The sequence below is a fragment of the Tenrec ecaudatus genome, chromosome 4 (assembly GCF_050624435.1).
Source record: "Tenrec ecaudatus isolate mTenEca1 chromosome 4, mTenEca1.hap1, whole genome shotgun sequence".
Classification (NCBI taxonomy): Eukaryota; Metazoa; Chordata; class Mammalia; order Afrosoricida; family Tenrecidae; genus Tenrec; species Tenrec ecaudatus.
In genome coordinates this window covers 16133911-16205999 of record NC_134533.1, presented here as the reverse complement: position 1 = coordinate 16205999, position 72089 = coordinate 16133911, and the positions used below count along the sequence as shown (strand labels likewise).

Sequence of the window (72089 nt, the reverse complement as noted above, 5' to 3'; positions counted from 1 at the left end):
AACCAGATAAACAAAAGTCTTCTACAAAGACAACTACAAAACACTATTACAAAACAAAAAAGAAAGAAAGAACAAACAAATTCACTGCCATGGATTCAATCTGGACTCACAGCGACTCTGTTGGACAGAGGAGAACTGCCCCTGGCAGTGCCCAAGACCAGAGCTCTTGACAGGAGTAAGAAGTCCAGTCTTTCTTGGTCAGAGATGCTGGTGCAGAGATGCTGGGCAGCTGATCTTATAGATCCCAGCCCAGTGCATAACCATTAGGTCACCAGGGCTCCAGTAATTAGAGAGAGACCTACACACATGGAGATTCATAAAATGGGAATAGAAATATTGTGAAAATGCCCATACTACCTTGAGTTATCTATAAATATAATGCAATTTCAATCCAAGTCCCAGAAACAGTCTTTCAACACTTGGAGAAACTAATCCTCAACATTATATGTAAAGAGGTCCATGTTAAACAAAACATCATGAAAAAAGAAAAGAAAAACAAGGTAGAGGCTCTTACTTCTTGACCACAAAACCTACTACTAGGCCACAGTAGTCAAAACAGCTAGGTACTGACCCAACAAAACGTACACAGAGCAATGAAACAGAACAGAGCACTCAGCATAGAGCACTCAGAAATGAAGCTCTCCACCTACAGACACTTATTTAGACAAAGCACTCAGACATATTAAATCAAGGTCAGATAAAATGTGTCCAACAAAGAGTGCTAGCAATATTAGATTGCCACTTGCAGAAGGTGAAAGCAGAATCCACACCTCACTCTATATACAAACATGAACTCAAGAAGGATTAAAGATCTAAAAATCAGCACCAAAACTATATAATTCATCGATGAAAAAAAATAAACATAATAAAAATACAGCAGAAGACAAAATAGAAGACTCAGCCCTCCTGAATATAAGATGTTTGTGTTTTTAAAAGACTTTATCAAAAGAGTTAAAAGATAACCCATAGACTGAGAAAAAAATGACGCAATGATTTATCAGATAACGGAATAATCTCAAAAAAATCTATCAAAAAACTGCAACATGTCAACAAGAAAGAGTTAAAACCCAATTTAAAACTGAGCTGAGAACATGCACAGACAGTTCGCCAAGGAAGACAAGTTCGCCAAGAAATATTCACAAACACTAGCTGTTTGGGATGCAAATCAAAATGAAGATGAGACACCCCCTCACACCAGCATCGATGTTGCTGCATTATTAGGTGCCTTTGAGTCAGGTCTAGTGCATGGTGAACCTTTGTGCCACAGAACAAAACACTGCCAAGTCCGGTGCCTTCCTCAAAATTGTTGTCATGCTTGAGCCATTGCTGTATCCAATGAGTCAATTCAACAGTAAGATTAAATTTTAAAGCCCAAATAATAACAAATCCAAAAAATAATGAATGAGGAGGGTGTGGACAAAGCTGAACACTCTCACCCTGCTGGTGGGACGATAAAAATATACAAGCACCGTGGAAAGCAATATGGCATGTTCTCAAGCAATTGGTAGTAGAAATATCATCCATCCCTGCAATCCCTTGACTAGAAAGAAAGGCTATTACATCAGGGGTTCTCAACCTTCCTGATACTGCGACCCTTCAATACAGCTCCTCATGTTGTAGTGACCCCCACAACCATAAAATTATTTTCGTTGCTACTTCATAATTGTAATTTTGCTACTGTTATGAATCGTAATGTAAATATCTGATATGCAGAATGTATTTCCATTGTTACAAATTGAACATAATTAAAGCACAGTGATTAATCACAAAACAATATGTAGTGATATATTGTGAAATCTTTATGTGTTTTTCGATGGTCTTAGGTGACCCCTGTGAAAGGGTGGTACAACCCCCAAAGGGGTGGTGACCCACAGGTTGATACCCACTGTGTTTCATTAACATATATGTGAACACTCATGTTCATTGCAGTACTATTGTCATGAGCAAGCAGATGAGAAGAACCTAAATGCCCGTGCATGAGGAATGCATAAATAACCATTACACACACACACACACACACACACACAATGGAATTCTGTGCGTCACAACAAGTAATGATGAAACTGTGAAACACGTCAGGAAACAGATGAATTTAAAGAAATTTTTACTGAATTAAGTTAGTCCTGCAGAAAGAGACACGTGTTGTATGAGACCACTGTTACAAAAGAAAAAAATATTAAGACAAATGTTTTCATACCAAAAGAAATCGATTTTGATGGTCTGTGGTGTGTGTGTCTTGGGGGCCGGGGGATTTCAGAAAGAGACAAGAATCAATAGGCTTGAAATTAGACAAATGTTACCTGAAAGGAAGGAGAAGATAATCTAAACGAGTGAGGAGAGGGAAGGGAAAGGCAACTATTTGGAAGTGTGAGAAGTTGTTCATATGGTTGAAGTAAAAAAAAAAAGATGGTCAAAAATATAACTCCCCAATCACTTCACAATATAAAGATTTTTAAAAACGAACTGATGCTTTTGAATTTTGGTGTGAATATAGACTATTGGCTGCCCGGAGAAGAAACACGTGTGTCCTGGAAGAAGTACAGCCAACGTGCTCCTTAGAACAGAGGATGCTGAAACATGGTCTCACGTCCTTCGAACAGGTGACAAGGATGAACTAGGTCCTGGAGGAAGATAGCTTGCTTGGTAGAGTAGAGCATCAATGAAAGAGTGGAAGACCCTCAAGATGGACTGATGCAGTGGCTGCAACAATGTGCTCACATGTAGCAAACCTTGTGAGGGCCAGGCAGCTTCATTCTATTTCATATATGTTTCTAAGAATTGAAACTCCTTGGAGCATACCTAGCAACAAGAACCGTAGTATTTATTATCCTTATAATAATTTCATTTTATATAATACAAATAGATTTGGAGATTGAAGTACAAATTATGACATTTCTTATAATGATACCTGTCATCACATTAGTGGGATAAAAATGTCCCAACTATGAAGCTAATTATGAATTACAATGGTCATAGCATCAGGCAAGATAAACTTTGAGTCATCCTTGAAACTATTTATCCTGATCACACAATCCAAGTCAATAAAACCTACAATAACTTTGTTTGTTATTTGGTTTGTTACATATTTTGTTCCTGATAGAAGATAAAATGGCAAGAGCCACGGAAAAGTCTTGTGAACCTTTCTGGAATTGCACTCACTTCTTTAATTTTTTGCATTCTTGAAACTCAGGGCCTTTATCACTCTTCAATTTTCTTTTAGCAACATTTTCCACCCTGGCTCTATGATATTCTCTAGGTGGCTGAAAGGCTAATTTTCCTTATAAAGGTCTGGCCCACCAAGTGAGGCAAGTTTACTTTACCTTTCTCAAAATTCCATATGTAGTGATGTATTTACTCTATACAAATTATGTATTTACATATCTGTGTATTCATAAAACTATCATAGATATATGAAATATATCTAGTTGACTGTCTCTGCCTTTAGAATTAAATGCCATGAGGTCAATGCCATGTTTGTTTATAAGAGTGTATATACCCATTTTGCACTAAACTCATTGAGATCAATAAATCATTGAAAAAAATTGACATTTCTTCTCTTAGGCTTTATTAAGGAAATAGGTGATTTGTGGCATCCAGTTGGTTTGTGTAGTGACAGAGCCTGCATCTGTGTCCTCTACTGGATCCCTAGAGGTAATGTTGTGGCTTGATATATACATTATTGCTGAGAATTAATTCTAGTGATGTCTATGCACCATTGTTTCCCTCAACAAGCAGAGCTGAGTCTCCATAGACCCTTTAATCATTTGTGTGAGAAAGAGTTCCTGTTAGCATCAGGGGAGGTTTGTCTCTGGAGAGGTCCATAACGGAATCACTATCTTCCGGTTCCCAGTAGTTAACAGCTATTCCCCTTCAAGCTGAGCAATCACTGAGAATCTTGAAGAGTAAGTAAGGAAAGTGTAAATGATCATGGTTTTGATTATGAGGAAGATTGTTACTTCTTATTTTCTCATCAAGTAGCAGTCCTTTGGACCTAACTTTTTGGGGGGCTGCTTTATATTAAATGCATAGTGTGGATTGTGATGTCAAGGTTCAGAGACACTGAGTGAGGGGAGAAAACAACAACAGATCAAGGACAAAAACTCATGCAAGCCAATTTCAAGGTCATCAGGGCTTTTTTCCCTAAAGTGTGCCCTTGAAGAATATTCAAACTTTTTGAAATGCACTAGAGAAGAATTTCCAAGTAGGGTAGTTTTTTTCCTTCCTTGGATTGAATTTCTGATTTGAGAATCACTCAAGAGGGAAGTTTTACTCAGGGAACAAGGTACCGCTGTAGATCAAATCTCCAGTAAGTGAAAATTTTGGAAGAGAGAGCTGACCAGCAAAATTTATCAAAGCAGTTTTCTGTCCTTGGTTAATTAAAATTGAGATAAATGTTTAGAAATTGTTTTTTCCCATGTATTTGCAAGTTACTATCAAAGGTTCCATATCAGGAACACAGTGGAGATCCTTTGGAAAGTGTGTTTTTATTGTATAGGTAGTGGTAAGTAACAGAGGGTATTGTGTCATTTCCTTGACAAATATCAGATTATATGACATTGAAAACATTATTCTAGTTATCACAATTTGAAAGATTTTACCTTAAGGTATGTTATAATATTTCTTATCTCAATAAGTTCTGTTTTCAATAAAAATCAAGTAATCCACCAGTATGAAAACATTTTAATATTATGACCACATTATATTTAGATGTATTGAAGCAAAAGAGTTGGGAATATTGTTAGACATCAATGACGAAACACCATAGACAAAATAGAGACAAGGGGAAAAATCACGAGAGTACATGCAGAGAGAGTGGAATGAGAAATGTGAACTGCAGAAAGGATTCTACCAAGAATGACTTACATGGTCTTGAACACCTATTTTGTAAATTATTAGATGGGCTGGTCATTTAGTATAATGAAAATTTAAATGGAATATAGATAGGGTATATAGATATACCTATGCACATTCATATAAATATACCTATATTCATCGATCATGGAGAATGATATAGATAACTATATAAATTACATATGTTACTTATATTTAATATAGAAATAATAAATGTATAGATTATGCATACATATATATTAATCCCTGAGATGTATAAATGTTTAATGGGTTCCAAGGAGAAAATAAGGTTGATGGCTTGTTTCCACCAAGAGGTACCTTGGAAAATAAGCTTAGTTATTTCTGTCTCAAAAATAAGTTGTTAAACTTCTTGAAGCATCATTTTATTCTTACATGATAGAGTTAATAATGAGTTGAATCAACTCAACAATAATTTGTTGGTTGCATTTATTATTATAACTTAGGTCATTATCTAAATATTGATCTGCATATAGATATTTTATATGTATTTTGTTGATATTCGATGTGGAGAGAGAAAAAACAAACAAAAAGCCCACTTTTTATAATAACAACTTGATAAATGTTGTTCTACTGATTATAATGGCAAAGCCTTGTCTACGGAAGAAGAAATTGTGGACGAATTCTAGGAAGCACTGTTTTGGTCTTGGCAACCACTTAGTAAAAGTTATTGATGAAGAAACATGAAGATATTCATGTCTCAGTATTCTAAACAATTTGTGCAGTGGGAATTAATTTCTGAAAATCGTCTAATCTAAATGTGGCATACCTAAGATTTTAGAATGTAAAATAAAACACGTTTGATTTAGGAAAATTCTGGCCTTCATAATATAAGTGGATATGTCATAATATACAATAATGCAGATTTAAATAAATAACCCCAAAAAAGTTAGCATCATAATTTATATATATTATATCAGTCTAATCACACCACCCCATATGTTATTATCACAAGGAAGCCCTCCTTGACATCACCGATGCAATTCTCATGGACTATATGCATTTTGACATGATGTCTAGAATGCATCCCAGGTTATTTTATCTTCCTACAGATGTGAAAAAGGAGGTCAATATAAGTCAGTGCATACCTAAGGTCTGTGTTGAAATCATTTGCATTGTTACTTGATGAAACTGAATTAGGTATTCATATAGGTACAGAGAAATAAAATTGGAAATGTTAAGGAAAGTGTAGAAAGAATAGAAGAGTGGAGAAATCTTAAAGGAAAGGAAATGTACTGCAAGACATTATAGAATGCTTGTTTACATAGTTATCTGGAAATCCTTTGTTACATCTTTCATTGCTACCGTCCCCTGACTAACTTAATCTATGTCTCCAAATCATATAAAAATTTACACAATTGTTTTCTTCATCAATTTAGTTAAATAACAGATACTGGAAAACAGTGGCCTGTGTTATTTTAAACAAAATCAATTATCATCAGTTCTGTAGTCTGGAATGTGTATCCAAAAGTCCCTGATTAAAGATCTGTTTAAAATAATACTTTTTGAAGTTTTCTTTCATTTTTTCATGACATTATAATATTTGACATTAGATGTTAAATATTATGTTCTCTATATCTATGATATAGCATGAAAACATTTTGTTTAGAAATACACTTATTTATACAACTCGCTAACTATCCTAGAATGCTGTTCTTGAAACAATTGAAATAAAAAAACTTTCCAGTTGAAATTCCTTTAATCAGGAATTTAATTTAATCAGGACTCTGATTTGCTTTTTTTTAACCAACTAATCTCATTATTTTCCACAAATAACTTTCCATTGCTTATCTCTAATCTCTGACATTAAACAGTTTGATTAGAAGACCTTGGAACTTCTTTTCACTGAAAATCCTATCATACCATCAATAAATAAACCTCAAATTTGATTTTCACAACTAGGCTTTAAGTCCTGAAAACAATCATTGCAGGTTTGAAATAAGACATATATTAAACATGCTCAGAGACCTCAATATGGTCTTTTATTAAAATTCTGATACTGGTTTCCTGTTGTTACAGAACAACCACAAAATCCTGCATGATCCCAACTGAGAACCATACAAAAGTGACAGAGTTCATCCTTGTGGGGTTCACCAATGACCCAGAAACACAGATCCTGCTCTTCCTAACGTTTTTCCTCATCTACCTCATCAGTCTGGTTGGGAACCTCGGAATGATCCTGTTGATCCTGCTGGACTCCCATCTCCACACTCCCATGTACTTCTTCCTCAGCAGCCTCTCTCTGGCAGACTTTGGTTACTCCTCAGCTGTCACTCCCAAGGTAATGACAGGGCTTCTCACGGAAGACAACGTCATCTCCTATAATCTTTGTGCCGCTCAATTCTTCTTTTTTGGAGCTTTTGCTGTTACTGAAAGCAACCTTTTGGTTGTGATGGCTTATGATCGGTATGCAGCAGTGTGCAAACCCCTTCATTACACCACCACCATGACAGCAAATGTGTGTGCTTGTGTGGTCATAGGCTCCTATGTTTTGGGTTTCCTGAATGCTGCCATCCACACTGGGAACATTTTCAGGCTCTCTTTCTGTCGGTCCAATGTGATTAATCACTTTTTCTGCGATGCTCCTCCTCTTCTGGCTGTCTCCTGCTCTGACCGATTCATCACGGAGGTAGTTATTATTTTAATGGTAGGTTTCAATTCATTCTTTTCTATCATGGTAATATTGACTTCGTATTTATTTATATTTATTACTATCCTGAGGATGCACTCCTCTGAAGGACGCCAGAAGGCTTTCTCCACCTGTGCTTCTCACCTCACTGCAGTGTCCATCTTCTATGGGACAGTCACCTTCATGTACCTGCAGCCAAGCTCTGGTCACTCCATGGACACAGACAAAATGGCCTCTGTGTTCTATGCCATCGTCATCCCCATGCTGAACCCCCTAGTGTACAGCTTGAGGAACAAAGAGGTCAAGAGTGCCTTTCTAAAACTTGTTGGGAAGGCAAAATCTTTTAAAGGAATCTTAAGTTAATGATATTGAATCCATCACCTTTTGTTTCATGCAGCTGAGATATGTGTATAATCATGGAATATATTTACCTTTTAAACTTACAAGTTTCCACCTTATTGAAACAACGTTCTCAGGTATTTAAGTCTGCAAAATAAAACTTCAATAATTTGAAACCATAGGAATACTCTAAAGAAAACTCACTTGTTAGCGTAGAATTTATTTAAAAAATAATCCTTATTGCATTTCGTGACTTTTTTTGTTAACATAATAATGTATACTCTGACATACATAAGCCCATAAACTTGCAGGTGCATACTTATGTTGTCAAAGGCCATACCCCCATTGCTTATGGGAAACCCATGACATCTCAAACCCATGGATTGAGAAATTCATTTTAAACTAATTATTATGAGTCCATTTTTATTCCAGATTTTCATGCATTATCCGAGTGTGACAATACATTCTTGGATACACACTTATGTGTTATAACATGTAAAGAGATTTTACAATAGACATTTAGAAATAGAAAAGAGAGATTAATTTTGATGTTCTATTTTCCTCCATCCCTGATTCCATCTCTTTACTTAGAAGCCATAATTATGGTTTTGAAACATACTCTATCTAATGTTCAGTGATAATTTTACATCTTGTGCCTGTTGACCTTAATAAATATATTTTAGTTGGATATTCATTTTTGCCTTTTGTTTTAATAAAAGAAAGAATAATAAAGTTTGTATGATTCTGGAAGCTGACTTTTTTCATATGAGTGCACATGTAGTTTCATCCATGCTAATGTCTCTAGTTATGGTTTATTTTTACTGTTATCTAATGCCTAACTATGTGAGTCAATTGTGGATTACTTATCCAAAATAATGTTTTTTCCTAATATTTTCTACACACACAATAATCTGAATCAGCTTCTTGGTCTCCTAGTATGTGGTTGTTTTTTTCTATTTTTAATTCTATACTTTGGACAATTTTCTGGGTTAGAAGGTAGGTAACATATTCAACTTTTAAGATAATATGTCCTTGTATCACAATTGCAGTTCTACAAGCTTGTGTGAATGTTCTTGCTGCTCTGTATCTAAAACATAACTTGATATTGGTATTATCCACAATAAATGTTGCTGATGTAGCAAGTTTCAAATGATTTCAATGTTCATTTCTCTATAATTGCAATAAAGAATATATTATATTTTATCATTATATCTCATTTATTTCTTGAAAACAACAATTCATATTATTTTCTTATTTTCTATTGTTTTTACCACTAGGTTTTGCTTATGAATTTGAATCCTATATATAATTCTCCAAATAATTCCATCAGTGATGAGATGTTACAAATGTTTCCTCTTCGTATTGGCTATCCTATTTTTAGAGTGATTGATAAATTATTAGTTTGAATATAGTTGAACTGATTATTTTTGTTATTCATTTGAACTATTTATCTCCATTTAAGAAAACATTTCCTAGAAAGAGACTTAATGATATTTTTCTAAATTTTCTTCTAAAATTCAAAGCTTTTAATATGACTTGACTTGTTTTTATTAATTTAATGGGGTAGAAATCTATTGTAATATTTTTAATGTTTAAATAATTTTCCAACACATTTTATGAAAAGCACCTCTTTTATTCACATATGAGCAATGGCTTGTCAAAGATAAATGTGATTAATTGCTGAATTAGGCTGCATCCTCTAGAGCGTATACGAATGTTGTTGTTAGTTGCCATTGAGTCAGTTCCAACCCACAGTGAAGTTACCCACAGCAGAATGAAACAGTGCCCAGTCCTGAGTCACCCTCACAATAGGTCCTATGGTTAAACTCATTGTTGCTGCCATAGTGTTGATCCATCTCTCTGAGGGTCTTGCTCTTTTTCGTGGCCCCTCTACTTTACCACGTATGATGTCCTCCAAAGACTGTCTATCCTGACCACATGTGCAAAACATGCAAGATGAAGTCTCACCATGTTACCTCTAAGGAGAACTCTGATTGTACCCTTCCCAAGATGAATTGCTTTGTCCTTTGGGAGGTCATGGTACATTCACTATCCTTCTCTAGCAGGACAATTCAAGTCTATCGACTCTTTTTCAGTTGTCCTTGTTCAGTATCCAACTTTCACATGCATATGAGGCATGTCTGACTTCAAACACACCATAGTCCTAAAAGTAATGCTTTTTTTTTTCCCTCAACACTCTAAAGATGTCTTGTGGGACTCAGAGGGAAATGGGGACTCAATAGGACTCACCTGTCCAGAGATCTTGCGGCCAGACCAGAAAATTTGGAGGTAAGGTGAAGGAAACGGGATGGTGGAGTCCTAAAATTAGAACTAGGGTACTAGGATCTCTCCTGAACCCCTTTTTTGCGTGTAATTTCCACTCACAAAGCATACCAAGAACGCTTTAAAGCGCTGTAACTTTGGCGAGCCCACGGGCGCTGAGACCTTGCTGGGAGCAGCTATTTCTCCAGGCTGATGCCCTAAAGGGGACAGAATCCCAGACACGAGGAGAACCCCACACCAGAGCTCTCCACGCTGTTGGCTGCCTTGAGCTCACAGCCTGGGGAGTGGGAATGGTGGGTAGCCATAATTTAGAGTAGAAGAAAAAGCAGATTTTTACCGGAGTTAGATCATGGTGTGGGAGAAAAGAGGCAGATAGATAGTTGGAGTTCAGGGAGCGAATTTACTTCTAATTGGCCGAGAAGGAAACAACCCCCCTGATAAGCTGGATCTCCCCTGTGGGGGTCAGCCTGACAGCCCCTATATTAGAGCACATCACAAGCATATTTAAAAGGGTGAAATATATATTATTACTTAAAAACTCAAACCCAAGTCTTATTGCTCAGCTCCAAGGAGCACATAGGCGGGGTGGCAGGGGTGGGTGGGGTGCTTAACATAAATCAGAATAAGAAGAAGCCTAGCTAAGGAATGCTAGAACTCAGTACAGGGCCTGGTGGCTTTTTGCATAACAAAGACTCGCTGTAGCAAGCCTCAGCTTCAAACACCCAGGAGCTGCCACCCAGAGACTGTGGGAGACAATTTAACTTGATTCTATTCCAGTTGGCCAGGGGGATAAAAAATAAAAAGAACAGAATCCTCTGATCTAGTAGGGCATCAGCAGTCTAGATAGGCCAATAAACCCAGCTACCCTCTTAATGATTCTATACATAGCTGGGGAGGTCCTGCCTGTCTTGGGGCCCTAGACAGGGCTGTGGGAACACCCGCCCTCCACCCCTGCTGCAGTGCTACATACAGCACAAGGCAGGTATACCAGTGAACTCGAGTGCTCTACTGTTGTCTGGTCATGGGTGCGATCTTGCCTTTGAAAGTCATCCCATACAGCATCTGTGGAACCCTGCATCAAACTGGTACACCACCCCGCTACCTTGAGGAAGAGTTGGAACTCCTCCAACCTCACGAACAGGTGATCAAATCTCAGTTAATTCCTTACCTATGACTCTTTTTCTTCATTCTCTCTATTAACTAGCCCTTCTAATTTTGCCACCACAGTCAGTTTCAACAAGTTCAGGTTTGTGTGCTTTTTTCTCCCTTTTTTCTCTTTTGTTTTCTTTTTTCCCGCTTTCTCCTCTTCATTCCCACTCTCTCCTATCACACACCACTACTGGCTTCCAGGTCACTACCTTCTGCTTAGGGCAAATCAACCCAAATAGCAGGAGAAACTCCAGCCTGCCCTCCCTGGGAGTGCTGTACATCGTATAAAGCAACTGGAGAAAACATCTACACCATGCTGCACTGCTGAGGAAGCCTCCATCAGACCTCTAAGGTGATCTCGTCAACTAGGGCAATTCTGCCCAACACCGCTGGGTCCCTGCATTAAAAGAGCACACTGACCTGCCATTTTGGGGCAGTGTCTTAACCCCTCTAGCCCCACATTCAAGCAACCAGGGATCAGCTATCTTTTATTCTTTATTTCCTTCCTCTCTCTCTCTCTCTCTCTTTATCATCGCAGCCAATCTTTCTCTTTCTTCTCTTTTTCTTTCTTTCTTCTCTTCACTTCTCTCTGCTTGTATGATTCTCTCTTCTGCCTCTCATTCCTTTCATATGCCACTGCTGCTCCCAGATCACTACCTTCTGCCTAGGGAAATACTACCCACCCAGTGGGCAACCTGACCCCTAAGATAGTGCTACACACAGAATGAGTCAGTGCTACACGCAGCACAGCATGGGGTCAGCTATTTCTTTATCAAGTATTTAAATGATCTCTCCTTCGCTTTCTCTTTCTTCTCTTTTTCTTTCTTTCTTTGTGTTTTTCTTTCACCTTTTCTTCTTTTCTCCTCTTCTCCTAGCTCTTATCTCTTTCCTACCACGACTTCAGCAGATTCAGTTCTCCTTTTTGTTTGTTTTCTTTTCTCTCTCTCTTTCATTTTTACTCTTTACTTTTGTTCACTCTTAGCATTTTAGTAGTGTGTGTGTGAGTGGGTGTCAGTTTGCTGGCATTGTTGCTCCAGTCTGTGTCTTCTTTTTTCTCTCTTTTTCCTCTCCTTTCACTCCCTTTCCTGTCACCAGACACTAGCGGCCTCCAGGCCACTCCCTTCTGACTAGGGGAACTCTGAAAGCCCAACTAGGGGAGCTCCCACCCACATTTATTGGGTTTGCAAGCAACTGGGGAATTCACACCAGTCCTCTTCCACACACCAAGCAGCATGGGGTTCTCCCCTGTAAACAGTGGGGGCATCCCCAGCCTAAATCCCAAGGCCCTGCAAGTGACTGGGGTAAATGCCTGACCACGATGGGTTTGACTCCATGCTACTGCGGGAACATCCACTCAATCTCCAAGGGGATCTCTATGTCCACAGTAATTCCCCAACCAGCTACAGAGCTCTACACCAAGGAGAGTGTATCCATACACCCTCCTCAGCACTCCAGTTGCAGAGGGAAACACCACAGGACAGCCAAGGTGCTCCAAGAACCGTGAAGCCTACTTAGAGATTGGCCATGGAATCAACACCCTTGTGGGTCCACAACAGCCCAACCTGTGTCACATGAAAGGCATATCCAACACACATTCCAAATAATGGAATACTGGATGGCTAGGATAAGAGTGAAACCACAGGAAGATATAGCGATAGCCTGACCCCTCAGTATTTCATAAAAGTACTTATATGAATCCCCCAAGGGAGAGCCCAGGGCTCTTTGACTCAGGAAGATGGCTCCAGGCTCCTCTAAAACAACACATAAACAGCAATCAGTTCTAACAGCTTCAACGAAAAAGCAGGAAAAAGAGAAGACAATGCTAGAAAAAGTCATGAACCTAATGATGGGCAAAGAAGAAGCAGATACTGACCTGCCACAAAAAGAAAATTTCAAAATGCTGCTTGAAGTCATAAAGGATATAAGGGAAGCAATACAGAAAAAGAGATGAAATGATAAAGGAGATACAGGCAACACACCAAACAGAAATACAAGAGTTAAAGGATGGAATAACAAAATCCAATGACAAATTGACAGACCTTGCGAACAAGCTTGAGGAGGCAGAGAATTGCACCAGTGACCTAGAGACTGACCAAGCAGACCTCAGCAAATGGGAAAAGCAGTCAAATAAGACAATCAAAATAGCAGAATAAACCTTGAGAGCCATGCCGGATGCTATGAAAAGAACCAATATTAGAACAATTGGACTACCAGAACAAGATACAACAAAGAAGGCAACAGCAAAAATAGCAAGGGAATTCTTAGAGGAAAACTTTCCCAGCTTAATAAATGAAAATCAGGCAACCATTCAAGAGGCTGAAAGTACACCAGCCAGATTGAAACCCAAGAAGTCACCAAGACACATAATTGTGAAGTTATCCAAATATGAGGAAAAGGAGAAGATCATAAAAGCAGCTAGGGAAAAGCAAACAGTCACGTTTAAAGATACTCCAGTACATGTATGTTCAGACCTATCAGCGGAAACAATGAAGAAGAGGAGGGAATGGAGTAACATATTCCAAATATTGAAGGAAAACAACGCATTCCGAAGAATACTTTACTCAGCCAACTTATTTATTAAGGTAGATGGAGAAGTAAGAGTCTTCCCAGTCAAGGACAACCTGCAAAAACCCTTAACAAAATAGAATACAAAAGCATATTTTAAAAATAATTCACCGTGACCAAGTGGGATTCATACCAGGAATGCATGGATGGTTCAACATACGAAAGACCATTAGCATTATTTGCCAGATTGGCAGGAAAAATAATAAAAAACACATTATAATATCGATAGATGCAGAAAAGGCATTTGACAACATCCAACACACATTCCTGATTTAGACACTCAAGAAGATTGGAATAGAAGGAAAATTGCTCAATATTATACAAGCCATATATGAAAAACCAACAGCTAATGTGGAAGTTAACACAGAAAAGATGAAAACAATTTCACTTAAAAAGGGGATCAGACAAATATGCACCTTGTCTCCACTCCTATTTAACATCTTACTGGGGGTCCTAGCTAATAACATAAGACAAAGGAAAGCTATTAAAGGTATTCAAATGGAGAAGGAAGAGTTGAAATTATCATTATTCTCAGATGATATGATTCTATATATTGAAGATCCCTTAAATTCCACAAGTGGAGTGTTGGAAGCAATGGAGGAATATGGCAGATTGTGGCAGGATACAAAATCAACATACGTAAGTCTATTGGACAACTCTGAACATCAGGCAAGATCACAGAAGAGATGATTAAAAAGGTAGTGCCTTTTACAATAGCCAAGCACAAATTTAAATACCTAGGGATATACCTGACTAAAAAAAGAGAAAGATTTGTATGAGGAAAATTAAAAAACACTACTAGAAAAAAATCAAGAATGACCTCAACAAATGGAAGAATATCCCATGCTCATGCATTGGCAGACTGAATATAGTAAACATGTCAGTTCTGCCCAAGACACTATATAAGTTCAATGCTATCCCAATACAAATACCACCATCCTTCTTCAAAGAATTGGAAAAACAGATTACCAACTTCATATGGAGAGGGAAGAAGCCCAGAATTAGCAGAGAACTCCTCGAGTAGAAGGACAAAGTGGAAGCGCTTGCTCTACCTGATTTTAGCATGTACTATACAGCCACAGTAGTCAAAAGAGTGTGGTACTGGTATAATGACAGATATTCAGACAAGTGGAAAAGAACTGAAGATCCAGAAGTAAAAACATCAGTATACAGGCAACTGATGTTTGATAAGGGGCCCAAAAGTATTAAATGGGAAGCAGATGCTATCGTCAATAAATGGTGCTGGAAAAAAGTGGATATCTTCCAGAGAAAAATGAAGCAAGATCCTTACCTCACTCCATGCACAAGAATAAACTCAAGGTGGATTACAGATCTTGAGATAAAACCCCAAACAATTAGGGCAATTAGTGAGGGAAATGGGACAAACCTGAGAACCGTGGCACAAGGAATACATAGGCTATCAGAAATAGGGAAGGATACAAATACAGAGGAGTCACAAATAGACAAGTGGGGTATACTGAAGATAAGACACCTGTGTACATCGAAATAATTCAACAAGAGAATAATAAGAGAGTCCACTGACTGGGAAAACATCCTTAGCAAGGACACATCACACAAAGGTCTTATTACTGAGATCTATAATACTTTGCAAGCTTACAATGAGAGAAAAACTAATTGCCCACTGAGGAGGTGGACAAAGGACCTGAACAGAAGTTTCACAGAGTCTGAAATCCGAATGGACAATAAACATATGAGAAAATGTTCTCAATAATTAGCCATAAGAGAAATGCAAATCAAAACAACTATGAGATACCACCTAACACCCTCAAAGATAGCCCAATTGAAAAAATTCAGAAAGCAACAAGTGTTGGAGAGGCTGTAGTAAGATAGGAACTCTCATGCACTGCTGGTAGAACTGTAGGTATGTACAGCCACATTGGAAATTTATTTGGCAATTTCTAAAACAGATGGAAATTGAGCTACCATATGACCCAGCAATCCCCCTACTGGGCATATACTCAGAAGAGGCAACAAACCAAGGCCAGACATCTGTGCTCCAGTATTCATTGCGGCACAATTCACAATCGCAAGGAGTTGGAAATAACCCAAATTTCCATCAACAGACAAATGGATTAAAAAACTTTGGTACATACATACAATGGAGTACTATGCATCGCTAAAAAGCAGTGATGTACGCATGAAGCATATTGCCACATGGGAAGAACTGGAGGAAATTACGCTAAGTGAAGTAAACCAAGCACAAAAGGACAAGTATAACATGAGTCCGCTGAGGTAAGTTTATATAAATATAAAAAAGAAAGAACAGAAAAGTAAATGCAAAAAAGGGAACTGGGAAAAAGCTACGGTATACAAACACTCCACAGGTGAGGTCCAGGTAGTATGGCAGGGGCCAGACCAAATCCAGGGGTACATGTGGTTGCCCACTAAGAAGGAGTCAGGGAGGGAGGAAAATGGGAAGAAAAAAAAATGTGTAGTGGGGAATAGGGCATTGATCCACCCAAGGAGAGGGTATTGTTTGTGTCTCCACAGGGAAAGTGGGACCAGACTTAAAGCTAGTGCCAGATGAATGCAGCGTGCCAGAAAGGATTGGGGAGCCCGTGAAGGGGCCTGAGGGATCAGCCCCCATACCATATAGGTGGACAACTGCCCCTCCCTCTAGAAGAATTTACTTTAGAGGACAGTACTAAAGCTGCATCTAGGAGAGTGAGGCATGTCTAATCAGAGCAAATGGGAGATAAGAAGGGGGAGGAAGAGAGAATGGAGCATATCCTGGACCACCAGGCCTGGAGGACGCTATTCCCACTCTGAACAGCCAAGAAGCAGAGTGCACAATATGGTTGATCCTACTACAAGACTCACCATCCCTTGCTGGCCCAGGGCCCTATGGGGGACAACACCAGAGACTCAGTGTTGGGAGTGGCCCAGACTGACTTTGTGACACTGAGGCAAACCACTAAAAGCTTGTGACAGAGCAACCATGGGAGCAGAGCAGGGGGCACCTTAGGGAGTACAAAATACAGACACGGGCCAGAGCATGGGACCTCATCAGACCTGTCTGCAAGACAAACCTAGAGATAAAAAACCAGACCTTGATCTATTGGCAGGTTTTTCTTTCTTTAAAAAATTTTTTTCTTTTAATTAATTTATTCTTCTATGGGTAATCAGTTTTCTTTTTTGTTGTCATTGCTGTGTTCACCTCATTCATCGCCTATCTTGCTATGGCATGATTTTCGGTGCATATTATTATCTCTACAGAGCTATCTGGGTAAGATAGATTGAATATATAGTCTGGAGGAGAAACCAACGGGACCAATGGTTCTGGGGGAACACACCAGAGTGGGAGGGACGGGTGAGGAAGTGGTGCTGACCAACCCAGGGACAGGGGAGAAACAAGTGATCCAAATCAGTGGCAGGAGTGTGTGAGAGGCCTGGTAGGGATTTAGCAAGGTCAATGTAGCTGAGAGAATTTACTGAAACCCAAATGAACTGAGCATGATAGTGAGACAAGAAGAAAGTAAAAGGAAATAGAGGAAAGAACTAGGTGACAAAGGGTATTTATAGAGGTCTAAAGACTGGAATGTACATATGTAAATTAATTTATATAAATATATAAAATTAATTTATATGTAAATTAGTTTATATAAATATATAATTACAAATAATATTATTTATATAATTAATTACATTGTACAGATGTAAATTAATTTATATTGATTTATGATGATTTATATAATTTATATATGGGAAAACAGATCTACGTGCATATATTTATAGCTTTAGTATTAAAGCAGCAGATGGACATTGGGCCTCCACTCAAGTACTTACTCAATGCAAGAACATGTTGTTCTATTAAATTGGCATTCTATGATGCACACCTTCCTGACACGATTGCTGAAGAAAAATGTGTGCATTAGCAAATGTGGTGAAGAAAGCTGATGGTGCCCAGCAATCAAAAGATATAGAGTCTGAAGTCTTACAGGCTTGAAGATAAACATGCAGCCATCTAGCTGAGAAGCAGCAAAACCCACATGGAAGAAGCACACCAGCCTGCCTGACCACGAGGTGTAGAAGGGACCAGTTATAAGACATCAAAGAACTAAAAATCGTATCACTGGGTACCCACCTTACTGATACGATCACTGAAGACAAATGTGTGCATAAACACATGTGGTGAAGAAAGCTGATGGTGCCTGGCTATCAAAAGATATAGTGCCTGGGGTCTTAAAGGCTTGAAGAAAAACAAGTGGCAATCTAGCTGAGAAGCAACAAAGCCCACATGGAAGAAGCACACCAGCCTGTGTGCCATGTGCTGTCGAAGGGATCAGTTATCAAGCATCAAAGAACAAAAAATCATATCATTGTAAATGTGGGTGAGTGCAGAGTGGAAACCCAAAACCCATTGGTAGGCCCCTGGACACCCCCTTACAGAAGGGTTGTGGGGAGGAGATGTTCCTGTCTGGGTGCAGGTTAGCAACTATGAAACATATAACTTTCCTCTAGTTTTTAAATGCTTCCTCTGCCCCCACTATCATGATCTCAATTCTACCTTAAAAATGTGGCTAGACCAGAGGATGTACATTGGAACAGATACCAACTGGTAACAGAGGGAATCCAGGACAGATGACTCCTCCAGGACCAGTGGTGGTTGCGGCGATGCCTGGAGGGTGGAGGGAATGTGGAGTCAAAAGGGGAACCTATTACAAGAGTCTACATATAGCCTCCTCTCTGGGAGATGGACAGCAGAGAAGAGGGCATGGAGATACATCAGACAGTGTAACATATGACAAAATAATAATAATTTATGAATTATGAAGGGTTGATGAGGGAGGGGAAGTGGGGCGGGAGGGAAGAAAATAAGCAGCCGATATTAAGGGCTCAAGTAGAAGCCAAATGCTTTGAGAATGATGATGACAACAAATGTGCATATGTTCTTGACACAATGGACGTATGTATGGATTGTGATAAGAATTGAATGAGCCCCAATAAAATGATTAGAAAAGAGAGAGATAGACCTTGGACAAGATGGATTGACACAGTGGCTGTACCAATAAGCCCAACCGTAGGAACAATTGTGAGCATGTCTGTTGGACCAACAGTGTGTTGTTCAGCTGTACATATACTGTTGCCATGAGCCAGAACCAATTTGAAGGCACCTAATAACAATCCATGAGTTTGGTACTCCATTTCAAGAACATCTTCTGAGACAGAAAGATCAACGGTTGTTCTAAAGCAAAGAAGAGATGAAGAAGGTAACAAGGAAACTACTGTACTGAGAAAAAGAACAACCAGAATCCATTTTGGGAGGATTCTAACAGTATAACCAGCATCTCTGAACAGTTTGTAACGAAATTGCCATACAGGAACTAAATTTCTTGTTTAAATTTTCACTAAAACATAATAAAACTATATATAAAATAATTAGTAAAAATGTAAAAATAAAATACGTCTTGTGCAGCAGAATTACCTGATGCAATTCACCTCTTGATCTTCTGGCTGTTGCTTCCATAAGCAGTGGTTGTGGATCCAAACAAAACAAAATCCTTGGCAACTTCAATCATTTCTCCAGTTATCATAATCTTCACTATTGATTAACTTGTGAGGTCTGAGTCTTCTTTACCTTGAGTTTTAATTTTTGCTGAAGGCTGCAATCCTTGTTTTTTGTCAGTAAAATCTTCAAGTCCTCACACTCAGCAAGCGAGGCTGTGTCATCAGCCTATGGCAGGTCATTTATAAAGCTCCATTCCATGGACTGCTACAACCATAGTGGGATGATCTTCAGCAAAATTTTACTTGCAGGTGTCATCAGTGATATTGTTCTATAATTGGAGCAGTGATGTTGTTCAATATCAGTGATATTATTCTATATTGTTCTGTTGAGTCACTTTTCTTTGGAAGGGATGTGAGTATGGATCTGTTTCAATCAGTACAGTGGTTCTCATATCCCTAAAGTGCATTCCTTTTCATGAAAGTGCATTCCTTTAACATGTAAGCTTTAGCTATCCTAGTGAAATCCACCCTAAAAACAAGCATTCCTCTTTCATTTTCCGGATGTTTTGCTTACATCTGAATTGTGATAGTAGAGACACCTGATTTTTGTGGCCTTCAATAAAGAATCCACATTTAGAAATTGTTCCGATGCTGACCATTTTACTGCGGGTCCCTGACATGTGCGGATTCCCAGATTCTTTTCCTCCACCTCCTTTCTCCCCTTCTCTCTTCATGACTGGGCACCTCCACAACATGCTATGCTCTGGCCGTCACCTGTTGCTCATTTGTTCTACCTTCACAATACCTTTTGGTTTGGAGTCAGTGGTGTAGGTTGTGTGTTTTCTTCCCGATAAGTGCTAACTTGTTCTGAGATTTACATTCATAAACTGAAAGTAATATAATTGATACCTGTGTGTCTTCTAATAAGATAAAAATTCTGATGTGGAGTGCATAAGCAATGATAGTCTTTTATGTGCTCAAAAACATATAACTAAGGTCACTGATCAGTGACATTGGCACTAATATGACATAAATAAACCATGAAGTAACCAGAGGTAATATAGCATAATGGTTTTATTTAGAATGACTGATAAGCTTTTTGCTTTCAATTACTGAGCCACAAGTAACTGTGTATCACTTTTGCTTGTTTTACATTTCCAATTAAAAGTCAGAGTCGGTAGATGGCTATGATAGTTATGTCAATGTAACAGAATGCAGATTCCTACTGGTAGATACTGTGTGTCATTTATGATAATTCTGGATTTACTTTGTTTATCCTATAGTTGATTTGTGTGATTTATAGGCGGGATGCAATAGTCTCAAGGTTCCTGTAGATGCCTTTAAATCTCTGATTTTTAACAAACATTCACACAATCGTTTTACTACCAATTTTTTCCATCATTTCTGACTGGCACTTTACATACTACATGCATAGGATCAAAAGTAGTGTTTTCACACTACTGAATGAGGGTGACTAAAACCAAAATTCACTTCTGTGAATATAAAAATTGTGTGTGGTATATGCATAGTTGCACCATATAAATTTTTGCATATTTTCGTTGTTATGCACATTATATATAGGTACACAATATTTTATGTCTGGATGATATTGGCAATCAAAAATGGGGGAAATGCAATGTGTAACTTTGGAAAAATATTGCAGCAAAAATAAGAACCAATAATAATAAATAAATCTGGATCATTTTGTTTCCATTTTAAATCCCTGGAAAAATTTCAACGACAGAAACAAGATTAGGCATGAGTTTATAGTTCAATCCAACTATGATTATTTTAATTTATTTAATTAAAAACTAGAAACATTCCACTTACCTCATTTAACAAATTCCCTTATTGTTCTTACATATGCTTCCATTCAAGGAATATGTATTTCCTGTGAATATATATAATACTTCCACAACAAAAACCATGTAGATACCATATGGCTATCTCAAATGTGATTTACTAGTGTTTGAAAGCAAAATATTGAAATTTTATTACAATCCCATTCTCATTCAGGTTTTACCCCTGTGGATGAAATGTTTGATTTCTTCCCTAGACAGCAGACATGTTTCAGTTACATGGTAGGCTTAGAAATGTGGACCAGTAGTCAGAGATAATCTAAGAAGAATGAAACTCTGCTGTATTGTACCCTACAATGCTACAAAGACAAGGCTAGAGACAACTTTGGGTTGTAGATGGATGAAGATCATTGTCCCATAGAAGATGAAGACAGCAGTGAGATGCAAAGCACAAGTGGATAAAGCTGTCCAGTATCAATACCTCAGCTGTTTGCATCTTTTAAATGGTGATGAATATGAGCAGGTAGGATACCAAGATGACCAGGAGAACAGAAAAGATATTAAAACAGAACCATGATCCATCTCACTAACATATCTATAAGCTCAAGAAAGAATCATGACTGTTGTAACATCACAGAAAAAGGGATGGACCACATTGGACTTACAGAAAGATAGACGGAATGTGTCTGCAGTGTGAAGGGTGGCATTTAGGAAACCACAGAGATGGGAGCCTGTAGCCAGACAAGCACACACACTTGCTGTCATGGTGGTGGAGTAATATCAGGATTTACACACTGCTGCATAACGATCATAGGCTAAGAGGTAACTTTCTGTAGTGGCAAAGGCTGAAAACAAGAACATTTGAGCTGCACAGGGGTTGTAGGAAATGATCTTGTCTGCCACGAGAAGCCCAGCCATGTCCTTAGAGTGGCAGCTCAGGAGTAGTCAAAGTCCACCAAAAAGAGATTGCAGAGAAAAAAGTGCATGGGTGTATGGAGATGAGAGTCCAGAAGAATCAACTGGATCATTCCTAGGTTCCCAAACAAACGGACAAGATAAATGAGAGTGAATAAGATAAAGAGAGGGATTTGCAGTTCAGGCTCATTTATCAGTCCTAGCAGGATGACCTGAATCCCTTCTGTCCTGCTCTTCATTGATGATATTTGAGAGCCAGGAGATGCTCTATAGCAATGAGGAATGAAATCACAGAGTGCTAATCAGAAAAGGATTGCAGTGAAATCAAATTATTTAATATTTAAAGACTGTTGACTTGATTTTAATATAAGTAAATTTTTATTTCAAGATTCCCCATAAAAGAAACATGTACTTAGCCATAACATTAAGTGCATTCATTATCTGGAGAATTATAAACTGTTGAATTTGAAGAATCTGATCTTGACTTTAAAATTTTATAACTTTTTAGACTGAACTACAGAAAATTAGTCATGTGGACTTGATGACATGTCTGGAATGACATTAACTGTCCATACAGTTTATCCTATCCTAGTGAACATAGATTCTGAGATCACTCCCATTATGTGCATGTACATGTAGTCCTTCCATCAAGCCCCTCGGTTACTTAGTTCATACATCTGCTTAATTTATGAGGCAAGAGGTTCAGTAATTTATTCACATTTACAGAAGTATTAACTGGTAAAACCAAGCTTAGAATTTAAGTATGGGGCTCTCAAATCTAATAATCTTAACAGAATCTAATGAAATTACATTTAATTCAACTTAATATTGTTCATTTTAAATGTTTGTGAACACAGAGTGTAATAATTTGGAGAAATGAGGGTGCTACAAAGAGTTGGTGTGTCATTTTTCTTTGTAAGCCCCCCCCCCCATTTTAAAAACCTCTACTGCTACTGAAATCCACACTACAGTTTATGGTGAAAACATCTCATTTTTTTCCTTGAGAAAATTAATTCTGTCATTATTGTCCCATAGCTAAAGCACAGAGATCAAAGGTCAAAAGAACAGACTATGGGTACTTTTTGCCAGCATATCAGTTGCAGTGGCAAGCCGAATGTTTAAGAATGTTTATTCTTTTGTGGGCCTAATATTTTACACCTTTATTTGATTTGAAATCTTTATCTATGCTCTGATAATCACTACTGCCTATCATCTTCCTCCCAATCTTTCACCGTTTTCTCCTAGAAGTCTGGCATTAGAAAGATTATGTCTATACCTCTTATAGATAAATGCCCACTTTAAACATGCATTTTATTCATCAACCGATATTTATACATTACACTACACACTTGTATAAACAATATCTTTTTAATTAGCTCCATAACAATAGTAAACATTCTCTAGTGGTATTGTTTCTATAGGACTATTGAGAATCTAATAATGTTTTAATTTATAATTATCTACTGATCATGAGGATTCATGAATCAAGAATGCGTATTATTCCATTGTTTGTATGTACCACAGCTTTTTAATCCATTCATCTGTTGATGGAAATTCGGTTGTTTCTAACTCGGCCAATTGTTAACTGTGCCGCAATGAACATTGGAGCCCAGATGTCTGACCCTGGTTTGTTTCTTGCCTCTTTGGGTATATGCTCAGTAGGAGGATTACTGGGTTGAATGGTAGCTCAATTTCCATCTGTTTTAGATTTTGCCAAATTGATTTCTATAGTGGCTGTACATCCCTGTAGCTCCACCAGCAGTGGATGAGAGTTCCTTATTCACCACAGCCCCTCCAACTCTTGTTGCTTTCTGATTTTTTTAATTAAGTTATCTTTGAGCGTGTTAGGTGGTATCTTATTGTTGGTTTGATTTGCATTTCTCTTATGCCTAATGATTGGGAACATTTTCTCATATGTTTATGGGCTATTATGATTTCTAACCTTGTGAAATTTCTGTTCAGGTCATTTTCCCACCTCCTCAGTGGGTAAATAGTTGGTTTTTTTTTTCTTTTTGGAAGCTAGCAGAGTATTGTAGATTTTAGTAATAAGGCCTTTGTCTGATATGTCATTGCTAAAAATGTTTTCCCAGTCTGTGGGCTCTTTTATTACCCTCTTGGGGTATCAAAGAGGGTGTATGGGGGTGCCCGCTGCCACAGGAGTGTCACAGAAAGCTGGTGGGTTTCCTTATTTGATGTAGAGCACCGGTAATGGTGTCCAGAATTTCCCCAGTGAGGTAGATTGTGGTGGAGGTTGGGCAGAGGTTCCTGCTGCAGTATGGAACATTGGTAAGTGCTTGCCCAGCTCCCTTAGACTGTGTGAGGCACTACGACAGGCAGGAGGAAGTTTCCTCAGTCATGTGGGACCACAGAGGAAGTATAGAAACTGCCAAGGAGGATTTCTCCTGAAATGTTAAGCACTGCAGTGGGTGGTCAGGTAGAATTCCCCCCGGAAGAAGTTGGGCAGTATATCCCCTTATGGAGGGTGGGTTGGCTTTCTGCAGCCTTGGGTTAGGATGAAGAGGGTGAAGCGTTCCCAGCTGGGTAGAGGGCAGGTGTAAATGCCCTAGGCTGAGGGGAGTATTCTGGGGGTGGCAGTGTCATGTGAGAGAAAAGGAGAGAGAAAAAGGACAAAAAATATTAAGCCCACAGACACTGTCGGGGGATAGAGAGAAGTGAGGGAACCAAATGTAACAATATAGCTGAGCCCTGAGCCCTGACCATGGGGCCAGAGAGGTTTAACCCCTGCCCCAAGGGAGCTGTGGCTATGTTGAGATAAAGCCCCTGGGCTGGCTCCAAATGATCCTGGCTCTGGCTGAGACAGTGGCGGGGCTAAGGTCAGACCCTAACCAGCCTCCACTGTGGTAAGCCAAATGCCCCCATCCCCTCAAAACCTAGTGGTTCAGTGCCTACTTACCTTTATGATGCTCCTCCTGCAACCTGACAGTCTGGAATTTCCCTCTCAGTAACTCTCCTGCTCTGATTTCTGTGGAGTCCCTCTGGTATATGTTACTCAGTCTCAATCTTCCCAGAAGTCCAACATCTGTAAGATGGCTTTTCCAGAAGGCATGTCCAAGTAATGGTAGTTCTAGTTATACTGTAATGGTACATGCAGTGCTAACTTTTATGTTGGTTTTGTTACAGGTGGATAGTAACATAAAAGGATCCAAAATGTGTGTGATTTCCTAATATCTGGTAGTGTCACTCCCATCTACTTTCCTCTTCTCATAAGCTGGCTCCACTGAGATATTGTACGTGTTACCCCAACCCTCTAGATTTTCTGTGACTTCCACCCCATATGAAGGCTTTACCAGTAACTGGGTGAGTCATTCCTTTAACTGATTTCTACTTGATATCTATATTTTAGCGTGAATTGAAAAACGTTGCTTTTCATAGACATGGTCTTTCTTTCATGGTCTTCTCATAGCTGAATCACAGAGATCCAAAGTTGAGAGCTCATAGATCATGGTGACATGTTGCCAGTATGTCAGTTTTGCTGGTGACCTCCAAGTCTCAAACTAAATCTGATCTTTGCAAGATATGACATTTCACATCTTGATATAAAGTTATTTCATATCCTTCTATCTCCCTGGCTTTGTTTCTCTAGACAACCCATCCTAACAGGCTCCCAGAGTTTTCATGATTCTTAGAAAAACTGTCCAACCATTTGCACTCCTTAGTCAACACTTCAGAGCACAAATTCTGGGTAAAGAAAGTGAAAATATGTTTGTGGAAAATTACCAAATGTTATTCCAATGTAGCTGGATCCCTGTGAATTCCAGCTACGAATGATACTATTTATGCATTATGCTATGGTTAGATTTCTTATTTTAAACCTACAATTCAGAACTGCCTTTCATTTTTCTCCAGGGATCAAAGTGAACTTTTTTCATGCTCAATTTTAGTAAGGAATAAAATTCATTTGTTAACATTAAAAAAGCTTTATCTACTTGGTTTATTTTAGGCAAGGAAGAGATGTTTCAATTTTTTTTCAATAACTGTGAGTTAAACTGGAATATTCATGTCAAATTTTCTTCAGAAAGGTATCAGAAATATGTTATTTTAGGAATTGATTTTGAGCTCTCATTTACCCTAGCTCCAATCCAAGAACAATTAGTTCTTAGGATATGGTCCTATTCAATATGCAAATTCATGAAGGAAACATGTAATATATGAGTGCTACAGCAAAACGTAGTGAAGAAATTAGATGGTGCCCCATTATCAGGAAGAAGAGCTTCTGGGATCTTAAAGGCTTGTTTTCAAACAAGCAGACATCTAAATGAGATGTAAACTACGCCTGCATGGAAGAAGCACAGAAACATCTGTGATCTGAGGATTATAAGTGATATCATCCAAATCTGAAGGAGGAATAGGATCAGAATTTAAATTGTGAAATTCTGGTTTGCAGAAGTATATGGATGGCAGTGGAAACCCATCTTATTTTTTGCAGGAACAACACATGGAATAAGCCTACAATGATCCTTTGTCCATTAGTGAGAGATGGGAAAAATCTGGTTATCATAAAGAAATTATTGTAGAGATGATTATATTGATTAAAATTTTATATGTGAATTGAATGGGCAAACCTCATCATTTGATCTCCTTTTTAACACCTAGAGTTTGATCTGTTTTTAAAATGTTTTTTTCTCTTATTTCCTCCAAATTGTGGCTTGTCTCTGATGTTTTGGTATTGTTGGTTGCTTGCTCGACTCTCTGTTATATTTCAATCTAGGATTTTTGATATATGAAACACAGGCGAGGTGAATATATAGAGACAGTAACTAGAACACGGGTTCTGGGGGTATGGCAGGGCAGTGGGGGCAATAGGGTGCTTATGTCAAGGACTACAAGGACCAAAAGATTTTGAAAATGGTTGTGGTGACAATTGCACAATACTGCTTGATATGACTGAACGATTGAATGGTATGATGTCTAGATTATGTTCTGGTAAATTGATTTGGAAAAAAGAAAGAAACATGATGTTTTCAATAAGAGTGTAGATGGCATTATAATTGAATAGGGAGTAAATTATTCTTGCTCACTATCTGCTAACGTCTAAGAGAAGGTTAACAAAAGGTGATGTGTTTCTTCGTGCTATATATAAGCTCTTCAACTGAACACAATTGAAATTTTTGGCCTCTCTCTATGGATGTTCTGCTGCTGTTGTTTTTTAATTGACTACAAAGGAATTTTATTTGTGTGCCTTATATGTAGTGATTATGGGTTGGGCTGCTAACCACAAGTTACTCAATTGCAAACCACCAGTTACTCCACAGAAAGACAGAGTCTGCTACTCTGATAAGGAGTTGCAGTCTTGGAAACACAGTGAGGTGGTTCTACTGTGTCCTAAAGGATTTCTGTGAGTCTGAATCAATTTGATGGTAATTAGCTGTGTTTTTTGGGTGATATTAATAATATTGTTGAATATTTTCTACATTTCATTGTGTCACCTTACCACTTTTAGAACAGCCCCAATGAGGATTTCTTCAAGTTAGTTGGCCAGGTAGATGTCTCTAAATTTCTAAGTTTAGACTAGTGAGTACATTAGTAGCTAGTGCCGCATCAGTAGTTTGGAGCTTTTCATAATTATTCCATCAATTCTTGGAACCTAGTGTTTCACCGATGATGACTTCATTGCAATATGGATTCTTCCTTCAATGGCATTGATTCCTCGCCACATTTTACTGTTTGAAGTCATTGAATGTAGACCACTTCTTCTCAATAAGTACCTATCTCTCCTCCTTTCATCCTATTTTTATGCTTTGTACATAACTCAATATTATTTACAACTTAGGACCTTTATTACAAACTTTAAATTTTCTGTAGAACAACTTTCTTTCCCATCTAGATGCTTTGTCATGTCAAAGACTGCCTGAAATGTTAACTTCTTGGGAAATATAATTTCTTCTATCATTTGCACTCTTAAATATACAATTTAACTATACATTTAAATGTATAATAAAATACATTATTAAATATACTTTATAAGCATAAATATACAAAATTATATATATATACATGTAATTCCTGGATATAGCGGTGTGTAATATGTGGTGTCTAATCATATTCATGTATTCACAGGACTCAATCTAATGGGGAAGACAGAAATTAAACAAGTAAACACACATAGGAGTTACACACAACAAAAACCGAACTAAATACCAAACTCTCTGCCCTCCAGTCATGCCAACTTAATCGACACCCCTGTGGGTGTCTGAGACTGTGTTTCAGGAGTAGGAAGCCATGTCTTTCTCCTGAGGAGCAGTTGATGGTTTCAAACCATGGACCTTGTGGATCACACCCTATTGCTTCTATGAAGTTAATGCTTTAGGTTGATTTGTTCATTATCAGACATAATTAGTTCATGTGATGCAAATCCATTCATTGTCTCCTCAGTAATCAAAGTGGAGGCCCCAGGGATGATGTCATCATATTTCCTTGTCATATGGGAGAAAGTTTTTGCAACCCTCATGGGAGATTTGTCAGCTAGGAGATCCATGACAACCTAACTACTTGGTTCCTAGCATTTACCCTTTTAAATTTCCACATGAATCTAACTGGCCTCATTTAAGAATGAAAAATGCAAGAATCAAGGCCACTTTGACTATTAATTCATTTCTCTGATTGCTAAGAGCTGTTTATTTATAACAGGAAGCTTCCTTCAATCTGAGATATGACTTAAATCCTGCAGAAATGAGTCCAGAAAAGTGTCCCCCTCTTATTTTTCATCATAGCACCTGTCTTTTAGAGAGGATCTTGGGGAAGCTACTTTTAGATTATTTCCTCATCCTGATATGAGGCTTGAAGAAATTGACTTATCTGACAACAGGGAGCAACAGATCCAAGACTACAAGTCATGCTAGCTGATTCCAAGACAGATGTGTTCTCTGTTTTCTTTCTCTCACTAAAGAGCATTTACTCTTTTGATTTTCAAAGAAGAACTTCCAGAGAAGCTTACGGACAGAATTTCTTATTTGAGAAATACTCATAAGTGAAGATGCTGGATTTGTAGTTTACCTTGCTCAGGCCACCAGGTAAGCCTTTAGGTGAACTATGCAGTGCATGCAAATTAGTACCGATAAAGACAACTAGGAAAATGTATCAAGGCATCCACCTACCTGGATTCTAATTAAGACTTTAGATTTGAATTTTCAATATATATATATTTTTGTTTCATATAGAGAAAAGGTACATATCCTATGCATTATGGATTGCCAATTAAGGATGCATTTTATACTGTGACACCAAGAAAGATATCAGAAGGCATTGAGTTCTTCCTTTCGTAGAATGAGTGTGTATGCCTTTGAAAGATTATTTAAATTAGTTTGATCTTGGTATTTTATTTTAATGAATGTGATAGTATTAATTCTCCACATTAATTTCAGGATTGCTGAGAGAATCAAGTGGGAAATCAATATGAAAAGACATTGCAACTTGAATATCCATAATAATATCTATAAAAGAAGTAGTATAAAGGAAAAAGAGGTGGAATCAGCTTAAACATGAACTACAAAGGACACTGAATAGTGATGTGGAAAAATCACATAAGGACTTCTGAGCCTGTAACTCTTTAAGAGAGTAGAAACCCTGCTCTCCTTTCGGAGGAGTGGCTGGTGATTTTGAACTGCTGACCTTCTAGTTAGCAGCCCAAAATGTGACTAATATACTTTCATGGCTCCTGAGTATAGAGGATATGTCCCACACCCAAACCTACTGCCCTTTAGTGGACTCTGACTCACAGTGACCGACCTTATGAACCATACATTTCAACAAAATGAACCTTATCAATCTCCTTCAGGTTGACTAGTGGGTTTGAATTAACCAGGGCTTCTTTTTCTATTGTTGTTGATTTTAGTATAGGATGGGAGAGTAAAAACATGAGAGGTAACAAGCCTAATAAGAAGATCTAAGGCCTTTGATTGCATGCTTGTCTGGAAGCACTATCATACATCATCAAGTTCCCAAAGCTCAGACAAGTCAATGACTCCGCACAAATTATAATATCTAAGAACTTACAAAATATAATTTTATTTTATTAATCTGGTTTGATAACACTGGCTGACACACATTTGTTGCCTCAAACGTTAGACTTATTCCTGGGGATCTTTAACCTGCTGATTCCAAAATAAGTATAGTTGACCTGCTGATTCTAATAACAGCAGCGACCGGGTCTAGTTTTGAGGTGCGGAATATAGGCCCTATACCAAATGGGTTAGGTGTTTGACAGTTAACCAGAAGGTTGACATACATCCCCCCATAAAGACTTCCAGCCTCAGACACCCACAACAGAAGTTTAGCTATGTCTTCTAGGCTTGCTATGAGTTGTAATCAAATGTCTGGGAGTGACTTTGGTACAATAAATAGAGATTCAAATGCTCTGAACCCAAAATGGGTCTGCTGCCAGAGTTCAAACTCACTTATTAAATTAAAATGTTTCATTCTTGCTATAAGATGACACGATTTCTCCACCTGTGCATAGAAAGTAAGGAAAGAATAGTTAGCACTTTTCTATTAAAGAAGCTTGGCGACAACCTGTCTCCAGAAACATTTAGCATGGATTATCCATTAATTTCTTTATATTGAAATGTGTTCTGAAATATATATTGAATAATTTGAAGAAGAAAAATCTGGATCTTCAAAATATTTTTTAAATTTCTGTGAAGTCTTGCATTTTCCACACTGTTTCCCTCATGCCTACCATATAGGAGCCTTTTAAATGTTCTTTGTATTTTCTACTCTTTTAAAGCTCTGTTTTGCCTTTGACGTATTCAACTGGTTTTTAAAAATTTTTTATTCGTTTTATTAGGGGTTCATACAATTATCCCAATCCATACATACATCATGGTGTAAAGCACATTTGTACATTCATTCTCAAAACATTTGCTCCCCACCTAAGCCCCTGGCATCAGCGCCTCAATTTTCCTCTCCCTCCTCCCTCCCCACTCCCTCATGAACACTTGATAATTTATAAATTTTTAGTTTGTCACATCTTGCCCTGTCTGACGTCTCCCCTCACCCACTCTTCTGTTGTCCGTCCCCCAGAGAGGAGGTCACATGTAGGTCCTTGTAATCGGTTACAATTTATCGTCTCTGTATATATACTGGACAGCTTTCCATAACAACAACAACAACAACAGAAAAAGCCTCTTCCATCTAATTGATTTTAACTCACGGTGACCTTGTAACATAGACAAATGCTGCCTCTTTCCATTTCCAAACCTTTCAATCTTTTAAAGGCTGCAGAGTGACAGATGTGTTTGAATCACTAGCAGTATGACTGACAGCTTGATGTATAACCAACTAGCCACCATGCATCCAAATACAGGTTTCCTTCTCAAAACTCAGTGCCATGAAGCCAATGATGACTCATAGGGATCTGCTGTGAGTTTGTGAGAATGTAACTGTTTGCAAGAGTAGAAAGCCCAGTCTTTCTCCAGCAGAAGTGCTTGTGGTTTTGAACTGCTGACAATGCCGATCATATCTTAACGTGTAACCGTTACGTCACCAGGCCTCCTAACAGCTTCCCTTGCAAATCCCTCAGAAACCAATTCTTTATCAAATATTTCTTACCTTTTTTGTCTTATCTCATGTTTTGTGCATCTGAATTATTCCCATATTTTAAAATATGGTGATTTATTAATAAATTAGAATCAATTACTAGCTGAAATATAGTGGGACACCTTATCTAAGAAACAGGAGCTAATACTGTCTATCTGATGTGACTTTGGGAATCAGTGCCCCAAATAGACCCAGAAACAGGCCTACAAAGCAAGACACCAAGAAAAACTCTTGTTGTTGTTGGGCTGTGCAATGGAATGAAAGGAAATGTGTGTGTGGTTATGTGTGTTGATCATTACAATCAGTTCCCCTTTTTTCCCCACCTTCCCCCATACTCCTGGTATTCCTGCTCCTATTCCTGTTACTGGATTCCATGTGTCTTGAGTTCTTATCTCTTTTCTGTACCTGTTTACATGCTCTGGTCTTGGCTGCAGTGAAAGGTAGGAATGGGGTCATCACAGTGGGGGGTGAGAGACCCTCAAAGAACCAGAGGAATATTGTGTGTTGATCGGTGCTTTGCTGCACCCTGGTTGACTCATCCCTTCTTTGTGACCCTTTTGTGAGGGGATATCTCATTGTTTAAAGATGGATTTTGAGTCTCTGCTATGACATCCCCATTCTCAACAAGATGGTTCTTTTTGTTTGTTTGTGTGGGATTTCCTGATGTCTGCTAACTGATTTTGTGGAGACCTCATGAATTGCACAGGTTGGTGTTCTTCTTCCATGTGGGTTTGTTGCTTCTGAGCTAGATGACCACTTCTTTAACTTCAAGTCTTTATGACGCCAGATGCTATATCTTTTGATAGCTGAGCACCATCTTCTTTCTCCACCACATTTGCTTATGCACCCATTTGGTCTTCAGCAATCATGCCAGGAGACTAAGCATCACAGAGTGCCAATTTTTTAAAACAAAGTGTTCTCGTATGGAGCAGAGGCTCAAAGTCTGTCCACTAACTCAGTGTATTGCCATATAAATATATGTACATAGGCCAGTACCCCTAATTTATGAATTAATATATTTATATATGTAAACACCTATGTTTATACCTCTATTCATAGTTTTGCTTCCTACACCTTTCCTCTGTTTCCTTTTACCTTCTTCCTGCTCCACCATCACTCTCACCCTTATTCTGCCTCTTAGTAATTCCTCTGAGCTAGATTGCTGTTGTTACAGCACCGCAGGATCTCTACTTCCTCCTCGTTGCTGATTTTAATTGCCTAGCTACTACCCTGTTTATGGTGTTCTTTGCTCACCACTTCCTTCCTCCACCTACTCTTTACACGATTAAAAAGTCTAATATTTCTCCCTCATATTTTTAGTGGTTTCAAATGGATGAGCGTATGTTGAGTGATCCAATGCATAACTACAAAACCACCAGGAATTCTTACCGGTAGGAGAGAGATGACGATATCTGCCTCTGTGTGATATACAGCTTTGGAACTCCTAAAGAGGATTACTATGAGTCAGAGTCACCTCTATGGCAGTGGATTTGGTGTTGTTGTTTTTTTTTTTTCACACATCCTGGGTACTTACTACACAGCAATATCATTTAGGATAAAAATATCTCTTATTGACAGTGGGAGGGTGAGGAGAAGGAAAAAGAGGGGGACTCAAGTAGAAAAAAAGTATTTTGAAAATGATGATGCAACATATGCACAAATGTGCTTGATACACTTGATGTATGGATTGCTAAAAGACCAGTAAGAGCCCCCCAAAATTGATTAATATAAAAGGAAAATGATAATATTTTATTTAATTCACTTTCATATAAAACTGTTCTAGACAAAATGCAAATGACAGATAATTGAGAGTTTAAATAAAAGAAATTGAATTTCACATCAGCTCAACTGTGCTAATCTATATTAATGAATCACAATATTTTGTGTCAATGTTCAAAAATCTGGATGTGATCATGTCCCATTCTTGTTGGTAGCTAATCTTGTGATCTTGGATAACACATTTTCCTTCTCTATATTTAATGTTTAGAAATTCCATAATTGGAGCACAGTATCATTCCAGAAATTACTGAAAGTGGAAATTTGTTTAACAGCAATGTGTTATCTCTAGAGTATCCTGGAAGCAATCAAGGAAATGCTAAACTTAGAGGCAGACATCTCATTGATAACAGCAGTGTTCTATCCTCTGTCCTTCTGATCCTGTTTCTCATTTCTACAGGACAGACACAAGATCCCCCAATGCTCCCAAGGGAAAACGACTCAGAGGTGACTGAGTTCATGCTTGTGGGATTAACCAATAATCCCACCCTGCAGACTCTGCTCTTCCTAATTTTTTTCCTCATCTACCTTATTGCTCTGGTTGGAAACCTAGGGATGATCCTGTTGATCCTGCTGGACTCCCGTCTCCACACTCCCATGTACTTTTTCCTCAGCAGCCTCTCTCTGGCAGACTTTGGTTATTCCTCAGCGGTCACTCCCAAGGTAATGGCAGGGCTTCTCACAGGAGACAACATCATCTCTTTTCATGACTGTGCCACTCAGTTGTTCTTTTTTGGAGTTTTTGCTGTTGCAGAGAGTAACCTTTTGGTTGTAATGGCTTATGATCGCTACGCAGCTGTGTGTAAACCGCTCCACTACACCACCACCATGACAACAAATGTGTGTGCTGCTCTGAGCATAGGGTCCTATGTCATTGCTTTCTTGGATGTTTCCATCCACACTGGGAACATTTTCAGGCTCTCCTTTTGTCGGTCCAATGTGATTGACCACTTTTTCTGTGATGCTCCTTCGCTTTTGCCCCTCTCATGCTCTGACAGATACATCACTGAGCTAGTTATTTATTTGATAGTATCTTTCAATACCGTCTTTTCTCTGATGGTAATACTGACGTCTTATATATTAGTATTTGCTACGATCCTGAGGATGCGCTCCTCTGAAGGCCGCCAGAAGGCCTTTTCCACCTGTGAGTCCCACCTCACTGCAGTCTCCATCCTCTATGGGATAATCACCTTCATGTACCTGCAGCCCAGCTCCAGTCACTCCATGGGCATAGACAAAATAGCATCTGTGTTCTATGCCATCGTCATCCCCATGCTGAACCCTCTAATCTACAGTTTGAGGAATAAAGAGGTCAAGAGTGCCTTCCTAAAAGTTGTGGGGAAAGCAAAGTCTTTTATACAATTCACATTTTAGTTAGAATCCATCATATACTGTGTTTTTTGCAGCTAGATGCAGGTAACTATGCAAAATATTTACTTTCCTAACTCAATACATTTCCAAATTCTTGAAACAACTTTCCCATCTCTTTATTCAAGCCACAAAATGAGCCTTTGGAAAACATGAGGTCTAAATAATCATGCTACTGTTGTTAGATGTTCAATCAGTTCTGACTCAAAGTGACTCTATGGATAAGAGAATGAAAAACCACCCGGAAGTGTGCCATCCTCATTATTGTTATGTCTGAACCAATTATTGCAGACATATGTCAATCCTTTTTCAAGGGCCTTTCTCTAATTCACAGCCTTTCTACATTACCAAGCCTGATGTCCTATTCCTGCGACTGCTCTTGCATGACAGCTTGACCAAAGTACATGAGACAAAGTGTTGTCATTCTTGCCTCTAAGGAGAATTCTAGCTGTATTTCTTCCATAACAGATTTGTTTGTTCCTTTGGCATTCCATAGTATTTTCAATAGCCTTCCCCAGAAGCATGATTTAAATGCAAAAATCATATCATTGTGTGCTCACCTCCATGATCCGACTGCTGAAGATAAAGCAGGTGGATAAGCAAATGTGGTGAAGAAAGCTGATGGTGCCCGGCTATCAAAAGATACAGCGTCTGGGGTCTTAAAGGCTTGAAGGTAAACAAGTGGCCATCTAGCTCAGATGCAACAAAGCCCACATGGAAGAAGCACACCAGCCGGTGTGATCACGAGGTGTCAAGGGATCAGGTATCATCAGAACAAAAAATCTTGCCATAGTGAATGAGTGGGGGAGTGCCGAGTAGAGACTCAAAGCCCATTTGTAGGCCACTGGATATCCACTTACAGAAGGGACTTGGGGAGGAGACAAGACAGTGAGGGTGTGATGTAACAATGATGAAAAATACAACTTTCCTCTAGTTCCTAAATACTTCCTCCCCCCACTCTCATGATCCGAATTCTAAGTTGCAAGTCTGACTAGACCAGAGGATGTACAGTGGTACAGATGGGAATTGGAAACACAGGGAGGATTATCCCCTCATGACCAGTGGTGTGAGTAGCGATACTGGGAAGGCATAGGGAGGGTGGGTTGGAAAGGGGGAACCGATTTTGAGGATCTACATGTGACCTCCTCCCTGAGAGACATACATCAGAAAAATGGGTGAAGGGAGATGTGGGACAGAGCAAGATATGACAAAATAATAATTTATAAATTATCAAGGATTTATGAGGGAGGGGGGAGTGGGGAAGGAGGGGAAAAAGTGAGGACCTGATGCCAGGGGCTTGGGTGGAGAGCAAATGTTTTGAGAATGATGTGGGCAACGAATGTACAAATGTGCTCTACACAACTGATATATGTATGGATTGTGATAGGAGTTGTATGAGCCCCTAATAAAATGATTAAAAATGATTAATAAAATGATTAATAAAATTATGATGGCAACATATAGTATGTACAAATGTGCTTGATACACTTGATGTATGGATTGTCATAAGAGCTGTAAGAGCCCCAGTAAAATGATTTATATAAAAAAAATGCATGGAATCTTCTTTAGTCTTCCTTATTTAACGTCTAACCTACACATGCCTATGAGGCTATTGAAAATATGATTGTATTGGTCAGGCTCACCTTAGTCTTCAAAGCAACATCCTTGCATTTCAACACTTTGAAGAGGTCTTCTCTGGCAGATTTACCCAATGCCTATCAGGCATTTGATCTCTTGAGGAATGCTTCCCTGAATATTGATTTGGATCTAAGGAGGATGAAATCCTTGACAACTTCAATATCTTCTCCTTTTATGATGATATAACCCATTGGGAGAATAAATAGTAATAGCTAAGGAGAAATTGCCTGTGATTGTGGGTTTGTTAGTTTAAAATCGTCTTCTATAGTATGTTATTACTTGTGCACTTGCAAATACATATTGTTATTGTCATATTCCTACACACTTATTGTTCAAGAGAAACTCATGGTATCTTCATAGCAATTGTTTAAAAATAAATGTCCTGGGTTTTTTTATTCTAAAATTTTAATTATACTTGGATTATGATAATACAGCCCTAATTACACATGTACTTGATAGAAATATTTAATAAGGCATTAAAATAACCATCCAGAAAAGAAAGACAAAATTATCTGATGCTCTATTTTCCTTCTTACCTGATCATATCTCTTTTGTCCAAAACAGTCACTACTATATTGAATAATTAAGAACACCCAAGGCTTTATTTACAAGTTTACATCTTGTATCTATCCATCATGAAAAAAATTAGATTTGGGCATCTTTGTGACCCTGGTAAAAAGGAATGATAAGATACGTACTGGTCACAGCAAAAGTATTATTCGGAAGGAAATTTATAGTAATTAAGGCACACATAATAAAAAGATTAAAGAGGTAAAAATCAATATCTTAACCCAACATGATCAATTAAAACAAAATCTCAGCCAGCAGAAGAAAAGGAATAGTCCGGATGAGGAACAGAATAAATGCTTCAGAAAAGAAAAATTTGTAAGAACTGAAAACTTGAGAAGTTGGTTCTTTGAAAAGGTTAACAAAATTGACTAACCAATGGCAAATTTGCCAAAGGAAAAGGAGAACATACAAAAATCAATACAGAACAAACTGAAAAAAAGAAATAAGAATACAATACTATAAAAGTCTTTTCACAGCAAATCAGAAAAACAAAATTAATGTACTATTTTCTAGAAATACCTGACTAAATTAACAAAGACTGACATAGAGATTCTCAACAGATAATTTAAAAGAAACAAAGAGATAGATAAGGTCACAAAAAATTTCTGACAACAAAAAATGCTTAGGACCAGACATCACCAAAGGATTCTACAAAACAGTAATGAAGATTTAACGCTTTATTACTCAAACTATTCAAGAATATAGAAAAGGACAACGAACTCTCAAACTTGTCTAATGAACAAGCATACCCTTGATATGAAACTCAAAGACATCACCAGAATGCAAATTACAGACCAATTTCCTTTATGAACATAGATGCAAAAATTGTTGATAAAATCATAGCAAATATACTCCAATAAGATATTTTTGAAATGCATTATAAACAGATAGAATTCATACCAGTCAAGCAAGGGCAGTTTAACCTAGGGGGGAAAAACCAATGTAATTAACTCTATGAATAAAACAAAGGAAAAGAAGGGTATAACCATATAAATTAATGCAGAAACGACATTTGAAAAATCCAACACCCATTCCTGAGAAAAGCCACTTAGCAAAATAGGAATAGTGGGAAAATTCCTCAACATAATAAAGGCCATATATACAAAACCAAAGGAAACTTCTTACTCAATAAAGAGAAACTAAAAGAGTGATGCAGAAAATCACAACAGCTCAGTAAGAAGAAAGAAATAGGTCAGGTAATGAAAATGTCTAACAACAACAATGGCGAAAAAATGTTCTGCTGTGTAAGGGAACCAGAGAAAGGTAACCTTTATTAACACACTTATTTGATATGGTGCTGGAAGTTGTATCCACAGCTATTATACAACAAAAAGAAATCTGAGGCATCCATTTGGAAAAAAAGAAGTACAATGATATTTGCAGATATAAATCTAAACTTAGTAAATCCCAAAAATTTGACAAGGAAATAGTTGGAAATAATTTTTTTTTAATCGGGAAATTTGGTGGGTAGAAGATCAACATAGAAAAATCAACCAGATTCCTGTATGCTAATGAAGAGAGTTCTAAAAAGGAAGTCAAGAAAATGATACTATTTATAGTAGCAACCTGAAAGATGAAATACTTTGGAATAAATTTAACCAGATTAACAAAAGGCTTTTTACAAAAACAACTACTAGAAAATCATCAAGAAACAAACAAAATCACTGCCATGGATTCGATCCTGACTCACAGCGACTCTGTTGAACAGAGGAGAACTGCCTCTGACAGTGTCCAAGACCAGAGCTCTTTGCAGGAGAAAGAAGTCCAGTCTTTCGTGGTCAGAGATGCTGGTGGTTTGGGGCAGCCAATCTTACAGATACAAGCCACTGCATAACCACTAGGTCACCAGGGCTCCAGACACAAGTGAGAGACCTACAGACATGGAGATTTATATATGGGAATAGAAATATTGTGAATATGTCCATACTATCCCGAGTTAACTATAAATATAAAGCAATTTAAATTCAAGTCCCAGGAACATTCTTTAAACACTTGGAAAAACTAATCCTCAACTTTATATGTAAAGGAAAGAGGCCCATGTTAAACAAAACACTACGAAAAAAGAAAAACACACAGTAGAAAGCTTTTCACTTCTTGATCTCAAAAGCTGTTATGAGGCCACCATAATCAAAAGAGCTAGGTACTGACCCAACAGAAGATACACAGAGTAGTGAACCAGAATAGAGCACTGAGGAATAAACCTCTCCATCTACAGACACTTATTAAAACAAAGTACTCAGACATTAAATCAAGGTTAGATAAAATGTCTTCCACAAATAGTGCTAGCAAAATTAGATTTCCACTTGCAGAAGATGAAAGAAGAATCCATACCTCACTCTATATACAAACATGAACTCAAGATGGATTAAAAATCTAAAAATAAACACCAAAAATATAAAATTCATCCATGAAAAAATAGAGAAAAACATAACAAATACAACGGAAGACAAAATAGAAGACTCAACCCTCCTGGAAATAAGATGCGTATGTGGTGTGTTTAAAGACTTTATCAAAGGAGCTAAAAGACAACCCATACACTGAGAAATGAATTGGGGCGATGATATGTCAGAAAACAGATTAGTCTAAAAAATATATAGAAATCTGCAACACATGAACAAGAAAAAAAATTTAAATCCAATTTAAAACTGAGCAGAGAATATGCACAGACAGTTCACCAAGGAAGACATGGAGGTAGCCAAGAAATATTCACAATCCCTACCTATTTGAGATGCAAATCAAAACAAAGATGAGATACCCCCTCACACCAGCATCGATGTTGCTGCGTTGTTAGGTGCCTTTGAGTCAGGTCTAATGGATGGTGACCCCATGTGCCACAGAACAGAACACTGCCAAGTCCGGTGCCTTCCTCAAAATTGTTGCCATGCTTAAGCCATTGCTGCACACAATGTGTCAATTCAACACTGATACCAAAGTGTAAAGCCCAAACAACAAACACAAAAGATAAGAAATGAGGAGGGTATGGACAGAGCTGAACACTGACACTGTTGGTGGGAGAATCAAAATATACAGGCACTGTGGATAGTAATATGGCACATCCTCAAACAACTAGAAGTTGAAATACCATATATCCCTGCAATCCATCTACTTGCTATAAAAACTGTAACATGAACATATATACGCACACGCATGTTCATCGCAGTGCTATTCACACCGGCAAGGAGATGAAAACATCCTAAATGCTCATGAATGAAGGAATGGATTAATAACTTTTGGTAATACACACAAAATGGAAGTCTATGCATCACTAAAAAGTGGAACACCACAGGAAATGGATGGATTTAAGGGAAATGGATAGATTTGATGTTTATTTTTAGGTCTTTAAATGGATGAAATTAAGTTAGCCATTCACAAAGGGACGTCATTGTTATAAAATAAAAAATCAAGACAAAAATTTCATACCAAAAGAAATCGACTTTGACAATTAGTGCTGTGTGTGTGTGTGTGTCGGGGGCAGGGAGAGTCCAGAAAGGGCAAGGTTAGAGGACAGACAAATGTGACCTAATAGGAAGGAGAAGATAGTGATCGATCAGCGTGAAAAGAGGGAGGGAAAAGGCGAGCTATTTGGAAGCTTGCTAAGTTATTTAAGTGGTTCAATATAAAAATGATGGTCAAAAATATAATTCTGCGCTTACTTCACAATAAAAAGGTTTTTAAAACTAATTGATACTTTTAAATTATGATGTGTATATATTATATTGACTGCCACAATGAGAAACACGTTTGTCTTGGAAGAGATACAACCAATGTGCTCCTTCGAATAGAAGGTGGTGAAAGATGGTCTCAAATCCTCTGAACAGGTTATAGGAATGAACCACCGTCTGGAGAAAGATATCTTGCTTGGGAAAATAGAGCATTTTGGTAGTCACCTAATCTGGTGTCAATTTAAGGATTAAGAGTGTAGGTGTGGATCTAGGCTGTCAATCTGGAGATAGCCAATGAAATTTCTGTGTGGGCATGGCCTTCTCCTGTGAATTCTGGGAAATCTGGTACTTCCTCCTTGGAGGCGGAAGATGCTTCTCTCTCTCTGCCACTCCCTGGGAGACATTGCAGAAGACAAGCCACATGGACGCAAGCAGACCTCTGAAGCCGGAGAAGCCACAGAGAGACCCCTGCCAGCGCTGAGATGCTTACAACGCCACTGGACCCAAAGACTTTCTATCCCCTCACTTGTGCTCGTTCTGCATTTAGCTTCATTGCATATGTTTCATGAGTCTGAAAAGGACTTTATATATTGGTATCGGACATAAGGGCTAATATCAGACGTATGAACTTAGACTGGACTGGGTTGGGATGTTTTCTCAATGTTCAATTACCCTTGTATATAAATTTCTTTCTTATACACATATGTGTGTCCATGGAGTTGTTTCTCTAGTCTACCTGGACTAACACAAGCATCAATGAAAAAGTGGAAGACCGCCAACAAGATGAACTGATGCAGGGGCTGCAGCAATGGGCTCACACATAGCAAACCTTGTGAGGGCCAGGCAGCTTCATTCTATTATATTTCTCTGAGAATTGAAACTCCTTAGAGCATACCTAGCAACAAAAATCAGTGTATTCAATGAACTTACAACAATTTCATTTTTATATACTGGAAATAGATTTGGCTATTGACGTATAAATTATGGCATTTCTCACAATTATCAAATTAGTGGGATAAAAATGTCCCAAGTATGAAGCTAATTATGAATTACAATGGTCATAGCCTCAAGTGGGACAAGAGTTGTGTTATCCTTGAAACTGTTTGTCTTAATTATACAATCCAAACCAATAACACATGCTATAACTTTGATATTGGGCAAGAGAGCTATTTGTTTGTCTGCTATTTTTTATAGATGTTGTTCTTGATGGGTGCTGGAATGGCAACTGCCAAGGAAAAGTCTTGTTTCCCTTGCTGGAGTTGCACCAAGTTCTTTTAACGTTGGTGCATTCTGGAAGCTCAGGGCCTTGATCACTCTGCATTTTCTTATAGCAACATTTCCCATCGGGGCTCTATGATATTCTCTGGGTTGGCTGAAATGCTAATTTTCCTTATAAAAGGTTCTGGACAATCCAACAAAGCAAATTTCTTTTATCTTTCTCATTGTTCCATATATAATAATGTATTTATTCTATACATCTTTATATATGTACATATGCACGTATTTGTATAACTTTCACAAATATGTATATATTTTACTTAGCTGGTTTACTAGGTGATTGTCTTTTCCTTTAGAATTAAATGCCATGAGGTCAATGCCATGTTTGTTTTCCATGAATGTATATAGCCATTGTGTATGAAATTCATTGTGATCAATAGATTTTTGATAGTATCCCATGGCATCCCACAATGAGCTGAGCTTGGTCTCTATAGACACTTTAATCACCTGTTCCCTATTTGTGTGAGAAAGGGTTCTTGTAACCATTATGGGAGATTTGTCTCCAGGGAGCTTCATGACTGACTATCTACTGGTTCCCAGTGTTTAATTTTTCTACTCCCCTATTGGCCCCATAGGAAAGGAAAATCTCCCAAATCAGAGCCTTTTTGATCGTTAATTTATTTATCTGACTGCTCCTAGCTGTTTATTTCTACCATGACTTCCCTTAAAACTGAGCTATTACTGAGAATCTGGAACAGTAAGTAAGGAAAGCATAGACAATAATAGTTCTGATTATGATTAATATAGTCATCTTATTATTTTCTCATCTAACCAGCAACCCTTTGGACAAAACTGAGCTGGGGGCAGCTTTATATTAAATACATAGTGTAGATAATGATGTTGAGGCTCACAGAGGTCGAGTGAGAAACGAAGGAAAATCAAGGAAAAGAACTCATGCCAGCCAATTCCAAGGTCAGTAGCATTATTTTCCTGTACCGCATCCTTGAAGAAAATTCAACCTTTCTGCAAAGCACGAAAGAAGAATTTCCAAGTAGGGTATTTTTTCCCTTGTTGGATTGAATTTCTGATTTGAGAATCACTCAATAGGGTAGTTTTACTTGTATCTCTCAGCAGGAAACAAGGTATCCCTTTAGTTCAAATGCCCAGTCAGTGAAAATTTGGGAAGACAGAGTGGACCAGCAAAATTCATCCAAGCAGTCACTTATCCCTTGGCTTATTTAGAGGTTAGCCTTAAGTGTTTAGAAACTTTTCTTGTATTTCTGAAAGCCAATCAAAGGTTACATATTAGAAAAAATATGGAGATCCTGCTGGAACATCTGTATTTATTACCTAATATAGTGGAACGTCACAGAGGGCATTTTATCCTTCCAGTAACAGATATGAAATTATATGATTTCAAAAATGTTATTCTGGTTATTACAAGCTGAAAGGATTTTCTTAAACATGTAATAATACTTCTTATCTTGAAATATTCTATTTTAAACTAAAAAATATTGTAAGCCATCAATATGAAAAAAAATTTAACATGACTGACTATATTAGATTTAGAATTGAAGCGAAAAAAAAGGGTAGGGAATATTGCTCAGAAACCAACTATTAAATACATTAGAATAAATGGAAACATGGAAAAACGTACCCAGAGTTCATGAGGAGATAGAGGAGTGAGAACATCTGAACTCTAGTTACATTTCTACCACGAACGACTTACTTGGTCTTGGACTCCAGAATTTTGTAAATTGTTAGGTGGGCTGGTGACTTAATAAAATGTAAGTGTAAATGGGATCATTTCCATAGTATATAGCAATATCTATACACATACAAAGAAATAAACATATATACATATGCCATGAAGATTGATCTATAAATTTATTTATATAAAGTAGATGTATTACTGACATATAGATAATATATAAATTATATAATGCATAGATTATCTATAAAAGTTTAATTGATTCAATGGATCACCAAAGGTTGATGGCTTTATTCCACCAAGAGCTATCTTGGAATAAATATTTATTTGTGTCTCAAAAATAAGTTGTTGAATCACTGCAGAGTATCATTTTCTTCTAACATGTTGTACTTAACACTGAGTCTAACTCAACAGCAACCGTTGGTTGTGTAGAAAAATAACTTAAGTCATTATCTAAATATTGAGCTACACATACACATTGTTGATATTTTATGTAGGGAGAGAAAAAGCTAATATAAAACACACTTAAATTAAAAAGATAATAATTTTATTGGGGGCTTGTACAACTCATCACAATCCATACATCCATCCATTGTGTCAAGCACATTTGTACATTTGTTGCCATCATCATTCTCAAAACATTTGCTTTCTGCTTGAGCCCTTAGTATCAGCTCCTCATTTTCCCCTCCCTTTCCACTGTCCCTTCCCTCATGAACCCTTGATAATGTCTAAATTAGTATTATTTTGTCATATCTTACACTCTCTGATGTCTCCCTTCACCCACTTTTTTGTTGTCCATCCCCCAGGGAAGAGGCTATATGTAGATCCTTGTAATCAAAAACACGCTTTTTATAGTAACTAATTGATTTTTTTTCTACTACTAATAATGACAAAACCTTGTCTAAAGAAGAAGAAATTGTGGATTACTTCCAAGAAGCATTGCTTTGGTCATTGTAGCCATTAGTGAAAATTATTAAGATACTTGTAAATTTTCGTGTCTCAATATATTAAACAATCTGTGCAGTAGGTATTAATATCTTAAATACCTTATAATCTATATGTGGTAAAACTAAGATTTTTTAATGTAAAACAAAATAGGGTTCATTCAGCAAAGTATTAGGATTTCCAAATGTAAGTGGAAATATACTATTATAAAAATTTCAGTAAATCACCTAAATACCTCATCATCATCATAGTTAATATATAAATGTGAATCGTGTCTTTTTTTGTCTAATAGATGGAGTCAAGGTAACTCCCACTAAGAGAAGAAAGGATATTAGGGGAAAATATTTCAATGGTTTTATCACATCACCCTATATATTATTATCACAGGAGGCCCTCCTTGACTTCACCTATACAACAAATTCTCATAGGTTATATATACATTTGTTGACTTGATGTCTAGGATGTATATAATGTTATTTGTACCATCATGCAGATTACTAAAGGGAGGCCAATATAAGTTAATGAATACCTAAAATCAGTGAGGAAATAATTTTTACTCTTACTTGATAAAACTGGACTGGGTATTCATATAGTTACAGAGAAATATAACTTTGAAATGTTAAGGAAAGTGTAGAAAGGATAGAAGGGTGAGTAAACCTTATAGGAAAGCAAATGTAGTAAAAGACATTATAAAATGTTTCTTTACATAGTTATCTGGAAGCCCTAAGTTACATCATTCATCTCTACCATCCCCTGGCTAACTTAATCTCTATGTTCAAATCATATATAAATATTTACATAATTGTTTTATTCCTCAATTGAATTAGAGAGAAGACACTGGAAAGCTACAGCCTGTGTTATTTTCACCTCCGTCAACTTTGCAGTCTGGAGTTGTACCAAAAAGTCCCCTGATCAAGACCTGTGCTTAAAATCATTATTTTTTTGACGTTTTCATTTCTTGCTCATTGCCTTTTAATGGTAGATGCTATGTGGCAAATAATATGTTCTCTAGATCTATTACGTAAAGTGAAATTATTTTTGCTAGTGATTTGTTTTATTTAATAGTCTTTCATTATCATAGGATGCTATTCTTGAAACAATCAAAATAATAAAAAAACTTCCGGTTGACATAAAATTGGTTCAATTTGAAATCCTTTTAATTGGGAGTCTAGCCCACTTTTGTCACCAACTAATCTCATTATTTTGCATGAGTCCTTTTCCATGGCTTATGTATAATCTATGAAAATGGGCCTTTTGATTAGATAGCCTTGGAAAATCTTTTTACTCTAAATCCCATTATGGCATCAAAAAATAATCATCAACTTTTATTTTCAAAACCATTTTTTAACTCCCGAAAACAATCACTGTAAGGTTGGAATGACACAGATATTGAACATGCTCAGAGACCTCAGTTTATTCTCTCATTACAATTATGATTCTGGTTTCCCCGTTGTTACAGAACAACCACATCATTCCTCCATGATCCCAACTGAGAACCGTACAGAGGGTATGGAGTTCATCCTTGTGGGGTTCACCAATGACCCAGAAACGCAGATCCTGCTCTTCATAACGTTTTTCCTCATCTACCTCATCAGTCTGGTTGGGAACCTCGGAATGATCCTGTTGATCCTGCTGGACTCCGGTCTCCACACTCCCATGTACTTTTTCCTCAGCAGCCTCTCTCTGGCAGACTTTGGTTACTCCTCAGCTGTCACTCCCAAGGTAATGGCAGGGCTTCTCACAGGAGACAATGTCATCTCCTATAATCTTTGTGCCGCTCAATTCTTCTTTTTTGCAGCTTTTGCTGTTACTGAAAGCAACCTTTTGGTTGCTATGGCTTATGATCGGTATGCAGCAGTGTGCAAACCCCTTCATTACACCACCACCATGACAGCAAACGTGTGTGCTTGTCTGGACATAGGCTCCTATGTTTGGGGTTTCCTGAATGCTTCCATCCACACTGGGAACATTTTCAGGCTCTCCTTCTGTCGGTCCAATGTGATTGATCACTTTTTCTGCGATGCTCCTCCTCTTCTGGCTATCTCCTGCTCTGACAGATTCATCGCGGAGGTAGTTATCATTTTAATGGCAGGTTTCAATTCATTCTTTTCTATCACAGTAATATTGACTTCATATTTATTTATATTTATTACTATCCTGAGGATGCAGTCCTCTGAAGGACGCCAGAAGGCTTTCTCCACCTGTGCGTCCCACCTCACTGCAGTGTCCATCTTCTATGGGACAGGGACTTTCATGTACCTACAGCCCAGCTCTGGTCACTCCATGGAGACAGACAAAATGGCCTCTGTGTTCTATGCCACCATCATTCCCATGTTGAACCCCCTAGTCTACAGTGTGAGGAACAAAGAGGTCAAGAGTGCCTTTCTAAAAGTTGTCGGGAAAGCCAAATCTTTTATAGGTAGCATATTTTAATTATATAAAGTTCAGCACCCACTTAATTCAAGAAGCTCTCGTATGTACATAACTTTAGAAAATATTTACCTTCCTAGAGAACATTTCCTCATTACTGAAACTTTCTCAGTTCTTCATTAAATCTACAAACTGCTCTTCAAAATATAAGATCTTAGAAATCATACTTAAGGAAAAATCCCTTGTGCATGTGGAAATTTTATTCTTAAAAACCCATCACTGTGTTTCATGTTTATGTATCAGTTAAACTCTGAGAAGCAGTCAGGTTTACAGGTGGTTGTTGTTATGTAACACAGAGTCGTTTGGGCCCTACACCTGAGCCTGTCGTTGCAGCTACCGTGTCAATCCGTCTCATTGGCGGGCCTTCCACTTTTGGACTTCCTCTTCACTTTATCACTTTACTAAGCATCTTCTCCAGGGCTGCTCTCTCCTGACAGTATGTCCAAAGTATGTGAAGATGAAACCTTGCCGCTCTTGTCTGTAAGGAACACTCTGGTCATAATCTTGCCAGATAGATTCACAGGTTTTTCCTTTTAGCACTCCATGATACTTTCAATGTTCTTCTCCAACACTACAATCCACAGGAATCAATTCTTCTTCAGGCTTCCTGATCCAGTGTCCAACTTTCACATGCAATGAGGGGGTGGAAAATGCCATGGCTCGAGTCAGCTTGACCATAAGTAGTCTTCAAAGTAACATTCTTGTTTTTCAATACAGTGATACCTCTGTTGTCAATGAAATATTCTAGAACTGAACACGTATTTATCCTATAAGAAATAATAGAAAACAAAATAATTGGTTCTGAGATTTAAGAAATTACACTTATAAATTAATTGTTTTCCCAGAATTTAATATCATTAGTGAGGCCTTCGTGCATTTCACTGTCTCGGATACGATATTGCCATTGAATTGTTTCTGATTTATCCAACTTAATAGTAACTTTTCAATCTCTTGGATGGTCTAGGTTTTTGTTTTATATTTAACACTTTCAAACTGTTTAGTCCATTAGCTGCTTTAATCCTGTTTTCCCTAAAATGCTGATAATATTAACATATCCATGTTGTAAGAAGCCTCAGAATCAAACAAGCCAAGCGAGACCCGATTGAAATTTTGTGGTGATTTCTTTCTTTAATTCTGTTGTGGTTCTCACAGCTTTCCTCCTACTGCTGACTTCACTAACTTAAAAAAAAAAAACAACCAGAAAAGTTGGTTTTTATTTTATTATATTTTTCATCATTTTATTGGGGCTCATACAATTATTATCCCAATCCATACATATATCCATTGTGTCAAGCACATATGTACATCTGTTGCCATCATCATCCTCAAAACATTTGCCTTTTACTTGAGCCCATAATATCGGCTGCTCATTTCCCCCCTCCCTCCCCAATAACCCCTCTCTCATCAACCCTTCATAATTCATAAATTATTATTATTTTGTCAGATGTTACACTGTCCGACATCTCCCCCTACCCTCTTCTTGGCTGTCCATCCCCCAGAGAGGAGGCTATACGTAGATTCTTATAATCAGTTCTCCCTTTCTACCCCACATTGCCTCCACCCTCCAGGCATCACCACTCTCACCACTGGTCCTTAAGAGTTCATTTGTCCTGGATTCTCTGTGTTTCCAGTTGCTAGCTATACCAATGTGCATCCTCTGGTCTAGCCAGATTTGTAAGGTAGAATTGGGATCGTCATAGTGGGGGAATGGGTAAGCATTTAAGAACTAGAGGAAAGATATATGCTTCATCATTGCTACCATGCACCCTGCTCATCTCCTACCCACAACCTTTCAGTAAGGGGGTGTCTGGTTGCCTACTGGTTGACTTTGAGTCTCCACTCTGCACTCACCCTCATTTACAATATGATTTTTTGTTCTTTGACGCTTGATACCTGATCCCTTCGACAGTTTGTGGTCACAGGAGCTGGTGTGTTTCTTCCATGTGGGTTTTGTTGCTTCTGAGCTAGATGGCCGCTTGTTTATCTTCAAGCCTTTAAGACCCCAGACACCATATCTTTTGATAGGCGGGCACCATCAGCTTTCTTCATCACATTTGCTTATGCACACATTTTTCTTCAGCAATCGTGTCGGGAAGGTGTGCATCCTGGAATGCCAATTTAATAGAACAATGTGTCTTGCATTGAGTAAGCACTTGAGTGGAGGCCCAATGTCCATCTGCTGCCTTAATACTAAACCTATAAATATATGCACGTAGATCTATTTTGCCACCCTCCTATATAAATATATTTACATAGGTGCATGCCAGTATTTAGACCGCTATAAATACCCTTTGTCACCTAGTTATTTCCTCTATTCCTTTTACTTTCCTCTTGTCCCACTATCATGCTCAACTTTCACTTGGATTCCAGTAATTTCTCCTGGTTACAATGCCTTTGCTGAATCCCTACCAGGCCTCTCATACGCTCCTTGCCACTGATTTTGTATTACTTGTTGCTCCACAGTCCCTTGGTTAGTCAGCACCACCTTCTTACCCTCACGTCCCCTTCTCCTGTGTCCCCCAAGACCATTGTCCCATTGTTTCTCCTCCAGACTATTTATCCAGCCTATCTTATCTAGATAGATCTGTATAGATAATAACCTGCATCAAAAATCAAGCCATAGCAACTTAGGTGATGAATGAGAACACAGTTATGACAATGAAAGAGAAAATCAATGACCCATGAAAGAATAAATTAAATTAAAAGAAAATAAATTTTAAAAGAAAGAAAAACCTGTAAATTGATCAAGGTATGGCTTTTGATCCCTAGGCATTTCCTTCACGTGTGTCATGCTCTGGCCCCAGAGTCTGTCCTTTGTATTCCCTTCGGAGCTCCCTGCTCTGCTCCCATAGTTGCCCTGCTGCACGCCTTTAGTGGTTTGCCTCGGTCAGTCCAAACACTGAGTCTCCAGTGTTGTCCCCCTTAGGGCTCTGGGCCAGCAAGGGATGGCATGTCTCGTAGTGGGATCAGCCATATGGTCCACTCTGTGCATTGGCTGTTCAGAGCGGGGATATTGTCCTCCAGGCCTGGTGGCCAGGATGTGCTCCACTCTCTCTTCCTCCCCCTTCATTTGCTCCTGAGTGCTCTGATTAGACATGCTTCTCTCCCCTAGCTGCAGCTTCTGTGCCATCCTGTAAAGTAAATTCTTTAGGGGGAGAGGCAGTTGTCCACATAGCTGGTATGGGGCTGAGCCCTCAGACCCTTCCACTGGCTCCCCATTCCTTGCCAGCATGGTGCATTTGTCTGGCACTGGCTTTAAGTCTGGTCCCTCTTTTCCTGTGGAGACACAAACAATACCCTCCCCTAGGGTGGGTCAGTGCCCTATCCCCCCTGCCACACATCTTTTTTTTTTCCTTTCCTTCTCCTCCCTCCTTCCCCAACCCCCTCTTTTAGTTGGCTACCATATGTACCCCTGGATTTGATCTGGCCCCTGCCATACTACTTGGACCTCACCTCGGGAGTGTTTGTATACAGTATCTATACATAAACTTTTATATATATTTACAAACTTACCTCAGTGGACTCATGTTATACTTGTTGTTTTGTGTCTGGCTTACCTTAGCATAATTTCCTCCAGTTTTTCCCATTTGACGATGTGCTTCATGTGTTCATCACTGCTTTTTAGGGGTGCATAGTGCTCCATTGTATGTATGTACCACAGTTTTTTTTTTAAATCCATTCGTCTATTGATGGAAATTTGAGTTGTCTCCAACTCCTTGTGATTGGGCATCACTAACTTTATTTGGAGCTTTGATTACCACATTATATGCAAATAAAGTATAGAAGAAAAAAGAAAATCATAGTAATGAACATTTTCATGCAATGTTCTGAACAAAACACTCTGTTTTCTGAGCAAGAGCAGTGCTTAGACTGAAGGACACATCACCCCTCTGGGCCCAAGGAGAGACTTGACACGTGTCCAGTACAGGTTTTTTCAAGTGCAATTTTTGGTTTGACTAGCGAGCAAAGTTATGAACACAGAGCACATTTTTGAACTGCTGACCTTTCAGATCGCAGCAACAGGATGGCACCAGGGCTCCCATACATACAACAGAACAGGGTAGCATTAATCCAGTACTGGCCGATTGCTGATGGGAGGACTGTGTGTGTGAGAAGGAGAGTGGCTATTTTACAAAGATGGACAGGAAGCTGGGCTACAGGAAGGAGATACAAAGGGAGAACAGGACCAGTCCTGTCTGAGGGAACAACAAATGCAAAAGACCAGAGGCGGGACCATGTTGGAGTTTTCAGGAAATAACAAGGATCAAGCCTGAGGAGTGACAAAAGATAAAATAACAGTTGAACTATGAATGAACGAATATCATTGATTATTTCAAAGCATTTTCACACACAGAGAGATGTACAACATTATTCATTTTCTTGGTGCACTTTAAGCACTGTGAAAAGTTCATGTTTTTGTTCTTAGACTCAGCAACTGAATGTAAAAGAGGACAGCTGCCCCATGGGGATCTGCAGGCTGTTGTCTTTATAGAAACACTGGGTGTATTCAAACTACCAACTATTAGGCTAGCAGCTTAAAGTGTTTAACCACTGCCCCAAGAGGACGCCTTGAACATTGGTAGTACCATCAGAGATCAAAATGAGAACCCTGACCTGACCAGCTGAAATCTTCACAGTTGATCCCTGCCAAACATGTTGGGTCTGATATGGTTTTCAACATTTTATGTGGTCTCCCCCAACCCTATATTGGGTTTATTTTTCATATTGGGGTTTACCTCTGATGTATTTTGTCTCTGGGGATAGCCCTCCTGAATTTTTGTTAATTTTTTTTGCATGTGAAACCCAGATTGCTGATCATATAGAGACAGCAAGTAGAATGTGGGTTCCTGAGGGGTACAGTGAGGAGGGGATGGTAAATTAGGAGATGACATTAAGGAGTTCAAAAATAAAGAAAATGTTTTGAAACTGATTTTGCAATTGAATAATACTGCTTGATGTGATTGAACTATGAAATGATATTGGTGTTACCTCCCAATAAAAAGGCTTTGGAGAACAAGAAAAATTGGTGATGTAAACATGCTGGTTCTATAAAATGACCCAGTTAAGACAGAAATATTAATTCATTGTCAACAAATTCTATTTCCAATAAAAATATGCCAACAAAATAATACATATCTTCATTGAAAAATATGTCACATTTACACAGTAAGGCCTCTTCAAAGATTTATTTAAATAAAGAACTAATATTATACATAAATGTAAAAGTACCACAATTAATGATTTTAATTTAGTTTTATAAAATCTAGTCACATTCCAGGTGCCTCTGATAAATTACCCAGGTCACCATTGAGGCACACACATGCCTTATGTTAATTGACGTGTTTGTGCCTTCGATTTACATACATGTTTACATTCAAATGTGGTAGAAAATGCATGTGAAACAAATAACTAAATCAAATGTTATTTTTTTAAAATACTGATAGTTTTAATTTTACATAAAATTTCCCAAACAACTGTTACACAGTATAATAGGTATCTGCAATGAATAGGTTATTAATGGAAATATTATTTTAAATTAAAATCAGGGTCTAATTTTAAACTAGTCATCTCTGGCTAATGAAGAGAAAAAAAGAAGTTGCCCGTGCTGGGACTCAGGCAGTGGAGCATCTAGCTTTCCACATGCACGCGTGCAACTCTGTTGTCTGTTTCAGGCGGGCGTGGGGTTAGAGGCCCTTCGCTCTGCAGTCTCAGCCTGTGTCGCCACTTGGCAGGAATGGCGGACTTGGTGAACGTGGTATTAAGACCACAGCTTAGCTGGATGTACTTTCGCGGCATTCTATTGGAATTTACAGACTACCGTTCCACTTCCTTCACCATCGGAACCCCACTGCTCCCCAGTGGCAGCAGCGTGGCTGTCCGGCAGGAGGCGCCCTGCTGCACTGATGAATATTTTACAAGCAGTGGCACGGAATCCATGAGCAACCTTTCTGTGGGTCCCATCTTCTTTCACAGAATGAAACAAAGGGGCTGAGCAAGGCTGTGAGGCTGGCTGCCATTCAGTGCCTTCCATGCACTGTGGTGGGGATGGGGATGGGTGCACGGGGGCGCGGTCGGAGTCCCATGATGCTGGGGTTCAGGTTGAGGGGCTCGGCTCCAGGGCCGGGCGGCTCACAGCAGATGCTGCAGGATGTGGTCCACAGGATGAGGGAAGCTCTCGCAGGTCAAGTAAGGAGGGGGGCTGATTTTGTCTTCGTCGGCTGCTCGGTACTTCCCGGTTTTCACCAAGATGCCCAGCATGCCGGCACTCTGAGCCCCGCCAACGTCATCCCTGCAGTCATCACCGATCATGACGGCCTCCTCGGGGGCACAGCCCGTGCCTCGCAGGGCCTCCAGAAGGAAGGTCTTCTCCGGTTTCCCCACAACCGTGGCTCTGGTGTCGGTGGCGTACTCTAAGCCAGTCACGAAGGGGCCGGGCCCCAGGGCTAAGCCATCCTTCCTCTTGTAATACCTGGCTTTGTGGATTGCGATGAGCGGTGCTCCCTCCAGGAGTAACCGAAACGCTTGATCGGGTAACAAAACTGCTCGGGGGCCAATCCTATGAGCACAGCGTTCGGATCACTTGTTTGTATTCCTTTGAAATCAGGTAGTGCCCGATCATCAACTAGCAGCATGGCCCGGACTTGTTTCTCCTCCACTAAATTTCTGGCGGCTGTGAGGGAAGTGAATATTTCATCTTCAGAGATATCAAACTCCAGTTTTCGCAACCTCTCCAGTAGGTCTTGCTTGCTCTCTTTGGTTGTGTTGGTCACAAACTTAATCGAGACTGAGGCACCTCGTAACCTTTTAAGAGCTTCCTGTGCGCCCGACACAGCTGCATCTTCAATGTGAAGTGTGCCACTGAGATCCACCAAAACAGCCTTTAATGTGCGGCCGGCTGCCATGCTTCATTCCCTTAGGCGGGCCACACTCCACTCGGAGCGGCGAAGGGGGAGCGCGGGCTTAGTCCCGGTGGGGCCAGGGACGCTCGCGACAGGTCTTGCCTGGTGACCCAGCCTAGTTCCGGTCAGACGCTGGCTTCGAGGTACAGGCCCACAGCACGTTCTGAGGGCTCCCTAAGGCACGGGGCGGCTACGCGCCGCCCCGGGGAGCTCCGCAGCCAGGCTCGCCCCCAGGCCCGGAAGCCTCCAGCAAATCAAATGTTATTAACAGGTTTTTGACACATACGCACACAGGACTTCTTAAGCTTCCCCTTAGAAATTCTTCATCAGGTATTACACTTCTGGACATATTGCTTTATTTCTTCTAGAGAACAGACTTCTGAGAAGGGACAGTAAGTGTTTGACCTCAAGAACTTAAGGGCATGGTAAGACTTCACGTGTGAGTTATTGCATGAAAAGATTTAAGACCATCAAATTAGTTCATGTTGATCCTAGACCAACATATATATATGTCATGATGGTGGTGTGTAATGAAGGAGATGACATTGTTTCTTACAAGGAACCTGTGTTAGTCTGGGTAGACTAGAGCAACAAATCCATAGAAACTCATATGTATATAAGAAAGAGTTTTTATATAAAGGGTAATTTTACATTAAGAAAGCATCCTAATCCAGTCCCGTCCAAACCCATAAGTCTAATAATAGCCCATATGTCTGATATCAATATATAAAGTCCTCTTTAGGCTCATGAAACACCTGCAATGACACTGAGTGCACAACAATCACAGACCATTAGGCAGAAAGTCTTTGGATCCAATGGTGGTGTAAGCATCTCAGCGTTGGCAGGGATCTCCACATGGCTTCTCCAGTTCCCCGAGGTCTGGTTGCATCAAGGTAGGTCCATGTGGCTTCTCCTCAGGGATGTCTCACAGGAGTCAGCCTTGTCAGGAGAAAGTCTCCAAAGGAGTGAGTAGAGAGTCTCTCCAATCTCCCAGGAGGAAAAACCAGAGTTCCTAGAATTCTCAGCAGAAAATCATGCCCCCACAGAGGCCTCATTGACTATGATCTGATTGACAGACTAGACTCCACCCCTTCACTCTGTATCCTCTCAAGTCCTAAATTGACACCAGATTATGTAACTAACAGAACCCAATCACATGACCTTAGTAGTAATAGCCAAGGAGTAACGAAAGTCCACCTGAGAGAAGTTACTGAGGAAAAAATACACTGGAATATGAAAATGAGAGTCCAAGATAACCCAATCATTTCCATGTGAGCAACCCCAATGAAGAGATAACTAAAGGTGAACAAGATGAAGAGTGGGATCTGAAGGTCTGGAGCATTGGTTAGACCCACTAAGAGGAACTGAATCACCTCAGTATGGCTCTCCATGGGATACATGACATGCCCTGTAGTGGGGAAAATTAAAACAAGAGTTGATAACCAGAAAGCATATTTCACTGATATTAAAACATTTAAATTTGTATTCAATTATTTCATTATACCAATAATTCTCTAATCTTATGTATGGATTTGATCAGCAATAAATTATTGCATAAATTACATTTTAATAGATTATAAAATACAAAGCGCAACTTCCCACTTTTGTAAATTAAGAAATTGAGATGTAGAAAGAAATTATAACTTGTTTCTTGTCACATATTTTCAAAAATACATCACCCAATCAGATAATCTGAGTCTATTAACAGCTTACATTTGCCGATTGTTCACATTTCAGGTATTGTATTAAACATTTTTTACAGTTTATTTATATTATATTTAAGAAAAAGGGTGTTTCCACAAACTTTTAGAAAACTTCTATTTCTTTTATTTTTATTTCTCAAGTACTTTTTGAAGTCCCTTGTAATTTTATGTGTATCTCACCCTCTCAATAAAGCTATACAAGGTCAATTATGTGGCATAGACAAGTTTGAAATTCAGAGGGATTAATTGAACTTCAAATTGAATTTACACTTAAATTTGCACAAACGTATTGTGTATCCTGAGGGCACAGTGGAGTTGAGCTGCTAATGAAAAGGCTTGCGGCTTGGACCCACCTGCCGCTCTGAGAAAGAAATATTCAGAATGCTGCTTGGGATCATACAGGATATGAGGGAAGCCATTCAGAAAAAGGATGAAATGATAGAGGAGATAAAGGCCATTATCCAAAGGGAAATACAAGAGTTTAAGGAGGAGATAACAAAAACCAGTAGCAGAAATATGGACCTCGAGAATCAACTGGAGGAAGCAGAGAACTGCATCAGTGACTTGGAGGACAGTCAAGCAGACTTTAACAAACACAAACAAAAATCTACTAAGATCATCAAAAAAGCTGAAGTAAACCTAAGAGCGATGTCTGATGCTATCAAGAGGAACAGCATCAGAATAATTGGATTACTGGAGAAAGACACAACAGAGAAGTCATCTGCAACAATAGTGAGAGAATTCTTGGAGGAAAACTTCCCAAGCTTGATAAATGAAAACCTTGCAACCATTCAGGAGGCTGTAAGAACACCAGCTGGACTGAATCCCAAAAAGAAGTCACAAAGGCACATAATCATTAAACTTCCCAACTTTGAGGAAAAGGAAAAAATCATGAGAGCAGCGAGGGAAAAACAAACAATAATATATAAAGGTTCCAAAATAAGAATGTGCTCACACCTATCAGCAGAAATTATGAAGAAGAGGAGAGGTGGAGTAACAGATTCCAAAAATTGAAGGAAAACAATGCAAACCCAAGAATACTCTCCCCAGTCAAATATTCTATCAAAATAGATGGAGAAGTAAGAGTCTTCCCAGACAAGGAAAAACCCCAAAAATACATTATAAGAAACTCAGCCCTACAAAAGATCATTTCCAAGCCAGCATGGGAAGAAGAACAACATCCACTAACCATAAATAAGAGACCGTCACATAGAACAACCTCGCCCAGAGGGTAATGAAGGGGATAAAAAAGACTCCAAGATAGCATTGGCTTAAGGATGGAAAGAAGTAAAGAATGATACACACACACACACAACACACTAATGAGATAGAAAGGTAGGAAAACACCAAACACAAAAAGTGTGAGATGACATCACAGAGTCCACAGATAGAGATAACCCTGAATATTGATGGCCTGAACTCAGGCATTAAAAGACTGAGACTAGCAGTCTGGTTTAGAAAACAACCCAGCAATTTGTTGCCTACAGGAAGCACATCTCAAGGCTACAGACAAAAATGGGCTGAGAATCAAAGGCTGGAGAAAGGTATACCAAGCAAACAGTAATTCAAAAGAAGCAGGAATTTCAATCCTAATCTCACATAAAATTGACCTCAAAGTGTGAACCATTAAAAGAGACAAGGAAGGACACTATATAATGTTCAAAGGAATGGTAGCCAAAGAACCACTAAGCTTGTAAACATATATTTCCCGAATGAGAGACCTGCTGAATAGGTCAACCAAATACTCCAAGAGAAGAAAAAAGAACTCCTATGAAGCTAGTATAACTCTGGTACCAAAACTGGACAAGGATCCCACAAGAGTCCAGAACTACAGACCAAATTCCCTAATGAACATCGATGCCAAAATCCTTAACAAAATATTGGCCAATAGATACAAAAGTATATAAAACAAATAATTCACCATGACAATGTGGGATACATACCAGGGATGCAGGGATGGTTCAACATATGAAAGACCATTAATATCATTCACCACAATGACATGAAAAACTATAAGAACCACATTATAATATCAGTAGATGCAGAAAAAGCATTCGACAATATCCAACCCAATTCCTGTTTAAGACACTTGAGAGGATATGAATGGAAAGAAAATTCCTCAAGACAATACAAGCTATTTATGAAAAACCAACATCCAGCGTGGTAGTCAATGGAGAAAAGACTAACACAATCCCACTGAAAGAAGGGGACCACAGAAGGATGCCCCTTGTCCCCACTTTATTTAATATTTTGCTGGAGGATTTAGATAATAGCATAAGGCAAAGAAAAACATAAAAGGTATTCATCTGGGGAAGGAAGATGTGAAACTACTGTTATTAGCAGATGATATGATTTTATATATGGAAAATCACAACAGCCCCACAAGGGGAGTACTGGAAGCAATAGAAGCTTCTGACATAGTGTCAGGATACAAGATACACAAACAGAAGTACATTGGGCTGCTATACACATTGGATAAGACCACAGAAGAGGAGATCAAAAAGGTGTTACTCTTCACCATGGCCAAAAATAAATAAAAATATCTAGTGATATACCTGGCTAAAAGAACAAAAGAATTATGAGGAAAACTACAGAAGACTATTACAAGAAAGCAAGTGTGACCTCAACAAATGGCAGAATATACCACGTTCATTGATAGGAAGGCTCAATATAGTCAAGATGTCAAAGGCACTATGCAAGTTTAATGCAATCCTGATACAATTACCCTCCTTTCTTCAAAAAAATGGAAAAACTGATTACCAACTCTGTATGGAGAAGGAAGAAGCCCAGAATTAGCAGAGAACTCCTCAAGAAGGACACAGTCTGTGGGCTTGCTTTACCTGACTTTAGCACATCATACTATACAGCCGCAGTGGTCAAAACCACATGCTATTGGTACAATGACAGATACTCAGACCAATGGAAAAGAACTGAAAACCCAGAAATAAAATCATCATCATACAGGAAACTGATCTTTGATAAGGGCCCCAAAAATATCCAATGGAAGGCAGATGCCCTCTTTAACAAGTGGTGCTCAAAAAAAAGGATATTTATCTGCAGAAAAATGGATATTTATCTGCAAAAAAAAATCGGTCCAAGCTGCAAGCAGGGCCATGCACAAGAATAAACTCTAGGTCGATCACAAACCTTGAAGTAAACCTCAAACTATTAGCCCCATCAATGAGGGAATTGGGACAAACCTGAGAACTTTGGCACAGGGAATACATAGGCTATCAGAAATGGGGAAGGACACGAACATAAAGGCAGCACAAATTGACAAATGGGATATACTGTAGATAAAACGCCTGTGTACATTGAAAGAATTCACCAAGAGAGTAATAAGAGAGTCTACGGAGTGGGAAAACATCTTTAGCAATGACACATCAGACAAAGACCTTATTACTAAAATCTATAATACTCTGCTAGCTTCTAAAAAGAAAAAAAAATGAATTTCCCACTGAGGAGGTGGGCAAAGGACCTGAACAGAATTTTCACAGGGTCAGAAATCCAAATGGCCAACTAACATATGAGAAAAATGTTCCCGGTCTTTAACCATAAGAGAAATGCAAATTAAAACAACAATGAGATACCAGCTAACACCCTCAAAGATAACCCAATTCAAAGAAACAGAAAGCAACAAGTGTTGGAGGGACTGTGGTGAGACAGGAACTCTCATCCACTGCTGGTGGACCTGTAGGTATATACAGCCACTATGGAAATCAATCTGGTGATATCTAAATCACATGGATATCGAGTTACCATACGACCCTCACTCCCCCTACTGGGCATATACCCAGAAGAGGCAAGAAACAAACCAACGTCAGACATCTGTGCTCATTGTTCATTGGGGCACAGTTCACAATTGCAAGGAGCTGGAAACAACTCAAATGTCCATCAACTGACAAGTGGATTAAAACGCTGTGGTACATACATGCAATGGAGTATGACGCATCACTAAAAATTAGTGATGAATGTATGAAGCACATTGCTACATGGGAAGAACTGGAGGAAATCATGCTAAGCGAAGTAAGCCAAGCACAAAAGGACAAGTACAATATGAGTCCGCTGAAGTAAGCTTAAAAAATAAAAAAAAGGGAAAATTGGCATAGGGGAAAAGCTACGGTATAGAAATATTCCTGGTGTGAGGATCAGGTACTATGGCAGGAACCAGAGCAAATACAGGGATACAATTATTAGACAACTAAAAAGGAGATGGTGAAAGGAAAAACAAAATAATAATAAAAAAGGGTAGCGGGGTCACAGGACACTAACCCACCCAAGGGTTTATATCTCTTCAGGGAAATAGGGATCAGACTTCAACCCAGTGCTCCAAGATGTGAATGCAACATGCCAGCATGGGGTAGGTAATCAGTGGAGAGGACTGACGGCCTGGCCCCAATTGCAACTACTTAGTGGACACCTGCCCCTGCCCCAGAAGAATTTTTTTTAAAGGATGGCATTGAATCTGCAGCTCTAGAAGAGGGACATATTTCATGGGAGGTCACAGGAGCAGATGAGGGGGGAGGAGGAGGGAATGGAGGACATCCTGCTCCATCAGGCCTTGAGGATGATGTTCCCAATTAGACCAGTCAGTCCACAGAGATGACCACATGGCCAGCCCCTCTATGAGACATGACATCCCTCACTGACCCATAGTCCTACAGGGGACAACACCGGAGACACAATGTGGGAATTGTACCCGAACTGATCCCAACATACTGAGGCAAAACTCTAAGGGGGTGCAACAGAACAGCAAGGAAACGGAGCAGTGAGGTCCCCAGGGAATGTTGAAGGTGGATTTGGGAGCCAGGGCGTGGTGCCCCAACAGACTGGACTGGAAAATACTCCTAAAGGCCAACAAATAGTCCTTGAACTAACTGCAAGCTTTTCTTTCCTGTTGTGTTTTTTGTCATTGTTTTGTTGTATATTGTTGCTTAGTTTTGCTCTTTCTTGTTTTTGTGCATATTATCATCTCCTCAGGCCTGTCTAAATAAGATGGGCTGGATGAACAATCTAGAGGAGAAAACAATGGGATCGATAGTTCTGGGGGGACATGGGAGAGGTGGAGGTGGGGGGAAAGGTAGTGGTGTTAACAAACCCAAGGACAAGGGAACAACAAGTGATCTAAATAGGTGGTGAGGAGGGTGTAGGAGGCCTGGTAGGGTGTGATCAAGAGTAATGTAACCAATAGGAAATACTGAAATCTAAATGAAGACTGAGCATGATAGTGGCACAAGAGAAAAGTAAAAGGAAATAGAGGAAAGAGCTAGGAGGCAAAGGCATTTATTGAGGTCTAAAAAAGGCATGTACATATGCAAATATATTTATATATGAGGATGGGGAAATCTATCTATGTGCATATATTTATAGGTTTAGTATTAAGGTAGCAGAAGGACATTGGGCTGCCACTCAAGTACCCCCTCAATGCAACAATACTTTCTTCTATTAAATTAGAATTTTATGATGCTCACCTTCCTGACACAACCACTGAAGACAAATCAGGTGAATGAGCAAATGTAGTGAAGAAAGCTAATGGTGCATGGCTATCAAAAGATATAGCATTTGAGGTCTTAAAAGTTTGAAGGGAAACAAGCAGCCATATAGCTCAGAAGCAACAAAGGCCACATGGAAGAAGCACACCAGCCTGTATGATCACGAGGTGCCGAAAGGATCAATTATCAGGCATCAAAGAACAAAAGATCATATCATAGTGAATGAGGTGGGGAGTCTGGAGTGGAGACCCAAAGCCCAATTTTAGGTCACTGGACATCCCCTTACTGAGGGGTCTTGGGAGGAGATGTGGCGGTTAGAATGTGATGTAGCAACAATGAAACATACAAATTTTCTCTAGTACCTAAATGCTTCCTCTTCCCCCACTATCATGATCCCAATACTACCTTATAAATCTGGCTAGACCAGTGGATGTACATTGGACATACAGTATCTTGCTGTACAGATAGGAGCTGGAAACAGGGAATCCAGTGCGGATGATCCCTTCAGGATCAATGGTGTGAGTGAAAATACTGGGAGAGTGAGGAGAAGGGAGGTTGGAAAGGGGGAACTGATTATAAGGATCTACATGTGACCTCCTTCCTGGGGGATGGAAAACAGAAAAATGGGTGAAGGGAGATGTCGGACAGGTCAAGATATGACAAAACAACAATTTATAAATTATCAAGAGTTCATGAGGGAGGGGACAGCAGGGAGGGAGGGGGAAAATGAGGAACTGATGCCAGGGGCTTAGGTGAAGAACAAATCTTTTTAGAATGATGAGGGCAATTAATGTACAAATGTGCTTTACACAATTGATATATGTATGGATTTTGATGAGTTATATGAGCCCCTAATCAAATGATTAAAAAAAATAAAAGAGTTGTACAATCATCACCACAAGCATCAACACAATAAAATTTGTTGTAAAACAAATTTTAGAACATTTTCTTCTTTCTTTCATACATTATTGTTCTCATCCTTTCCCACAATACCCCCGTCATAGCCATAAGGAACTATAAATCCAGTCGCTGCCTTTATAGATTTATTTATCCTGAATGCCATATACTGATTTAAAAAAAATAACACCTTATTTATTCTCCTTTTAGACCCATTTAAATTTGGTCAATTTTAAATTTTTTTCTATTAAAGTTTCCCTCTGTTTAGGTGTTGCTGTTATGAGTCATCTAGTCAGTTTCAAATCACAACGACCCTATGTTCAAAACACTGCCCAGTTCCCCACCATCCTTACCATTGTTCTTATATTTGAGTCCATCGATGTAGCCAATGTTTCAACTTATCTTGTCAACAGCCTTCCTGGTTATCGCTGCCCCCCTACTTTACCAAGAATGATGTCTTTTTCCGGGGGCTGGTCTCTCCTGACATCATGTCCAAAGCACATGAAACTAAGTGTAACCCTCTAAGAAGCATTCTGACTGTACTTCTTCAAAAACAGATTTATTTCTTCTGTTAGCAGTTCATGGTGCTTTCAATATTCTTCACCAACATCATAATTCAAATGCATCCATTTTCCTTTGGTCTTCCTTATTCAATGCACAAACTTTCACATACATATGAGGCAACTGAAAATTCCATGGCTTGGGTGAAGCACACTTTAGCCCTCAAAGTCATATCTTTGCTTTTCTATACTCTCACTAGGTCTTGTGCAGCCCATTGATCTACTACAACCTTTGACCTTTGGATCGCTGTGTTCATGGGCACTGAGTGTGAATCCAAGCGAGACAAAATTTTTGACAGCCTTAATCTTTTCTCCATTGATCATGATGTTACCTGTTGGTCCAGTTGTGAGGATGTGGGTCTTCATTCATGGAGTTGTAATCCATGCTGAACATGGCAATCCTTGATAATTCATCAGCAAGAGCTTTAAGTCCTCCTTACTTTCAGCAAGGGAATTTGTGTCATCTGCGTATCGCAGATTGTTAATAATCCTTCCTCAAATCCTGATGCCACATTCTTTATAATACAGCCAACTTTTCTGGTTCTTTTCTCTGCATACAGATTAAATAAGTATGACGAGAGTATAGAACCCTGACCACACTGTATTTGATTTTAAACCATGCAGTATTCACTTGTTGTTCTGACAACTACCTCTTGATTCATATACAAGTTCTGCACATGCACAAAAAACGTGTTTGGGAATTTCTATTCTCCTCAAGTCCATGCTTACTTTGTTATAGTTCACACAGTCGAATACCTAAGCATAGTCAGTCAACACAGAAGTAACTATTATTCTGGAAATCTCTTCTTTCAGCCAACATCTACCTGACATCAGGCATGAAACCACAGATTCCACACCCTCTTCTCAATCCAGCCCAACTTGTTGTGCAGCTCCCTGTCAACGTGCAGCTGCAACTGTTTTTGGATGATTTTCAACAAAATAAAAGGAGTGATTCTCAATTCAGTTTCTTGTGAGTTTAAAATTAAACCAGGCATTAACATTTGGGGTATTATGTGGGGCTCAGCACAATCCTGAAGAACACTTTTTGTAATATTGTTGTTGAGGTGAACTAACAATCTCCATCTCTGTTCAGGAATAGTGTGAAAAAGCATTCAGGGCTTCCAGTTCTGAGGAGGGTCAAGTCTGGGAACTTCCTCCGTCCATTAGCCTTTCCTCACATCACTGGGATCACGCTCCTATCCTCTATTGCTTCTCATTCTGGGCCGGTGGTTCCATGTTAGAATTTTGGGGCATGGTTAGTCTCTCTCTTGCTGAATGATTCCTTCAGATACTCATCGGAATACATTTCCTTTTGTAAAGCTAACTTCTTAGCAGGTTCACAGACACCTGGACGGACAACATATGGGTCAGATGTTGGACTGCAGATGTGTTTGTTAAGCTCCATGTGCTTTTGTTTCACTTTCATTTGAATTTTAAACCTTTGTGAGGCAGGACATTGATCTTCTGGTAACTACTATTCTCTATCATTTTTCTCTTTCCAGTCATTTTACATTTCAATTTCCATAAGTCAATGTTTGCCAAGTTCTCACCACTTACTAGAAGAACTTGGAACTTTTATAAGGGGCCCTTGTGGCTCAGTGGTCTCATTCTGGACTAAGGAAAATGGTCAAATCTACCAGCTTTTTCTCTAGAGAAAAAGTTGGCAGTTTGCTTTTCAGCAGCTCTGCTGGAGTCTTACATGGCGATCTGTTTCTCTAAAGATTCCAAAAACTCACTACCATTGAGTCAATGCCAACTCACAGCTTCCCCACTGTGGGTTTCTGAGACTGTAGCTGTTCATGGGACTCAAAGCCCAGTCTTTCTCCTGAGGAGCTGCTAGTGGTTTCAAACGGCTGACTATGTGGATCACAGCCCAACGCATCATCATTGTACCATCAGGGCTCCTGTCACTAAAGATTATAGTCTAGGAAATCCAAGAGGGAAGTTCTACCCTGTCCTATGAAGTTGCTATTAATCTAAAATCAACTCAGCAATGCACAACAGGACTCCATGACATTTATAGGTTATACTGTGTTCTAGAACCAGTGAGAAGGGGGCCCTGGTGGCACAATGTTCCAACAGCCACATGATAACTGAGACTTTGAATCCACCAGTGACTCCAGGGAAGAACGGATTTAGCAATAGACTACGCAAAACAAAAAACAAGCGCACTCCCAGGGAGTGGATTCCAACTCACAGCAAGCCTCCAGAAAGGTGTAGAACTGCCCCTGTGGGGTTTTGAGACTAAATCTTTACAGGAGTAGAATCATCTCATCATTCTCCCACTGATCTGCTGGTGGTTTTGAACTGCTGACTTGCAATTGCCAAGGAAATCCTAAGGGGTTTCTACTCTATCATGCAGGGTCACTGTGGATCAGGAGACCCTGTGGAAATTATGGATCTGTGGGACCGATTGATTACAACCATGGGCTGAAGCATAAGAACAATTGTAAATATCTTGCAGTATCTTGTGCTTTTTTCTGTTGTTCAAAGAGTCGCTTTGAGTAGGAACCAACTTGACAGCATTTAGCAACCAAAAAATGGGACAGGATAGATTATACCTCTCAAATCTACAATAGTTCATTTGATAAAAGCACTAATATAATAGCTATATATCACTAAAAAGGAGCTTGTTGGCTCAGTGGGTTAAGTGTTATGCTGTTAATTGCTAAGTTCAGCAATTAAACCCACCAGCCAGTATGTAGAAGAAAGATGAGACTGTTTTCTCTCTTAAAAATTCATAGTCTTACTTGTTCTATATGTTCATTATGAGTTATAATTGATGGTCATTGGTTTGTTTTGGATTTTTGTTTGTGTGTGAATTTTAAGCTTTAATAAAATGTTATGAGTACTTTGATCAATATTTTAGAGAAGAGAAACTAGATTTTGAAAGATCATGTTATTTCTTAAAATTACACACTGAATATAAGATCGATATTCAACTGAATATTCAACAATATTCAAACTGAAGAATTGTCATAGGGGCCACATCTGATCGATACAAAGGCTCAGGAGAATCTAGCTCCACTTGTGCACAATAATGATTCCTATGAGGCAGAGGTTAATTGTGTCTCTTCCCTCAATTCTTCTCTATCCTATTCTGACACTAACTTACCCTCCCATGGCCCTCTACTTCTTACTTAATTTAAGATGATTTTCAACTGCCACAGAGAACTGACAAATAATATTCAAGATGAAAGGCTTTATTAGGGAAGATAACAAGCTACAAAATATTAAAGATAGAATGTTAGGACTACAGCTCTTCTCAATCAGATTGATGACAGATTTCTTCCTAGTTTCCAGCATCTCAGCCACGTGGTCTTTTGGCCTCTGTTTCATCCTGTGGTCAAGGACCAGGTCTGCTACTCTGCCTCTCTGTCTTTGTACTTCTTTTCCTCTCTTCTGTCTCATGGTCTTGATGCTGCAGCCTCTTGTTCCTCTGCTCCCTTCAGAACTTCAGGCAGATGTTTCACACATGTTCCTTAGTGGTCCTTCATTCATAGTACTTATGGGATGTTTCTTATTGCTTGTGAGATGATTCACTTTTATATCACCAGAATATCAAAACTGATCAATCCCTGAGTTAGAGTCTCTATAAGTCATTTGCATGATGGCAGCCAATTGTTTGGTGTGTTACAAAGACTATGTGTAGAAAAAACATATTAATTAATCACACTTTGTTACATATTTCTACATCTCATAGTTTTGACAACAAATATCCTGAACCTGAGCACCATCAGTATTTTCAAATGTGCTAGAAGTAATTATAAAAGTAACATTTCTTCTAGAAATGGTTAGAATTATGGCATTGCACTGTAGAGGGTAGTAAAGAGAAGTGTACATCTCTCTAATTTCATAATTAAGCTTCTGAAATTAAAGAACTGTTCATTCAATCAAAAAATGGACAGGTCTATAGATAAGGAACAAAATGAAATCACTACCTAATCAAACATCTATCTTATATTTTTCTCAACCTCCTTAGAAAATTATCAAGCTATTTCATAAGCACCACTGAACATGCTCATACAACTCTTATCACAATCAGTACATACATCAATTTTTAAAGCAAATTTGTACACTCATGGAAGGGAAATATTTTGTCATTGGGATTTTATCCCAACAAAATGTACTAATAAAATAATCACGACACTGTATTTTGAGCTCAACTAAAAGGACACATAGATTTCCTACTTTTTTTGTATTGATTACCCTTCTTCCTGATGAATGTACATGGAATATAGTGCTCAACTTGATGCTTTAAAAATGCCATTGCTATTCCTGATTGTTGAATCTTAGAGGTGAAAATCTCCCAGAGAATATTATAAAGATCCTATTGGAGACTATCTTTCTTAGATAGTCATAATGTCCTTGGTCATAATGTCCTATGGCAAGCTCAGTTGCTTGCTTGTGAAAGAGACATAGTACTATTAACACTCCCACATACTTCACAGAATTGTGTCTATGAAGAGGAAATGAGGAAAGGTCTATAAAACAACTCAGTAAGGGGTTATCATGTTAATTATCAATATAATTTTTATCTTGAGTTTTTCCTGTCTGTCGTTGCTGGCTTGCAGCATTTTTTAGTTCAAGGAAATTACTGGAAACTTTTCTAACTTTTTACATTAAGATGAGTAAATAAATGACCACACGGGATTTGCACAGAATCTGGATTTTCTCACACTCTACAATGGTACCAGACAGAGTCCTGTTGGAATTTCAGAAGTTAATGACTGGAACAAGCAGAATATTTTAGAGAGTACACCTCATGGGAACATACCCATGTGAAGGCAACCACAGATCTTGCTTAATGAGGGGCAATTAAGTTGCCTGCAGAAACCCAGCTCGGTTTGTTTATCACCTGCATACATGTTTTTACATTATTATTGTCATTTCTTCATTTAAAAAATGTCCTAATGAAAGCATAATTTATAAATAGTAAAATTCTATCATTTTAGTATGTAGTCCAGAGAGTTTGGTCAAATTCATATGAACATGTAAGTATCTCCAAAACCATAATAAAGAATGGTTCAACAGTCTCCAAAAGTCATCTTTGCTGCCCAAAATTATCCATAAAGACTATGATCGACACCCTACTTGGATGTGTAGTAACAGAGTTCTCAAAAGCTCCTGATAAAACAAAAAACTCATGATCAGCTATCTAATATGCAACTACAGTTTCTCCTAATGCAAAGGGAGTGAAGAAAATTGAATATGCATGGAAACAATTAGTCCAATGATCTGAAGGATCACACAGATAATAGTTTCTATGACCCTTAGACCAGAAGAATTAGGTGGCCCTGGGCTAACAGTACCAACTGGTCTGAAAGGAATTACATTAGAGTGTCTTGGAGAGTGGCGGCAAGGGGGGGTGGGGTGGAAGGCAGGTGGGAATGTGGAACAAAACTCAAAATAATAAAGAAAACTAGGCTTCCTAGTCAGATAGATAATGGTGAACTATAGCCCCTAGTCCTCTTTCAGGTATGTGAAGAAGCTCAACTGCATGACTTAATTGTCAGCCAAACAACAGATGTACAATAATAAAAGGGAGGTATACCGTCCTATGAACAATCAACTCTTCAAGAGGAAAATGGCATACTTTTCTCAAGGGAAAAGTTCAGAAGCAGGCACAGTTTGGAAAATGGGAGGAATGGAAGCAAACAAACAAAAAGATGAAGTAAAATAAGTGATGTTACTTTGTGGGGATTGCAAAAAGTGACATGAAAAAATGGTTATGAATTTTTGAATGAAAAACTGATGCATAGAATGGAAATATGGTCAGATACTAAAGATCTAATGAATGGAAGCAGAACCTTTTCAGAGATGTGCTATAGGCTGGGCCCCCCAAATCAGAAGGTGCTCAAAATGTGACTGAGGAATAAAGGCTTGGGGAGTGGAACCTTAGGAATCTTTATTTGCTGATGGGTTACAACTCAAGATGAGAAGAAACAGTTGCAGTAATCTACTATTAATCTATACTTCAAATGGACTAAACGTGACAGTAGGAAAATTAGAAGTCATCAAAAATAAAATGAAATGCATAAAGATCTGAATCATAGGCATTGATGAGCTGAAATGTTTGATATTAGCCATTTTGAATAAAAAATATATGGTGTAGTTTGCTATGATGGGAATGACACAATCAAGAAGAAAGGTATTGCATTTATTGTCAAAAAGGACTTTTCAAAATCCATTTTGAAATATCCATCTGCCTTCAAGGAAATCCAGTCAAAACAGTTATTTCAAATTCATGCATCACTCATGATGGGGAAATGGAAAATTCCAACCAGTGTCTTCAGTCTGAAATGGGTTGAACATGTGACCAAGATACATTGACAATAATTGGCAGTTGGAGTGTAAAAGTTGGAAACAAAAAGGAAGACAAATTAGTTGGAAAATAAGGTCTTGGTGATAGAAACAAAGCAAGATATTAAAAAAACAAATCACAAGATAAAACAAACAACTTGTTTCTAGCATATACCATTAAAAATCATTTTATTGGGGGCTTGGACAACTCTTATCACAGTCCATACATACATCCATTTTGCCAAGCACATGTGGACATTTGTTAGCATCCTCATTCTCAAAACATTTGTTTTTCTACTTGAACCCTTGGTACCAGCTCCTCATTTCCCCCCTCCCTCTTCATTATCCACCATGAATCCTTGATAATTTATAAAGTATTATCATTTTGTCATGTCTTACACTGTCCTATGTCTCTCTTCACCCACTTTACTGTTGTCCAGCCTCTAGGGAGGGGATTATATGTAGATCCTTGTGATCAGTTCCCCATTTGTCCCCCACTTTCCCGTTCCTATCCTGGTATCAATACTCACATTATTGGTCCTGAGGAGTCTTTCTGTCCCGGATTCCCTGTGTTTCCAGTTCCTATGTGTACCCATGTACATCCTCTGGTCTAGCCAAATATGTAAGGTAGAGTTGGGATCATGATGGGGGTGGGGGACAGTGGGAAGAGGGAGGAAGCATTTAATAACTAGAGGAAAGATGTATGTTTCATGATTGCTACACTGCACCCTGAGTGGCTCAACTCCTCCCTGCAACCCGTCTGTAAAGGGAGGCCTAGTTGCCTACAGATTGGCTTTGGGTCATCACTCTGCACTCCCCCTCATTCAAATTGATATGATTTTTGGTTCTTTGTTGCCTGATACCTGATCCCATCAACACCTCATGATCACACAGGCTGGTGTGCTTCTTCCATGTAGGCTTTGTTGTTTCTCATCTAGATGGCCACTTGTTTACCTTCAAGCCTTTAAGGGTCCAAGACCCTATATCTTTTTATAGTCAGACACCACCAGCTTTCTTTGCCAAATTTGCTTATGCATCCATTTATCTTCAGTGATCATGTCAGGAAGGTGAGCACCATGGAATGCCAGTTTAATAGAGCAAAGTGTTCTCGCATTGAGGGAGTACTTGAATGGAGATCCAATGTCCATCTGCTACCTTAATACTAAACCTATAAATATATGCACATAAATCTATTTCCCCATCCTCACATATAAATGCATTTACATATATACATGCCTGTGTTTAGACCTCTATAAATGCCCTTTGCCTCCTAGTTCTTTCCTCTATGTCCTTTGGCTTTCCTCTTGTCCCACTATCATGCTCATTTTATTTCAGTAATTCCTCTTGATGGGGTGCCACACCCTGACCTCAAAGTCTATTTTTGGTATTCTCTTGGGACTTCCTTGCTCTGCTTCTCTTGCTGTTCTGTTGCACACCCTCAGTGTTTTGCCCTGGTGTGGTGGGGTCAGATCAGACACAATTCCCACACTGTGTTTCCAGTGTTGTCCCCTGTTGGGCTATGGGCCAGTGAGGGACGTCAAGTCTCATAGTGGGACCAGCTATATGGTTCTCTCTGCATTGGCCACTCTGAGCAGGGATATCGTCCTCAAGGCTTGGTGGGCCAGGAAGTGCTCCACTCTCTCTTCCTCCCCCTTCTTTCACTCCTGTGCTCTGATCAAACATGTCATTCTCTCTGAGCTTTAGCTTTGGTGCTGTCCTCTGAAGTAAATCTTCTGTGGGGAGTGACTGCTGTCCACATAGTTGGGATCGGGGCTGGCCCCTCAGACCTTTCTACTGGTTCTCTCCTTCATGCCAGTATGTTGCATTCACATCTTGGAATACTGGGTTGAAGTCTGGTCCTTCTTTCCCTGTGGAGATATAAACAATACCCTCCCCTTGGGTGGGTTAGTACCCTGTCCCCCGCTACCCATTCCTTTTTCTATGTACTTTTATTTTATTTTTCCTTTTTAGTTGGCTACCATATGTATCCCTGGATTTTATCTGGCCCCTGCCATACTACCTAGACCTCACCCCAGGAATGTTTGTATATAGCAGCTTTTTCCTTATGCCCCTTTTGCATTTTTTAAGCTTACCTTAGTGGACTCATGTTGTACTTGTCCTTTTGAGCTTGGCTTACTTCACTTAGTATAATTTCCACTAGTTCTTCTAATGCAGTGATGTGCTTCATGCATTCATCATGACTTTTTAGAGATGCATAGTACTCCATTGGCAAATACTATTTATAGCAACCAATATACAAATGAATTTTTCCAGATGGAGTACACAAAACTCAACTTGACCACATCTTTGAGAAGAAATGATGAAACCCAACACCAGTAGTTAAAACCAGACTTGGGGCTCTAATTGTGGAACAGATCATTAATGGCTCTTAGTTAAGTTCAGTTTGAAGTTTAAGACAACTAAACCGAGTTCATTAGAGCCAAAACATGGGCTTAAGTATATCCCAAAAGAATTTTGAGAAGATTTCAAGAACATTTGGTACACTGAACACTAATAACAAACCTGGTGCCCTGTTAGGGGACATCAAGAACATCATTCATGAAGAGAACTGAAGGTCATTAAAAAGACAGGAGAAAAAGAAAAGACCAGTGTCGACATCAGAAGAGACTCTGAGACTTATTTTTAATCAAAGAGTAGCTACAGCAAATGCAAGAAATGAACAGAACATTTCCAAGGGCAGCATGAGAAGATAAAGTAAAACTTTATGATGAAATGTGCAAAACCTACTGGTATAGATAGTTAGAAAACCAAAAAGGAAGTACATAGTCAGCATATCAAACCAAAATAACTCAGTGTGGCAGTTATATAATCTCCTGTCAACTTGGTCTGTCAATCAGGTCACAGCTTGGTGACATCATTTGGAGGTCCAAAGGAGATAAATAGCTTACTAGATGCTGGACCCAGTCTCTCATTCTCTCTCTCTCTCTCTCGCTCTCTCGCTCTATCTCTCTGCCTTCCCTTTCCTTCTTTTGAAACACTATCCCTGCAAGACACTCCTGATGACAAGTCAGATGGAGCTACACTTATGGAACCAGAGCCCTGGAGCTGGAGAAGCCACCTGGAGACCCACACCAGAGCTGAGATGCTTTCACAGCAACTGGATCCACAACTTTTTCCACCTACTGGCCTGTCATCTTCCTGTTCAGCATCATTACATGTGTTGCCTGAGGCTTAAGAGAAATTTATAGACTGGTATCAGACATATTGAATAATATTGGACTACAGACTTGATTTGGACCGGGGTGGAATGTTTTCTCAATATACAATGGCTCTTTTATATAAAGATCTTTCATATACACATACGAGTGTCTATGAATTTGTTTC

At 38.8% G+C, this 72089-nt stretch overlaps 3 protein-coding genes and 1 pseudogene across 3 annotated transcripts; 3 read left to right on the top strand and 1 right to left on the bottom strand.

The window, feature by feature from the left end:
• The first annotated feature begins 6907 nt into the window (after positions 1-6907).
• Positions 6908-7861, top strand: LOC142446328 (olfactory receptor 5B12-like). The gene has a single exon (XM_075548091.1). It carries the CDS (start codon positions 6908-6910, stop codon positions 7859-7861), a length of 954 nt encoding a protein of 317 aa, XP_075404206.1.
• A 25907-nt stretch (positions 7862-33768) lies between these two features.
• On the top strand, positions 33769-34722 carry LOC142446327 (olfactory receptor 5B12-like). The gene has a single exon (XM_075548090.1). The coding sequence runs from the start codon at positions 33769-33771 to the stop codon at positions 34720-34722; it is 954 nt and encodes a 317-aa protein (XP_075404205.1).
• An 11217-nt stretch (positions 34723-45939) lies between these two features.
• On the top strand, positions 45940-46893 carry LOC142446326 (olfactory receptor 5B12-like). Its single transcript, XM_075548089.1, has one exon. It carries the CDS (start codon positions 45940-45942, stop codon positions 46891-46893), a length of 954 nt encoding a protein of 317 aa, XP_075404204.1.
• A 6093-nt stretch (positions 46894-52986) lies between these two features.
• LOC142446325 (haloacid dehalogenase-like hydrolase domain-containing protein 2 pseudogene) lies at positions 52987-54014 on the bottom strand (annotated as a pseudogene).
• Positions 54015-72089: the final 18075 nt, after the last annotated feature.

Coding starts and splice junctions, on each gene's coding strand:
- LOC142446328 (XM_075548091.1), top strand. CDS start 6,908: ATGATCCCAACTGAGAACCATACAAAAGTGACAGAGTTCATCCTTGTG.
- LOC142446327 (XM_075548090.1), top strand. CDS start 33,769: ATGCTCCCAAGGGAAAACGACTCAGAGGTGACTGAGTTCATGCTTGTG.
- LOC142446326 (XM_075548089.1), top strand. CDS start 45,940: ATGATCCCAACTGAGAACCGTACAGAGGGTATGGAGTTCATCCTTGTG.